This window comes from Strix uralensis, chromosome 5, assembly GCF_047716275.1.
Source record: "Strix uralensis isolate ZFMK-TIS-50842 chromosome 5, bStrUra1, whole genome shotgun sequence".
In the NCBI taxonomy this organism is placed as follows: domain Eukaryota; kingdom Metazoa; phylum Chordata; class Aves; order Strigiformes; family Strigidae; genus Strix; species Strix uralensis.
Genome location: NC_133976.1, coordinates 42505687 through 42577775, shown reverse-complemented (window position 1 = coordinate 42577775; position 72089 = coordinate 42505687).

Here is a 72089-nt window from a genome sequence, read left to right as displayed (position 1 = left end):
CAGATTTGGGTCCAGATTCCAGCCTGCTCCCAGCCTCGCTGCAGCTATGTGCTGGAAGCATGGGTTGGACCTCACTGAATTGTGAGAAACTCCAGCCTTTTAGCAATAATTAGTTGTGTGATGTTCACAAAACAAACAAATCTGTTCTCATATAAATGTTGCCAGTAGCAGAAACTAGTAGAAGAGAAATCTGAGACCTATTACATGTGTTGTACAGTTCCATCCTAATCAAATTGTTTTCAGTTTGCTTGAAGTGTTTGCAGCTGTTAAGTGCAAAATTTTACAGGAGTGGAACGTGAGCTTGATGTAGCAAGAGTAATTTGAAAGGCTGGGAAAAGAAGTAATGAAAAGTCTTTCAATGGCTTGGTAGGAGGCATTGCATGGGAGCATAATTTCTGATTAAATGAGAATGGTTTTTATTTGTTTTCTTGTTTACTGAAAGTTCAATAATACTCCAAGCTGGATCCAGCTGCAGGACTGTTTGGATTCTGTGTCATGTAACTGTGACTACTAGGATGCTTTACTTCTTTCTCTCTTGCTCTACCCCACATAAACTGTACTTAAACGTTTTTTAGGTCACCCAACTAAATGGTTATGAAAACTATAAAGGAGGTGAACAGGCTTTTATTCCTTACTTGAAATGCTTGCCATTCCCATTTGAAGTCAGAGGAAACTATTGCATACAGATCAGTGAGAAACTAGCTATGTCTAGGGAACCAAGTAGAAATATCCTTGCTAAAAAATTCAGCTACAGACATGCTCACTTTTGCTAACATTTGGTCTCTGCAAACAAAAATTTATTACATTTATAATTTCTTTGTAAAAATGCTGATCTACAAGAAACAGAGCTGTCACTGTTTCAGATATATTTCCTGGACTAGGTAAAAATAAGACTATTTCCATAAATAAAACTGACACACTGATTTCCTATGATTCATGGGCCAACTAACTCAGTCATGTGGATTTTGATAACTATCTGGTATTCACAGAAAAGTCTGCAAGTTTCTGCAGCTTCTAAATCAGCTGCATATGTGACATTGCCAAGTAAGCAGATACCAATGATTTAATTAGAATGTTCCAATGTCACTGCAGCTTTGTCTAAAGATCAGATGAATGGGCAATGAAGTCATATCCCCTATAAAAATATGACAAGGAAGACGACAATGTCAAAATCACAAGAACCTTTACCAGATCCATTTAATCTAGTTTTTAACACTCCATATCACAGAGAAGGGCATAAGTAACTGGCACCATATGAGAGAGGAGTCCTTTGAAACCATATTGGTCCTCTTCTTGCGTTCTAATAATTATAACTGAGCTGATACAACATTTCAAACAATGTGTAACTCTGGATATTTTTCTTATTTGTAAAAATGACAGCATGATGACAACATATGAGCTAGATATGTTCATTAAATGTATCTCACTTCCTGTTTGAAATCTCAATCTTTCAGTCAGAAAACAGAATAAATATGAGTAAAATAATCATTCCTTCAGTATAAATAATGGATTGCAAATATGTGAAAGAAAGGGAGGGATTGCTTGAAAACTCTTCACCCAGGCGGTTTACCAAACAGTTGTAGATTTTATTGTAGAGAAATTGGGAAAAATCTGTAAATATATTAAACAAAAAGTAGCTAAATATAATTTCTATGGAACAACTCCAGCATCTCTTCATAAAATGTTAATGTGGCTACAGTTGTATTGATCAGATGCAAGATGTGGAGACGTCAAACCACAAGGCTCATCTTGTTGAGAAATTCTTTTGACAAACAATGTTTAACTTTGTGTTTAACAAGGCCTGAGTGATTAAAGTTTACAGAGAAGATATCGTAACCTTGAGAATAGATACATTCTGGCAGAATTGCTCAAACAAGACAAGTAAGTGTTACCAAGGCTCCCAAATAAACCCCCAACCACCAAAAATTAAAAAAATATTATTAACAGAATTAACTAGCTCTCTGTAAATTGCAGGTTCGAATGTCTGTGGGAGGAGAACAGAACAACTTCCTAGGGCTTAATGTCAACCGAAACACAGAACAAAGCACAACTCCTTAGGGTTTAAGCAACCCAAAACACAGAACAAAGCACCACTCCCTATGGTTTACAACCCAAAAGGCTCTATCACTCACCTAACAAGTGAGGGCTCTCAACCTCGAGGACCTGCTCAGGGCAGCATCCCAACCCAAGGCCCCTCGAGGAGTTTCCTTGGGCGGCGTCCTGACCCAAGGGGAGAGTCCTCAACCCCAGCATGCTGCTCCAGGGGACAAGCTCAAACTGGCTCCCCCAGGGGACTCCATTTATACCCAGGCCGAATCTGACCTGTAGTCAATAGCGGCTCCCATTGGCCAAAGGCCCCAATTACCGCGAACAAAGGCAATCAGGAGCTGCTACACTTCAGCAGCCAAGAAGCTCTGTTTTCATTGGGCGGGTGCACCTGCCACAATAAGAAAGAACAACTCGGCCAGACAACAGAGTTGGAAAACATCCAAGGAGAAGCAATTGTCCTCAAAAGACTTGTGACCATAAAAGAGAAAAAGGAGTATGGGGCTAAGTCCCCAAACAACCACCGATGACCACCTGAGACCCCTGCACATATGTAGTGTAGTTTTGCAATGCCAGCATTATGTAAATGTAGGAGATAGGTGGAAAAGTGGAGACTTCTTGGAAAATGTATGAATATTCATGTCTTTAAGGTATATAAAGGATGAACTTTTGTTTTAATGTATCCATGTTAGGTGGAATAATCCCCCGTGCATTCAGCACCACACTAAAGAAAAAGCCTGCTTCTTAATACTACATTGGTGTTAAGAGGTTTATTCCCTATTTTGGTGACAAACTCTTTGATATTTGCCTTTTATCATAGCTGACTTTTTCAGATTCATGTCTTCTCTGACAATAAAAAAAAAAATCTGTTTAGTAAAGTTGGTAACTGTGCGAAAGCTTCCATTACAAACCAAATATAACACAACAATACAACATTCCTAAACTGCCAGAAACTTCATATCATATTGATGCTGCAGAAAGAGAGTGATGCCTTCACTCACAAAAAAGAAGCAGCAATATACTTTATTGATATAAACCAGTGAGTTAACAGAGTTCAATGGTAAATGCGACAGTGGTTTAACAAGATTCGACAGCAAGGTACACTTGAGTAATTACTGCATAGAGAACAGGGTCAGACAAAACTGTTATGGAGACCCTTCCACTGAGTCATGAAGTACAGAATGGACCCCCTTGCATTCTAAACTTGTTTTCAGAGAGGAGTCTAGGTGTGGCTGGATCCAGACTTAGTCTCAGACTTGGTCAATGGTTTATGTCTTAAGGATTATATACATACAATCAATCCTTTATATCACTTAGCTAAGACTACAAAGTTTCAGCACGGTTATTTCCAATTCACTTACCAAGTATCTGACATCATAAGTATTCTCTCAACCTCAAGGAGTAACCTTGAGAGGCATCCCTACTCAAGGGGAGATCCTAGCATGCAGCCCACTGCTATGCAGGAGAGCTCAATAGGCCCTGGGCTGTCCACTAGTTTTGGAGTAAGATGATTGACTTATAGTCATATTTGCATACCAGCAGGACGTCTGAGTCACTGTGCAAGACAGTCCTTGGTTACTGTGTTGCCATCTGTCTCCCTAAAGTTCATGCCTGATGCAGCCATCATGATGGCCACTGGTGGTTGTTGCTTAAACTGGTGGGGCAGGGAGCACACTGCCACAACTGATGATGCAGCTTAATGGGCACTTAAAATACAGTACACTTTTTAGAGCCATGTTATCCATATTATTGAAATATAAAGTGATATACACTTCAAAAATATTTTAAAGACTCAAATTTTTGGAAAGAGAACTATTACATTGTGGTTAATCTACTTGAAAATCTGAATGGAAGAAATGTCCTCTTGAGGTGTGTTGTTGTACTACAAGTTAGGTGATGTGACTATTCCTTGGAAAATAGGAAGTTCAAGCATGATCTTGGACCAGGTATAATTCTGTCATGAACATGCTACACACCTATCTGCTTAAGCAGGATTCTCCATATCATGTTGGAATAAAAGCCTAATTATTTACTGTGATGTAAATGAAGCATGAACTTTTTGAAAAGATTGATAATAGCACCGCACAGGATATATTTTGGAAGTTACAGTTTTCCATTTATTTTAGTCATCCATCATATGTTTAGTAAATGTACCTGCTAGCAGAGGAGAGATATTGCAGGAGCAGTGCATAAACATCTGTACAGGCTGATCAAATATTAAGGGCTGGGGGTTTGTAAAGTTTATCTTCTTGTCCATATTTGTCCTGTCTTGACTGAAACTTTCTCATTACAGATACAGGACTTCACTATCTCAGTCACTGTTAGTAGTAGACAAAATACATCCACACATCTTTCAGAATGATTTTGATGAAATTTTTGTTGTAGTGAATTTACTGTCCATTTTCTTCACACTGCAAATATGGCCACGAACACTCACTTTAGATGGGATGTTAAAGAAGAGTTTTTCTTTCCATCAGCACCTGCGTTTGACCCTGTCCTGGGACACCCAGACCCAGTGACCTTTCAGGTGGGTCCTTTCTTCCCTACTTTTCCATAGGTAAGTTTCCATAGCATTCAACAAGTATCTGAGGAAGAATTTTGCTCTTAAATTAGCTCTAAAATACTTCAGTAGGTTTTTTTTTACTAATCATCAAATGTATGTTTGCATCATAAATGAGCTGAGTCAGAGCACTGAGCTGTGCTCTGCCACGTCTGTTACAATGTGCCACTACATACTGACGTGCCCCAAGAAGATTGGTGACAAACCTTTGCCACTATTTACACTGTGACTGTGCAGTGCCTGGTTCATTTTGTTATTGCACTACAGCACACTCTCTTGATGTTTTCCACATACATTGCTCCTGTTGTTGCAATGAACAATTTGCTGACAGCTGAAAAATCACTCTGGTGGTGGAGGAAAAGCAGGTGCTGAAAAACACTGTCACTCTTATCAAGCTGGGGGTATGGCCAGGAAGTGACTGCAAGGGGATGTATTCTATTTCATTCTCTTGCTTTTTCTCAGTGTTTCCTGGAAACTCCCCATTGGTGTTGCCAATTGCTAAAAAGCAATTAGTAACACGTTTGATCCTGTATGGCTGTAGGCAGGCTAATTTGCAGCTGCCTGCCAACAATATCCCAGGTCTCACAGGCTGGAGCAGGTTTCTCAGACTCCAGGCTGAAGGCTGGAGCTAGGCAATAGCCAAACTATCCCACTGCAACCTGCTCAGGCTCATGAGATCCAGCAGGCATCTTGCTGTCAATCTGAAACAAAATATAGCCTTTGAATTGCCACCTGGGGCATCCTGATACACATTTTAATTCTTCCAAATGCAATGTCATTCAGTTAGGAGAAAAACATGGTGTTTATTGTAACGGGAAAAGGGGTTGCATCCTAGAAAGATGTGAGTCAAGAGGCACTATAGTAGGAAAATAGCTGACTCTGAAGTGACACTTAGAAGGCTAAAATAATTCTTAAGTACTATCAAGAAAAATAGAGAAGCATTGTCGTGTCTGAAAATAACATTAGAGATACCATTATCAGAATGCTGTGTTGGAGACTTTGTTTTCATTCTTTAAAAAGCTGCTGAAAAATTGATGAAAGGAAAAGAAAAGAACTACAACAGTTTTCAATGTTGTAAAACACCTTGTTCGGACAAAGTGGTTCTTGTTTATCCAAGAAAAGATAAGAAATTATAAAAAATATCTATGCAGTGAAGAGATTTTTAACTGCTGCCAGTAAGGAGAGACAATGCAATCAAAAGGTCATGTTAATGTTCTTTATATTCAGAATAGACAGAAACCTAAATATTGAGAAAAAGAACCAAAATCTGAGGTGAAATATAAAATTTTTGAAACTAGGAATCAACATTCACCTCTAATAAAGATGCACACAGTTTAACAATCAATTGATAAAATTATGCAATTGGTGTTAACTGAATATTCATAATTACTGTATAAAAGATGTGTGGTTCAATAGCAGGAAAGCCCCAGAAAGCTGCAGAAAATCCAAAGATGAAGAATGCCAGACATTTCTCTCACAATGGCTGTCCTATTCCACTGATCTCTGTGAGGCTGTGCCTTTAGTTTGCCTTCAGCTAAAACAACCAGGATATCCAATTAGCTTTGCCCTCTTCTCTTCTAAAAGCTTGAGTGGCCATCAATTTCTTTCTGACAGCAACACAGATTCACCATTTTACTATGTTTTTTCCATGGAAATGAAATACTAGTTAGACTATGCACTGCGATATTCCACAGTGTTACATAAACATTGACATGCAGTGCAACAGTTTAAAGACAAAATCAAGATTGTGGTCAGAACTGCATCTGAAATCACCAATTATGAGAAAACCCTGAAGACTGGAAGCATAATATGCATTTCTGAGAACCTGCTTACTGTTCTATTTACCCTTGATTAAAGAAACAGTAAAAAAGCAAAATATAGATCAAAGGGATTCACTTGGTTGGGATATCAACCAATTATTGATTCAGAGTATAGACTAAGACTTGAAGAGGGTTAGAAGGAGAGGGTGTTGAATAGATGATGGGGTCACCAACTCAAGCATGTCATCCAGTTTTGCTTATATAATAGGTCATCAGATTCAGGAAGCCTGTCATATACAGATTTATTCCACGAAGCGTTCAAAGCCATGTGCTGGCTTTTTTCACATTAAAGCTCAATTTTTATACAAATCCCAGGCTAACTGACTTTTCAAAAGCAAACAGCAGGTTATCTCATACCTCTGAAAAGTATTCAATTCACTGCTTCTGTATCGGTAACATAGGTATCATGCAGTGATTTGGACTGTCATGTTGCTGTCAATCTTTGAAATATTATGTGCATATTTAAAACAAGAAGAAGACAAGCTAAACAATTCTACTAGTTCTTTTTAGATGCATTGCTGCAAAGTTTCTTAACAAAAACCCTGGCAATTTTGCTTTTACTTGTGCTCAGCAAAACCTACAAATTTTTCTTAGAATGCTGTCAAATAAATTTCCTTACAAAGGAAGCCTTTATTAAACAGTATGTTGGCTAGTAAGGCAATTCTGTGAAATCAGTCAAAGGGCAGAGAAATAGTTACTTCATTGTTAGAAAATTTCTAAAACATATGTTTTCTGAAAAATGTCAAAAAGAATTGTGGTGTGACAGTTATTAGGATGGGATGTGCTAGGGGCAGAGCTGGAACTTCTACCAGTGAGAAATATTAGAGATCTGGAATGAGTGTCTAATAGAATCTGATATCTACTATCTTACATATCTTTCTCTGTAGAGAAAGACGAATCATGAAAAACATTTCCTAGCAAAATTAGTTCAACAACCTTTCCAACCTTTCCAGTCAAATTTCACTTTAGATTTGAAATTTCTACGTAAATTCTAGACTTTTTCTAATTATAGACTGGTTTGTGGAGAGAAGGTGAGGTAGCAAGTGCTGACAAACTATTCAGTAAATGGTAAAGACTGGAAAGATTGAAAAAATGCTTGTTGGCAAACTGGTCAGTACTATTTAGTATAGATGAGTCTCATCTGCCCAGCATATAAATGTACATTTGGGGCTTCAAAGCCTGTCCAGCAGGCAGTGTTTGTGGGTTGCGTGGGTGTCCTTGGAGCACTGTCTCATAGCTCAGTGCCTTTTGCTCTGAACAATTCTGCTTTGCAAGGACAACTGTAATTTAGTGCCAAATTATACTTATTTTTGCACATCAGGATAGGATAGCTAAAATAAATAGTGCCTTGCATTGTAAGTAATCATGTTGAAGTCAGTGTTGTTGTCATGGAATAAGTTACTACTCAGACTAAATAAGAATTTCAGTTTTGTCATAATAAAACAATCAACTTTTGATGAATAGTAACAGGAATTCAAAATGTTTGACCCGAAGTCTAGATGAACTGAACATTGTGTTCAACCTGGAAATTGTCAAAGCAGACTTGGCTTTGATAATTTGAATACTACTGATACTGACATGTTGAAACAGAAGCTTAGAGCTCTTATTTTCTGGGAAACCCTGTGCCACAGAATCATAAATAAGACCCTGTATTTTTACAACAAATGTTATCTGGAGAATGACATCTCACAATTCATAGACGCAAACCAGTCCAACTAATAAGCAGGTGACCAAAGTCAAAGGTCCCTGAAATAGGGACAACTCAGCACTGCTAAATTCGAGACATTTATCAAACTGTCTTACAGAAGTACTGTTAATCTAAATGTGTCTGATTTAAAGCACTGGTAATTTATTTGGCTGTTTCATCACTTGTGAAGTTTGTGCCATTAGTATTTAATCATCTCAGATTCAAAATCATCCTCCCTTCCTGCAATATACCTCAAGGACAGTGAAGTCCTGCAGTTTTGTCTTTGTGCTTCCTTTTCCCCTTCAGTCTCAACTAGTGGAGCAGCATTTTAAAGATACTGAGTGCCTTTTTTTGTTGCACATCATTGTGTTTTCATTTTCAAGTTTCTTTATTTTTCTCCTGTAGGTCTCTCTGAGTTGATCCTGGGAGCAATGCCTGCTGAAGTTCACACCAAAGGCTTGCCAGATAATACATATAGAGTATTAAATATTTCAGATTCTCTGGGCAGTACCTTTATGCTGGTTCTTTGAAATGTCAGTGCAGATTAAATCAGTCAGCTTGTGTTCTTTTGGAAGAGAGGTGTCTGCACAGGTCTTACTAATGACCTCAGGAAAGAACATTAGTGTGCAGGAAGAAAGAAAGAAAGCATTAGTGCGCAGGAAAGATGAGCAAGTTCCCAGAAACAACCTTGGAAAATGTACTGAGCCATTCTGAAATGTTGGGCCTATTGGTACTGAACGTTTAACTGTCCAAAAGGAAAGCACAAATGATTTTGTGATAAAGTGAGCCACATGCACAGGTTGAAGATGAGAGGGGATACAATCCTCCCGTCCCCTGAGCTCCCAGAGGACTATCTGCAGAATGGAGCAGCAGATCAGAGACAGCCCCTTTTTTGCAGGACCCTCCAGCTGTGTCAACACATGTAAATATCTTCATTTTAAGAATATTCATATTATATTTTTGATTCCCCTCTATAGCAAATCCCTATTTTTTAAGGAAAAAGAAAATCCAGAGGGAAACCTAGGGGTTTAGAAGTGCATTTGGGAATATGTTGTCACAATGCCAGGACACCAACAGAAGTACTGTGCAGAGAGAAGCAGTTTCCATAAGTAGTTCACGCCACAAATGACATCAGTATCAAAACTCTTGAACATGTCCCAAACGGTTAAAATGAACTTTAGTTATGGGAACTTTAACTCAATAGTCTCAAAATTGCTTCTTGTTTCACTTATAAGTTTCCATAACAGAGAAGACTTAAGCTATTTTTTCCTGGATCTCTTCTGAAAATGATGTTTTAAGTCAGAAACCTCAGTGTTATTAAAAGTGACTGACATTGTATTAGCTTTACACCAGTCAGGCACACTGTTAAGAATCAACTGACAAGATTCCTAACGTAGATTTTAGGATAATCTTACATAGCATACTTTTAAAGAAACGTTATTTTTTTTCCCTAAAATATCACAGATACTAAAAGGGTGAATCATCTGAGCAGAGCCTATCTGAGGTTGAGAGTGGGAACTGGAGTAATGTAAACTACTAATGTTACCAAAAAAAGGGTGAGGAAGCATACCAGTGTTAGGTGTCAGATAAGATCCTATCTGATGTCTTAAGATTCCTGCAAGTGTTCTTTATCTATATAAACATTTAATTCCTGATCCAAGGAGAAATCTCAAGCTTCAGAACTTTCATAATATTGATATAAAAAAGTAACCTGCTCATCTTTTATCTATTCTTTTCAGCAGAACAGGGAGACTGCATATAAAGAACTGGACCAGAACCTTATCTGCACAGCGGATTCAATAAACTATTTTGGCAGTGAAAATAGCTTGAGAAACAGCTATTTCTTACCAGCTGGGAGGTCTCCTTCTCTGAATAAGTCCCTAGAAGTGTCAAGGAGGCATACCAAACTCCCCCATCATCACACTGTATTGTCCAGGTAAAAAAAGATTTAGAGAGTACTGTCCCACTTGTTGCATCAGCTTGTAGTGATTGATACAAGGCAATACAATTTAGATAATTTTATTCTAAAGAGTAATGAAAATGTGTAAGCTTTGCAAATGATATATGATAGCTGCTTCTTTTACTAAGAAAAAATTATGTTTCACTTCAGCCTACATTTAGATGTTTACATCCAGATTTATAAAGGTATTTAGAAACATATATGGTAATTAAAGTTTTAAAAATGTACAACTGCCCAACTTCTGTTGAAGAACATCACCAAAAGAGTTACCAAAGACCTCAGACAATATTACAGCTAATGCTCTTTCACTGTTAGATAAGTTATTGCTTGTTTTCCACTTTGTGTTGAGTGAATTTTCCTTATTTGGAAAAGGAAAATGCTGGTGCTTTTGTCTGGATTCACTATTTTCATGTGTTGCTCACAGGTATCGTACACATATTGCATGTTTCCATTTGAGACAGTCAGATCCTTTTCCAAGACCTGGCTCAAAGGCACAGATCATCTGACCCATCTTGGTATGCCTAAGCATGAAGCATAACCATTTTATTTTCTGTATGCAGTCAACAACAACAACAAAAGTTTCTCTAGAAAGCAATTTAATCTCAGAAGCTGCAACTGACCCTCTAGAAGAGCCATTCTCGCCATTGACTAGATACGGTGTCTGAAGTGACTAGACTTAGTATAGGTACTTAAGGAACTTGAATTTAGTTTGTTTATGCATCTCTATGGAGCTAGGTACCTGTTTTAAGTTCTTTGTTGTTGGAATACACAGAAGAATATGCTCAACTGATTTCCTGTGCTGTGCCCCAGGTGCAAGTGAGAATCCCAATCTTAGTCTCTTGTCAGCTTGAAATGCTAAGTTTTGGGACAGAAAATTTAAGATGTGTGACCTATAATGCAGCACAGCTCACAAAATTTATAATGAAAAAACAGGTAAGACAATAGTGCTACAAAGCAATGGTACAGTTTCCCTTGAAAAAGCATGTTTGGTGCCATAGATACAATTATAGATTAATTACTTTTATCTCCTTTTTAATGTAAAAATAAATTAGTATATAAACAAATTCTTCCTACCTCAGAATTTTTATGTATCTGGATGCATACTTGCCATGCATTTGAGAAGACAGATCGCATTACTCTTAATCACTCCTTGTTCATCACAATCATTTAATTGGATAAAATCACTCTCATTCATTCTACAATGTTTCTGAAATTAAACACTGCATAAATTGATGCATAACAATCTCAGTGAAATTCACAGCTGATTATTGGCCTGTGCCAATATATCAGGAGATATATTTGTCACTTCATTTTCAGCAGAGTTATCAAAACAAATTAGTTTTTAACTATTTACACCTTGGCGATATGTGGTATCAAGCAACGTTATTCACATAGCTTGTCTATATTTTTTGGTGAAGTAATCTAGCTTTCTAAATGTAGGAGAGGTTTTTGGCTTCTTTTGAGATGTTCTTGACCCCCCCACTGATGAAACTATAAGTATTTTCATTTTCATTGACATATTTACCCTGTGTTATTTAAGAATCACCTCTGGCCCCAAATCCTTTGAAGAAACCATCTGTCTCTTATTAAAAGTGTTTCTTAAATGATGACATGTTTGAGATTACAGGGGAATCTCAAATCTTCTGATAGTCAGGTGTATATCTTTTATCATTGAGAGACTATACCACAAGAAGATTGTAAGGTCCAGTGGGTACCGAATACCCACGCTCTTTTTCCTGATAAACTATGCAGCTCTTGTGTGACTTTGAGCAAAGTGCTTCACATCTTTCTACATTAGAGTGGTTTGTATACTGTTCTTATCATCATAGTTTTGGAACAGCTGCCAGTAAGACACTAAAAAAGTAATTATACATCTGTTTCTCGTCCTTTGAGGAGTGAGAAGTATGTTAGTGGAGTGTTTGCTTTGCATTTTTTTATATGCATGCTTCTATAGGTTTATATTGGAAGAGAAAAAGTCAAAGAAGTGCCTGTGCTTATAGCAAAGTTGTGAAGTTTGCCCCTGAGAGTACATTTCCAAGCCTCAAACTCGCTCTGACAAAGTTTAGCTTGTCTATGAGTTCATCACCATTATTTTAGAAAGTTTAGTTGTACTAAGGAATGTCATTGTGGATGATTTAGACTAGATGTCAGGAAGTATTTCTTTACAGAACAGGTTATTAGGCAGTGGAATGGATTGCCCAGGGAGGTGGTAGAGTCCCCATCCCTGGAGGTGTTTAAGGGTCGACATAGCACTGAGAGATATGGCGTAGATGGGAACTGTCAGTGTTAGGTTAATGGTTGGACTAGATGATCTTCAAGGTCCTTTCCAACCTAGTTGATTCTGTGATTCTGTGATTCTGTGATGGTCTCTTTCAGAGCCTGAGGTAAGAGCAGGGTATTTGATGCTTTAAAGATGAGGATTAGGAGCTTGCATGATTCATAATTAAATGATAACCCAGTGTGAAAAGGGAAAAATTTGAATGTGTTCATGGTGCTTGTAAATTTGTTTCAGTTTACCATTGTACAGGCACATCTATTGGGCCACACTGGAAAACCAAGTCGTATCCCTTACTATTAGAAAACCTCTTTTGTTTTAAAATGTCGTTGATTTCCAGTGCATGGATCATCTGTCTGTCTTTGCCAGACACTGCCCACCCAGCCTGGACTTGTATGCCTTCTAGCGTAGATCTGTCTTCTCTGCTTACAGGAATTTACTGAACAGTTTTTATCAGAGCAAACCCAGGATGCATCCATGACTAAAAATAGAATGAGGTCTTTCTCCATCATTTGAAGCCATTTGCTTTTTACCTTTTAGCTGATAGGAACTGATATTTGAGGAATTCTTTGCTAGAGACTTCTGTTGAAACTAAGTTTTCTAGAAATCTGTACCACTCCAGTATAGGTACAGATTTCTGGTCATACAGCTGTGTCAGAAACAGCACTGCTGCAAGTAAAAATCCAAAAGCAGGACAAGAGCTCTTTTCACCTTCTTGGCTTTTAACTTTCTTGATATGTGTGTGTGAGCAGAACTGTAGCTGTTTCCAAAATAATATATTCTTCTGCAGAAGTTCCTAAGATAGTGCTGGAGGACTTCAGTATGAAGGATCAATATGTTTTATTACCATATTTACCCATTAATGACAGGATACACCACATGGCACCTCAGAGCACAGGTTCTAGCTTCGTTTTTCCAGGAGAGGAACCATTCGATTTTGACCAGTGGTGTAGATGAGGGCATTGCAAGTGTGCACACTGGGAAGCACTGCATCTTGAAAGAACCAAGGCTACACATGGAGGCACCGATAGATACTGCAGAGGCATACCTACATAAGGCAGAAAGAGGTCAAATTGTTTCCTACCACTTTGAATTTTCTAAACTCTACACATTTATTCTTAAGTATATTACACTGGTTTAGTCCTGCTGGGAAATATCACTGAGTACAGTTTATCTTCCACCAGACTGGGACAGTCTAGAAACACAACACAAGAACAGTAGATTTACTTCTGGGTGCCACGTTGAGAGAGATTAGGGGAAGGACTTGCAGAGGAGGCTGAGTATGGATGTGTATTCATAGTCGAAGGAACTGCTGGAGAGCCTCAGTACATTTTGGCACAATACTTGAAATGGTTGTCATTACCCAACAGCAATATTTTATGGTTGTGTCATGGTTTAATCCCAGACAGCAGCTAAGTACCATGCAGACGCTCGCTCACTCTCCCTACCCAGTGGGATGGGGGAGAGAATCAGAAAAAATAAGTAAAACTTGTGGGCTGAGATAAAGACAATTTAATAGAACAGAAAGGGAAGAGAATAATAATAATTATGATAACAGTAATAAAATGACAATAATAATAATAATATAAGAATTAGAATATACAAAACAAGTGATATATAATGCAGTTGCTCACCACTTGCTGACCAATGTTGAAGTGCTAAGGTTTGGACAACAGGCCCAAGCCAGAGTTGACCTATAGATGAATCCTGTATATTTTATAACTGATAACCATTGTGCTAGTAGGTATTCTAAGTTATAACAACCCACTTATGCTGGTGTAAAAAGTGCCGAAGCATTGAAATACTGAAGCCTGAACAACAGGCCCCAAGCCGAAGCTGCTAACTTAGTATGTAGTCATTAACAAAGTACGTAAGCTCACTATTATTTAAATTCAAAGGTAATTTGTCAAGTTCACCAAATACTCCCAGTTGGGAAAATCCTCCCTGTAGTTCGTGGGCCCAGGAGTGGGCTCAGGGCAGAGGACCGTGCAAACAGTAGGAGAGCTGGCTGAAAGAAGCCGAACCATTAGATGTTCGAAATTATATGAAAAGGATACCTATTGGAAAAGGAAAAGAGACTACAAATTCAAGTAAACGAGGATGGATTTTGTTAACTATATATAGAAAACAACACCAGAGTAAAGAGAGGCTGTTGTTAGAGCGCTCCCAGATGGAGTGACAGATATGTGATTTACGGAGTCAAACATTGATGTTGTAATGCTAGAATAAGTTGCTTGCTGATAAGCTGGATACTTATCAGACAGTGGCAGAGAAAGCCACAGTGTGAGTAGCACAATATAAGTACAGGAAAAAAAGAGGGCTGGATTTGTTCTGTACATTGACCATTGGCACCGATATTGACTCTGAGACTTGGAACTTGTATATTGTACATATGGTGTTAAATTTGGATTTGTTATTTGTCATAATTGTCCTAGTGGTACTTGTGGTTATAAGTGTAATTCTGTGTTGTTTGCGTAAATGGTGTAAGGGAGCTCCTTGTGTAGTAATATAAGATTGATCTGTTTAATCTAAGAGTGTGTGTGAGTGTGTGAGATGTGGTACTACTGTAAAAATGTTATCATGACTCTTTTGATTACTGAAATAGGAAATCCCCTTTGTGATGCACTAGAAGAATACAGCAGCTGGGTGACCTTGTGGAGTGGGACCCCTGAAGGAGTGCAGGGAATCGAGATACTCGAGACAGCCCCAAAGACAGTGAAAATAGGATTTCTCATAAGGAAATGTTTATGGCTTTGCTAAAAGATGGCATGTCTCGTGAAAAAAAATTGACAGTGTTCTAACTAACGACCTGTGGTGAATATATACACAGAGAAGGCTGAATAAACCTAGCAAGAGAGTGCAGAGTTCTAAAACTAAGAATCCAGGGACAACTGAGCCTACGGCACCCCTTCTCGAACCTCAATGGGACCCTCCATCTGCCCACGGAGGCCTGCCCCCTCATAAGTGGATCACCGCTTCTGGGGGTGAAAGACGATTAGGCACCATTTTCTGACTTGTACCCTTTGCACGAGGCAAAGGAAGTGAATCAATATTATGATCAGTACAAATTAATTAATGGCCAAGCTCCAGGGCAGTGGGTGCAGAAGAACCGATGACCCCATGTGAAGCTTAAATTTATTTTTTTTTTTTTTTTTTAGAACAAGCAGTCCCTGCAAACTGTAAATACCCTGATTGACACTGGAGCAGAGGCCTCCTTAATATATTGGAATCCCAAGAAATTTAAAGGACAACTTGTAATTATTACAGGTTTAGAAGGAAAATAAATTAAAGCTGTACAAACACAAATAGAAATGAAAATAATAAACCTTCCAAAATGATTATATTCAGTCATGATTGTCCTCGTTCCTGGATATATAAAAGGTATAGACATTCTAAAAAGACTAATTTTAAATCTTTCTGATAGTCAGTATCAATTTGGAGTTAAACCCTCTATTAGTGCCAGACCTGTTACCATCGGTAAAGTAAAAATACCTCCTGTGCAGATCCCGGCTGCAACTAAGTTAGTCATAATGAAACAGTATAGAATTTCGGGAGGACATGAAGAGATATCACAGACAATTAGACATTTATTAGATGTAGGAGCTTTAAAGCCGACCACAACAGCATGGAACAATCTGATACGGCCTGTCAAGAAAAGTGATGGATCCTGGAGAATGATGGTAGATTTTAGAGAACTAAACAAACATACTCCACCACTTGCAGCAGCTGTGCCAGACGCTGTCACTTTAATAGAAAAAGTTCAGAAACATCCAGGAACTGGGTACGCTGTAATAGATTTAGCTAGTGCATTTTTTACTATTCCAATTGCAGAAGAGCATTGGGATCAATTTGCCTTCACATGGCAGGGCTGGCAATACACTTTCACTAGATTACCACAAGGGTGGTTGCATAGCCCCACTATCTGTCACAGAACTGTAGCTGAACATTTAGATGAAATACAGCTGCCTCCTCACACACAATTAAGTCACTATATAGATGATGTTTTGATCCAAGGAAATTATGAGGGGGAGGTACAACAAGTCCTTGAATTGGTGGTAAATCACATGAAACAGAAGGGTTGGAAATTAACCCTGAAAAAAACCCAAGGTCCGTCTCAGATGGTGAAGTTTCTAGGAATTCAGTGGCACTATGGGCATCAAGAAATACTGCCTAAAGGCCGACAAAAACTTTTTTAGATTTTGCTGTACTGCAAGACAAAAAAAAAAAAAAAAAAAAATCTCAAAGATTTATTGGGCTCTTTGGCTTTTGGAGGCAACATATTCCCCATTTGGGATAAATTTTAACCCCTTTGTATAAGGTGACAAGGAAAAAATATGAATTTGAATGGGGAAATGAACAGCAAGCTGCTTTTGAATTAGCTAAAGAAACCATTCAAAAGGCTTTAGATTTATGGCCTCTGCAGAAAGGAGAAGTGGAGTTAAATGTGTCAGTAAATGGATGCCCAAAGATCACAGCATTCTCTCCAAAGGCTCCAACAATCATTCCAGCCCCACGTGGCCTTGACCACCCCAGAAATCCATCTCCTTTTCCAGGACAACCTGTCTTAGTCGAACTCCCCACGGTGGGAGCAGTACTATTGGTATTGGATACCCCAATAAACAAGTATACCTGGAAAGCCAAAGATGCTCATGGAAAGGAGCACAAAATTAATACAAGGTAGATTATCCCACCTTTCTAATTATAACCCACTTCTGGATCTCAAAATGAACGAAGAAGCTTTTCTTTCCTTTTTCTTGCAGGTAAAACCCCTGGAGACAGATATCCTGAGTCACGACAGAGGATCCTTATGTAAATTTAAATTTTTGCATAGTGTTGATGTTGTCTTATTAATGTTTTTAGGATGCATTATCTATCATTACAAAATTTCTTTGGGTGACCGTTCTCCTCTCCCTTGGTTCCAGGGGAAGCTCCGGCTCCCTAAGGGTTAACCAAGAATGGGAGGAAACCAAATTTGTGGTTTTAGGTCATTCTGTTGCCAGTATTATGAGCAAATAATAGATACCAAATCAGGGGAAGGTCCCTTTTGCTAATGGGGCCTGGACTTCAAAAGGTCATTACTGAACCCATGAAGGCGAAATGGAAATACCAAGGCCTAAACTATACTTGTGCTCTGGGCTGGGGTGTGGAAATACATTTTCCTGCTGCATAGGCAGACCCCAGCTCCAGCGAGCCAGACGACCATCTTCAGCTCCACAATTGACAACAACAACCAGAATTTATCCCCTTTTGATACTTAATTTTGTGGAGGTTGCTCTGTTAGCTCTTGCTATGTTTTCCCTTGTGGTATGTATGTGTTCAGCTTGTCAGTGTCCATGTAAACTGTCTTGTAATTGTACTTATTCATGTAGACAACCACCTTCTTCCACCAATTCCCAAGGACCGGAAGCACATCCTTAGGCCCAGCCTCAGAGACATTTTGGTTAAATATGTTTAGTTAAAGTATAATTAATTGACATGGTTGTTGTTACTGTTACCTGTTACCTTTATTATATGTTTGGTTAAAATGTTGTTAACCATTGTTAGTGTTACTATTGTTTTATTTGTTATTTGTAGTGTTATTACTAATTTACCTTTGTTTGAATCTGGGATAGAAGTTTCTAGGCCCAGATGACGCATGTGCTTTAGGATAAGGGGGCGTGGAAACCAATTTTCCTGCTGCGTATGCTGACCCCAACTTTGGCAAACCAGGGCAACAGACCACGTGGACTGCCAGGGCCACAAACACTTAGTGGTACATTGCCAGAACCGCAGAAAAATAATGGATCACATGTTAGTGATGATTCCAATTTACTATATAGCCTTATCTTAATTGCTCTTCTAATACTTATTTCTTGTCCTTATAAAAGGACATGTAACCTGCCGTTGTGTTCTACTAATTCCTCCCAACCTTAAAATCGGTTTATAGAATGTTTTGGTTTTGTAGAGTTAGTTAATTTTGAACATGACATGTTTGTTAGAGATGTTGTTAGCTATATGCTTGTTAACTGAAGATATTCATATTTATTAAAGATATTATTAGTTACATGTTTATTAATGGAAAATTTATATATCTGTTAAAAATGTTATTAGTTATATGTTAGCCAAAAATGTTATTAGTTATCGTGTTGTGTGCTATTTCTATCCTTTCTTTCTCTCTCACCTCTATCCTTCGTGCCACCACAAGGACAGCAATGTCGAGCCATGGAATGGTGTAAAAGACTGTGTTAAACTGTCTTTGTCTCAACATTGCTGCTGCACCACCACTACTACCTGGCCTCAACGTCCTGTTGCTATGGAGAAGTACACTCTGAAGGAGATGAACTGTTCCCTAAGAAACCACCACATCTGCCTGAAGCCAGAACAATGACATCCTTGGCAGTGCCTGTCAAGCTGCGTTTGCGCGTGAGCCAAGTGGAGACCACCGTGAACACCTGGACATGTGCACATGGAAGAACTCGGGGCAGCACGTGTGACAATGAGCTCTGTGGAAATGGGCAGACTCTTTGGAGGAATTGTGGGGACTGGGACAATAAAAGGACTGCATACTCTTCTCTCGGGGCTTGAAGGAGGGATTTCAGGATTTCGACATCATCTCTCTCTTGGCGCTTGGAACTTGGAGCAAGTTTATCACCCGCACTGAGACCGAGTCAACGGGATGTCGCTGGATTCGTGGTGTCAGTAACTGATCTTGCTGCATCTCTTCCATTTGCTCACTTAGGTATTCTGACATTTTCTTCTTCTCTCTGTCCTATCGCTATTATTGCTTGTTACGGGAAATAGAGCTTACAATGTTGTATGGCATCTAACCTTGTTTGTGTCTTAAGTTCACTCCTAGGATCACTTAAGAACCCTCCCTGATATTGGATCGGGACATGCCAGATGAGACATCATGAACTGATGAATGAAAACTAATGTCACTAACCATAGAAATTGTTTGAGAGCCATGATTCACCTATAGATCAAAGGACCAAATGAAGTGCTAAGGCTTGGACAACAGGCCCAAGCCAGAGTTGACCTATAGATGAATCCTGTATATTTTATAACTGGTAACTATTCTGCTAGTAGGTATTCTACTAAGTTATAACAACCCACTTATGCTGATGTAAAAAGTGTTAAAGTATTGAAATACTGAAGCCTGAACAACAGGCCCCAAGCCGAAGCTGCTAACTTAGTATGTAATCATTAGCAAAGTACGTAAGCTCACTTGAAAGATGCAGGTTAGAATATAATCAACAGTGAGGACAAAATGCTGAGAGAATGTATCCAACTTCCCTTGTTTAGCCTTGTTCAAGGCTGATAACCCAAGTATTTGGCCTTGTTAGAAACTCCCTTGGTCTCCTCCCCCCGCCCCGAGCCCTGGCCAGGCTTTGGGTGGAATCCAACAGGAGAATGAAACCAGAAATTTTCCGCTCAGAACAAAGGGGCGAGCTATTCTGGCTTGCTGATCTCTAGTATGTAAGGCTGGACCCGCTCACAGAGACTTTGGATGCCTCACCTACAGGTGGACGCACCGCGTAGGATTTCCCACTTGCTGGGACAGGCTCTCCAAATCCTCGCTGTAACCGGGGCTCCCCAGCGACTGCGGATCTGGATGATGGTAACGTATGCAAGTGGTGATGTATCTTTCTTAATCACTATTCTCTCTCTCATGTAGTAATGATTTGATGCATTACCCTGTATTTTCCTATTTGTTGCTTAAGGTGCATTATTCTGCCTTTTCTTACTGCATGTTTTCTGTATTACTCTGCTACATTATTTGGTTATCACTAGTAAAATACGCCTGCTCTTTTCACTCTGGTGTCCCAGTTTAATTAGTATCCTTAATCAGCAAAATAAATGCCCAGTCAGTTCTCAATCAGAAATTCGCCCCTTCCAGCCAACTCCGCCCAGTTTATATGCTGAGCATGACATCATATGGTATGGCATATTCCTTTGGCCTATTTGGGTCAGCTGTCCTGGCCGTGTCCTTTCTCAACTTCTTGTGCCCATCCAGCCTTCTTGCTGGCAGGGCATGAGAAGCTGAAAAATCCTTGGCTTATTATAAACACTACTTAGCAACAACTGAATACTACAGTGTGTTTCAACATTATTCTCATACTAAATCCGAAACACAACACTATACAAACTACTAGGAAGAAAATTAACTATTCCAGCCAAAACCAGGACAGGTTGACCATATCAAATGCAATGGAGAGGCTGAGAATAAGTGTTTGATTGAGGGGGAAGCTATCTGTCAATGCTACTATAGCAGTTCCAGTTCTGCCGTCTGGCTTGAATGTAACTCCAGTTGGCTCTTGGGTTGTTCCTCTGTGAATTTTTTCAGAAGGTTTTACAAGGGCAAAAATCACCTAGAATTGCTGTACTTGTCTAGAATAACATGACATCAAGTATAAATCAGAGTGATGACACAAGAAAACAAAAGTTCTTTCCCATCCATCTTTTCTTTTGCCTGCTTGGGTTGTCAGTTCTCTACAGAACCTTGTGACATAGCTGCACAGTAATTAAATATATTCCTGTTTCAGGTGGGCTCCACCACTGCTGTTATTTTCCTTCCCTGCATGTCAGATGTTTCTGAGGTAACAAACTCTGCCACTGCTTTGAAGAATTCTGTTCATAAGGCTTTATGTTGTTATTTCCCTTAACTTTCACCATCTCTGAGAACATTTGACTGTCATGTAAATTCAATTCTATTAAATCAGATTTATATTTCTAAATTAAACTATTGCATGACCTACATGACACAGCTTGGGTCCAGTAAATCTAAAGGGACAGGGAGAGTGGTTACAATTTGTGTGTGAAGACTGTTTGGTAGAAAAAAAATTAAAGCAACTGAACTTTCTCATTGGCTATATCTTGATGAAGACTGATAGTATCATAGAGCAGTGAAAGTCAGACAGGCAAGACAGAAGTTTGGACTCCATGCTAGGTGTTAAATGAGCATCAACTCTGAAAGAAGTGTGAGGTGGACTCTCCATTCAGCCATGTGGATTGTGTAGGCTCAGTCCTGCTCAGTGCTATGAGGTGTAGCGACCCCCTGACCCATGTGGCTGCAAGGTACTGTAAGGGACATGATTCAGAGCCCTACAGCAGGAGCTTGGTCTGGCTGGCCCCAGCCATCAGAAACAAGCTCCTGAGTGCCCAGAGGACCAGAGAAAGCCAGCATGAAAGTTCCCAACTTCCTGCTAACTGGTGCCTTGTGTGTAGCTCTGAAGAGGCAGAATTGATTAATGGTCTTTCCTAAACCACCAACTTTTCTGCTTAGAAATTGCAGTGAAAACAGTAATTTTGAAACTCCAGTGACCTGTCTGTGCATGAGTGAAAGCTGGCTTGAACTGAAGTGAACCCATTCCTACCACTTTTGTAAATCTCTCTTTAACAAACACTGTGACAGTCACCTCAATGGTCTTCTGTGTTGCTTCACACACTGCTACTTTTCTCATTAACCAAAAAGACAGATGTGGGGGGTCACTGTCATGCTTTTCCCTTTATTGAGGATGGTTTCAAAGTTCTGTGTAGTGCCACAGTCAGATTTTTCACACTGTTGGCACTTTGTTGTTGTAATGCTGCTTTTGCCAATAGCTGAGGCAGTAAAGTGAGGCTGTAATAGTGATTTTTGGCAGCACAAACATATTTGAACTTCTAGAGCTGTTTTCTTTTATCTTATGGTTGTAATTATTTGCTGGGTTCCTTTCATAATGTTTTCAACGCTTTAGTATCTGATGAAAATATTTTTGCTGAGCTTTTCTCTTATCATCTTTGCTTTTCCTCTGTATTTGCAATCACAATAATTCTCCTAGGCCTTTCACTATTTTTTCCCTTTCAAATGATATGATGTCTTTGGAGATATCATCAACTGTGATAATCGTTGGTTTATGTTACTTTAAATTATGCTAGCATAGATCTCTACTCAGATGGGAGATTATTTCATAAACCTTTGAGCTCATCTATTTTTTAGGGGGAAAAGATGGACTTTGCTGCTGGCATGTACAGATTTTGCTTCTCTTCCATACAGAAGTTAAAATAAATGGGGGGATCTTCTTCTGTTAGACTTTACCTCCAGATTCTTCACAATACACTACTCCAGCTGATGGCACTCATCCAGAATAAAAAAAGATCCCCTCCTTCAAAACTGAAACAACCCAAACACATGTATTCTATAGGTATAGGGGTCCAGGAAGGCTGGGCACTCTTTAAGAAGGAAGTCTTAATGACACGGGAGCAGGCGGTCCCCAGGTGCTGTAATAGAAGTCGGCTACAGAGAAGACCACACTGGATAAACAGGGAGGTTTGGCTGCAACTCAGGGAGAAAAGGAGAGTTTACCACTTCTTGAAGAAGGGGCTAGCCACTCACAATGATTACAAAGATGCTGTGAGGCTATGCAGGGCAGAAATCAGGAAGTCTAAAGCCCAGCTGGAAATTACCCTGGCTTCAGCAATCAAGGACAACAAGAAATGTTTCTATAAGTACTTCAACAGCAAAAGAAAGACCAGAGAGAGCCTCCATCACTTGCTAGACACAAGAGGAAACATGGTAACGAGTGATGACAAAAAGGCTGAGGTGCTTAATGCCTTCTTTGCCTCAGTCTTTAATAACAAGATTAGTTGTACTGAGGGAATCCAGCCTCCTCAGTCAGAGGACAGAGACTGGGAAAACGACCCCCCCCGCAATCCAGGAGGAGACAGTCAGTGACCTACTGCAACACATAGACATACACAAGTCTATGGGACCAGATGAGATACACCCAAGGGTGCTGAAGGAGCTGGCTGGGATGCTCGCCAAGCTGCTTTCCATCATTTACCAGCAGTCCTGGCTGACCGGGGAGGTCCTGACAGATTGGAAATTGGCCAATGTGACGCCCATATATAAGAAGGTTGGAAGGATGATCTGAGAAATTACAGGCCTGTCAGCTTGACTTCGGTGCCTGGGAAGCTGATGGAGCAACTCATCCTGAGTACATTCATACAACACATGTGGGACAACCAGATGATCAGGCCCAATCAGCATGGGTTTATGAAAGGCAGGTCCTGCCTGACAAACCTGATCTCCTTCTACGACAGGGCGACCCACTTATTGGATGAGGGAAAGACTGTGGATGTTGTCTACCTTGACATTAGTAAGGCCTTTGATACCGTTTCCCACAGCATTCTCCTGGCAAAACTGGCTGCTCGAGGCTTGGATGATCGCACGCTTTGCTGGGTAAAAAACTGGCTGGATGGCCGGGCCCAAAGAGTTGTGGTGAACGGAGTTAAATCCGGTTGGTGGCCGGTCACGAGTGGTGTCCCCCAGGGCTCAGTTTTGGGGCCACTCCTGTTTAACATCTTTATTGATGATCTAGACAAGGGGATCAAGTGCACCCTCAGTAAATTTGCAGACGACACCAAGTTGGGTGGGAGTGTTGATCTGCTCGAGGGTAGGGAGGCTCTGCAGAGAGATCTGGACAGGCTGGAGTGATGGGCTCAGGCCAACTGTAGGAGTTTCAATGAGGACAAATGCCGGGTGCTGCACTTCAGCCACAACAACCCCCAGCAGCGCTACAAGCTTGAGGAGGAGTGGTTGGAGAGCTGCCAGTCAGAGAGGGACTTGGGGGTGTTGATTGACAGCCGGCTGAACATGAGCCAGCAGTGTGCCCAGGTGGCCAAGAAGGCCAATGGCATCCCGGCTTGTATCAGAAATAGCGTGGCCAGCAGGGACAGGGAAGTGATCTTACCCCTGTACTCGGCACTGGTGAGGCCGCACCTCGATTACTATGTTCAGTTTTGGGCCACTCACTACAAAAACGACATTGAATTACTCAAGCGTGTCCAAAGAAGGGCAACGAAGCTGGTGAAGTGTCTGGAGCACATGTCGTACAAGGAGCGGCTGAGGGAACTGGGGTTGTTTAGTCTGGAGAAGAGGAGGCTGAGGGGAGACCTTATTGCCCTCTACAACTACCTGAAAGGAGGTTGCAGAGAAGTGGGGATGAATCTCTTTAAGCTGTTAATAAACAATAGGACAAGAGGTAATGGCCTCAAGTTGCACCCGAGAAGGTTTAGACTAGATGTTAGGAAGTATTTCTTTACAGAATGGGTTGTTAGGCATTGGAATGGGCTGCCCAGGGCAGTGGTGGAGTCCCCATCCCTGAAGGTGTTTAAGAGTTACACTGAGGGGTATGGTGTAGTTGGGAACTGTTAATGTTGGGTTGATTGTTGGACTGGATGATCTTCAAGGTCTTTTCCAACCTAGACAATTCTGTGATTCTGTTATTCTATACCACCTTTTATCCCTTCTTATGCACAGCAAGCATTAAGAGGTTTTTTTGCCTTTATGAACCATAGGGTGGCCTTATAGCTGCTAGCTTTTATAAGTGGGATGGTCAGAAGGAGAAGAGAGATTATAAAAATTAATCAACTAAAACCACCTCACTCTTTTCTCCTTTTTTACTTCAGTTGCCCCATCTCCATTCTTCCTTCCTTCTCTAAATCCACTGGATATATTACCTGGGACTGATATCCTCTGCTTCTATCCTAGATGCCCCTAGCCCCACAGCTTTCTCCCATGCCATCTAGAAACATTTATTCAAAGGTTTCTGAAGACCTCTCTCTAAAAGTATCTCAGAATCACAATTCAAGTCCTTCCTGACCAGTTACTAACCTCTAAATGCTCTGACCTTTTCTTAGAGACCCTTAACTCCCAAATGTACATAGCTGGTGAAGCATTGAAATCTGGAAGATTTAATGAGAGCAAGAAAGATGTACTGAAGGAACAACAGATAAAGCACAGGGAAACAAAATCATATAAAAGGATTTCCATTCTCTATGGTCAGGACAATACATGCAGGTTTATATTCATAAGCATATGAAAAAAGGCAGCCACTCTGTCCTTTTGTGTGGCAGTCATCATGCTGGGAAACCTGACCCCTTGCTAGCTCATGGGAAAGGAGGAGATGGCAAGCAGACTGGAGGATGCTGTAACAGCCATGCACAAACCTTCCATAAGAGCTGAGCAGTTGTGCTTGAGTTTCCCAGCAGAGACACTGGGTTTTTATCTCTGCAGCAGCCCTCATCGTAAGGAACTGATAGATTATGCAGAAGTAAATGAAGAGTATAAAGTTAAAGGGCATGATGAGAGTTATGCAGTTCCCAAGCAGGGAGCCAGTCTAAATGCCTCAGTAAAATCATCCGCCATGCAGATGGGAGCTAGACCAATTCCCAAAGGGAAGCAGACTCTTTGGGGGTCTTTTTGTATGAAGAGGAGGAAGTCATTTTACACTGGATTGTCACCTGTTCTTGCTGCCGCAACTGAGACACCTCGTTCACAATAATCTGGGCTGTTCCTACAGTAAGAGGGGTGGATTAAAGCCTCATTCATATACATCTAAATAAATAGGACTGTCGTTTTTATCAGCTTCTGTTGGTCAGCCTCCCTCCCTCTTTTCTTTCTGTGAGTGATTTAATTTGCTGAAATAAATCAACATGTTTCTCAAGTCTAGTCCTCCACAGTTAGCATAGCTATTTCACATAGATTTAACCTGGAAGGTTTAACCTAACTTTTGCTGCATATACACCAGACATTGCAAACCGCAAAACTACCATGGATTTGCAGTGATTTTGAAACCAGTTGATGTTATAGGAAAAAAGCAGACGTGAGGAGTTAGCCTACCTGGAGCACACTTTCCTACCATGGGACATGATGTAGCTGGTCTACCTGATTTCATGAACTGCTGATTAGCTACAGTTTTGGATGAGGTTATGAGGAGGGGCCATGATTCGCAAAAGAGCCCTGCCAGAAGGCACACACTGTAGCTTCAGCCTTGAAGCAGTTCTTCAGCAGGAAATCTTCTTGTAAGCGGGGATTTAACAAAGCCCAGACATCAGAAGCACTAGCTGTGTAACCCAGCATCGCTCAGGAACAAGAAATCTGAGGAATCTGTGTAATGCCAACCTAAAAACAGGAATCACAGCAGAGGTATGAGATGATTGTCTCCACAAGCACTACAGGAGAGCAAAATAAAAACGAAGAATGTCAGCAGATAACATGAACAGGCCTGCAACATCACTTGATGCATCTAGGGAGATTTTCAAAGACTGTCATATTCCAGATAAGTACATTATAGGCTGCAAGTGCTTACTTTCAAGTGCATAGTAACACCACTGGATGTTGCTTCTGTGAGTGTCATGTTACTCAGGCATTTAGAATTGCTAGACTGACAACCAAAAGTATCTTCAGCATAGGCAAAACAAGAAAAGGACCAGCACAAAATATACAAAACATTTGAAAAGACACACTGAGGAACTGGCACTAGCAATCAGCCTTAAAATGTAGTAAAAAACAAGGTTTAGAATTGAGACCTTTTCCAATCTTTTAAAAAACCTTGTTCTGCTAGTGTTTATGGGTAGAGGACATATTGTTCTTATTTTGCAACTTGTCTATGGTAATTCTATCTACAAATGACAACAAAGAGATAAATTATGAAACTTAGAAATTGGGAGTAAAACTTAACTAAGCAGCATCACACATGACGTGAACAAAAGAGAAAAAAAAGAAAAAAAATGTCGGTATAATTGTATAACATTTTGGTTTTGTCTGGTTTGCACAAGGCCTTGATTCTCTCACGTCATTTTTTGTCATCAAAAGCCTGCAGCACCACAAGGTGGCAGTAAAAAATTACTTATTGAATCATTTTTGACACCTGGTTATGTAAACACTAAATACACCTACTGTCCCAACGTTAAACTTATGCAAATATCAAACCTATCTCATCTGTTATAAAAATGACACATATGGTCAAGTTCTAACATTTGTGTGAAAAAATCACTAATATTAGTCAAACAATTAAATAATTTTAACTCAGGAATCATGAATTTTAATTTGCAATGTATGCAAAGTTACTCACAGTGGAAAATTCTTTAAATATTTAGAATAATCAAACATTTCTCTTCACCTGGCAATCAAAATCCTTGAAATGAGATAGAAGAATTGGAACATTATCCCCATTTAATTTACCCTATTGTACAGGAAAATAAAAATGAAAATGAGAGTGGATTGTGATGAATATGCTTGCTTCTATCAAATACAGTAGAACTACCTGCCAAGCAGAGTCTTCTGCTGAGCCGTTAGTGGTACAATCTGCCTCTTCAGGAATAAGAGTGAATACCTCAAGTCTCACTTCTGTCAGAGGCAGCTGAGATTCATTCAATGCATTTGATATAAGAATCAGCTCCTAAAATGTTCTTGGATATAAATGATTGCCCAAGCAGAAGGATGTGGTGAGGGTCATACTGCAGAGAGTTTTTTTGCTGAGATCAGCCAGAATTTCCTCTTGTAGCTTCTTTGTTGAGTGCACAAATGTCAACTCATCCATCATTTCATTTTTACTAAGCCTAGTCATCTCTAGTAGCCAAAAGTAGTGTGGGAAGGGATCTGACTTTTCCAAATCCCAGTCTTCAGTGTAAACTTCAAGGTATCCTCCCCATATTCCCACACTTCCAGACAGAGATGTGCTTGGTAATATGCACAAATAGGTACTTGTCAGCCTCATATCAAAAGAACATAACATCAGTTTCTCATGAATTGGTTATAATTTCTATAACCTAGGCTGTGTCGTTTGCTAAATATTATCTCTGGTTTTGTTCAATCAATGTTTCTACATCATACGACTACAGAATGGTATGCTTTCTCTGAGGATATCATAGCATACTTAAGAAGTTGCTCCACACTCCCATCTCTGCATTTGTCAGATAAATTATTTGACATTTAAATAATCTTTACATGTACAACATCACTTAAAAGTTATCTTCAGTTGAAATCACTACCTACAGTAAATCTTATTATTTATAGAAAACTATAAAGAATATATTTCACAGAATGCTTTAATAGACATGAGAGGTCTAATCCCCATCCTGGCTTTGGCATGGAGATTTGTGCTCCCTTCCTGGCATTTAGATCAGGTCTGAGAAGTGCAGATGGCTTTGAGTGGTACTGAAGAGCTGTTCTAATCCTGCTGGTCTGTGCCTGACAGGCTGCAAAATGAGTCAGGTACTTGGCTGCCCTCCCCACAGGGCTGCTGCTAATGAGCTACAGCTCTTCGCAAGGACCCATACAGCTGGTTCATCAGTAGTTGCTAACAAACTTTGTTTGAGGCTTGTTAAGACTGTTGATGGTACAGACCCTTCAGACCTCCTGCAGGACACAGAGATTGACACCGGGCCCTTTGGGATAAAGCTGGCTTTGTGGACATGAAAGCTGGAGACACAGTTGCTGCAGATGCTGCCAGCTCCAGACCACAAGGACAGAGCACAAAGACAACCACTGCACCAGCTTTTCCAAGGAGTGTCTCTGCTTTGATCTAGAGGAATAAGAGAGAGATTTTCTGAAATTAAGGATGACAGAATGGCCTGTAACAGAGCAAAACAAAATAAATAAACCTGAACAGAAGAAAAGCTGTTCAAAAGGTGTGTAACTCTGTAGTGTGTTTGGCTACTATCTTGCTCAGAAGATAAATCAAAATGGTATGGAGAAAAGGCTAGGTGGTTTAATTTTTTTCTTTTTCTAAGTTTACATTGTAGGGGGGCGGGGGGTGGTGGTGGTGGTGGTGGTAGCGGTAGTAAGGGAGGAAATACAAATATGCTCCAAGAAACTGAATTTGAAACATTTTGAAAGAGAATCCCCAAAACTACAAGGACTTAAGCCAATGTATTTTCCTCTGGATTTGAATCACAGGCAGCCAGAGATTAGAATCTGCATGTCCTGAAGGTTCTTGCTTCTTATGGTGGTATATCACTGAATAAGGAGAAAAAAAAAAAAAAAGCATTAGGTTTGTTTCCTAACAACTTGACACCTGGGCCTGGGTTATTAATCAGGATATCCCATGAAGTTGATGCACACCAAGGATGGTTTCTGAGAGGATAGAGGAGCACAGGGACCTTCTGAATACAGCCACTCTGTGCCTGACTTAGTCTTCCCAGCAAGCTCTTGCGGGGCTGGGCGAGGAGACCAGAGCTGCAGCAGACTGAAGGAGTGCAGGAAGGGAGAAAAAACTGATGAAACAATTGGTACTTGAGACCTCTGAGGTTTTACCACAACCAGCTGGTCTGTGGCAGGACTACTGGGACAGAACTGGAGACTGCAAGATCGATTGCAGAAGTGCAGATCTCACCTTTAAATTGGCTTTCAACTGTCCTTTCCTCCTAACTGGCAGACTCAGTCAGGGGGACAGAGGCTGGTGGCTCTCACTTCCACGTGTTTGTCTGTGACAACATGGATCCATGCTCCTCTAAAGTATGGCCTGCAGGTGAGCTGTACTGCCTACAGTGTCCTGGAAAATCTACTATACTTTCATATGCAATCATCATAGAATATTTTGTCAAACACTACCAATGCAACCCCCTGAATCCCATATTACCATTGACACCAGCTGAAACAAATAAACAGGATTTGGATTCTCTTATAAAAATGTCAACTTCTCCTTCCAGCAGAGTGTGCTGAAATAAGTAGCTTTTTATCTTAATAGTCAGGAGCCCTTCCATGTAATATTTATGAAAGGATATGTTTTAGGCTATTCTGTCTCCCAGGTGAGAGGTGCTTCAAAAAAATTAAAAAGTAATTATGTGTGTTGTCACCAGGCATTTGGGAATATAGTAGGTGTTACAGCAGGCAGAAAACATGACTTAACCCTACAATAACTGGCCTTTTTTCCCCCTTCATGAATAATACCTTTGCAATAAGAAGAAAATTTAAGGATAAATTTAAGGGTAAATGAAAGCTGTTGGCAATTTATGTATGTTCTATGAAAGGAAACAAAATTTTCAGTGCTAATATCTTGTCAAATGCCTAATTTAATGATGTTGAAAGCTTTTATTAGTAGTATTTTAAAAAATATATTTCCACACATTTCAAAATGCTTCTTGTCCTCTGGCAATGTTAATTAGATTCTTCTAGATGAAAATGTGTAACTTCTACCTGGCTCAGATTTGTCTCCCTGTAGTGCTGTGAAGAACCAGAGAAAGCCAGAAGTAGGTGTTTGTTGTAGTTTAACCCCAGTAGGCAGCTCAGCCCAACATAGCCTGTTACTCGCTCCCCTCCAGTGGGATGGGGTGGAGAATCACAATAGTAAGAATCCCAAGAGTAGAACTGAGAAAATTCATGGGAAAGCAAAAGCTGCACACACAAGCAAAGCGAAATAAGGAATTCATTCACTACTTCCTATTGTCAGGCAGGTGTTCAGCCATTTCCAGAACAGCAGGGCTCCATCACACGTAAAGGTTGCTTGGGAAGGCAAACACCATCACTCCAAAGATCCCCCACCTTCCTTCTTCTTCCTTCAGCTTTATATGCTGAGCATGATGCCATATGGTCTAGGATATTCCTTTGGTCAGTTGGGGTCAGCTGTCCCAGAAGTGTCCCCTCCCAACTCCTTGTGCACCCCCAACCTGTTCACTGGTGGGGTCATATGAGAAGCAGAAAAGGCCTTGACTCTGTGTAAACACTGCTCAGCAATAACAAAAACATCCCTGTGTTATCAACACTGTTTCAGTCAGAAATCCAAAACATCGCACCATACAAGCTACTATGAAGAAAATTAACTCTACCCCAGCCGAAACCAGTAAAATGTGGTCAGGAGATATTATTGTTAATAATATTTAGTACTATCGCAGCTTCAGACTGCCACAGACAAAACTAACTAGTTCACAACTCAGGAATAACTACAGCTGTGACTCTTCATAGTCTCTTTTAAAAGCATGTCCTTCAACACACGTCTTTCATGTTTGCTCATGTTCAGTCCTGTGGCTCTCTAGGTTTCTCTGTCTGCAGTACTGTCTGGTTCTGGCAGTTTCATGAAAACCTGAGACTATCAAAACCCACCATGGATGTGGGAACTTTAGTCCATGCCCAGATGGTGGGTTCATGCTGCCCAGCTGGTCTGCAGAGGCTCAGGATCTCCCCATGGCTGTCCCCATGTGCTGCATGCAGCAGCTTCTGAAAGAGTAACACCACACAATGCGCGTTGCAGAAGCAGAGCAGGGAGTGGGATATACATTTTCTGTCCTGGGTTTTGAGTGGAATAAAACCAAGTTTTGGAGCAGCAAAGCAACATTAAACAGATTGAGATGATGAGAGAACAATACTGAAAGCATTTCTTCTACAAACTCTTCATCTAGACATAGTCTGAAAATACGTCAGACTACACTAGGATCATATTCTCCATTTCTGTCAGAACAAGAGTGCTATTTACTGGTCAGTTCATTTTTAGACCAGACTAATTACTGAACAAACTTTGAGGAGAAAAACAAATGACATTTATCCCAGCAAAACACAGGCTAGGTAATTAATTGCAGAATTGGAAACAAAGAAAAGAGAGAAAAGAAGGGGAAACAAATAAACAAAACAAAACAAACAAACAAACAGATAAATAAGAAATAAAATAAAACAGAAGAAAAAAGAGAGGAAGAAAAAATATAATGAAGTGCCTTCAGTTCTGACCTGAGATGATAACTCTGTTCTCCACCTTCCCTTCAGGATCCTTTTCCAAGGCATCACTCAGATATTTGGTTGAAGAGAGCTTCCAACAAGAATTTCTCTGTCACAGTGTCACCATTGAGAACTGATTGTTTCTTTTTATTAAAATTCTTATTTATACTACTGCTTAATGAATAACTGGGGGTACAGATGGGTAGCTGCCAGTACCACAGTGCTCTCTGTCCTGACAGTGAATTTGGAAAGACAATTGCCTCCCAGTATCAAGTGATTTCATTCCTCTCCTCTTATCTCAATCAGAAAAGTTATTCTATTGGTTGTATGTGTCAGTAGAAACAAAGAAAACAAACTGTCAAGTTTGTTTTCATGATCAGGCAGCCTGGTTCTGACTGATGCATAGTCTCTAATGCAAACGCAGAGAGGGTATTTCTTTCATTAGACTCCATACCTCCATCATGCTGGCTAAACTAGCCTGTTCTTTGCAGCTCAGACAATTGCTTTAGCTTGTTACAGAATTTCAGTAATCACATATTTTGCAACACAAGTAATATCTAAATACCTCATTAATACCACAGTAATCAGCTTGTGCACCAAATTTGCAGCCAACAAATGTGATTTATAACTAAATGGACTGGAGAGTGGGAGGACTTAGATTTTATACTATGTTTGTTTTAGGAGGTACTTAAGGAACCTTCATATACTCACCCCTTTAAAAGAAATGAAGCAGGCAACAGTACGTTTCAAGTACTCCAAATATGCAACAAATGCATGATGAAAGGAATCTCCATTATGTGGAAACACAGTTGTCCTTGAGTGCACTGGTTTAGGCATTACAAAAGTATTGGAACTACCATTGTCCATGTGTGCCCTTTTCCCTCCAATGTCACTTCCATGTTCTGTTTTTTTATGAAAAATAAATTCATGAGTATAATCTGGTTAAGAGATACATTGCACTTCAGTGATTTCCCAGTCTGTCTTACTACTGGGAATCTAGGATCTAGTGATCCTTTGTAGGTCATTTTATACAGCATCAGAGGACCAGTTTATTTGATTGGTCTGTGGATTAGAGTCAGGATCTGTCTCTTAGCAAAGTTGTAAGTCTGTGATGATGAATAAATGAGAGCTCTGAAGTCATCTACTCTAACCCAAAGTAACATGTGATTAATTCTCCACAATAATTTATTTGTAGTTATACATTTTTATCAGTTAAGTTAGGGAGTAGGCTCTCTCCAGAAGACTATAAATTAGGGATTTGAAAATGAGATCAGTATATTAATTCACTGCAGCACTTCAGAATGAATCTATTTATACTTTGAGAGACTCAGCTGTAACCCTCTAAAGGCAGCAGGCCAAGTTCATCTACAATATGATTTTACATTTGAAATGTCATCTCTGGAAATCAGTGGTGATGAGGTTTGAGCCTAAAAACATGGAAGTGCTGTAGATGGAGCATATGAAACTTGTGGAACTTGAGGTTTCTGAACCTCTTAAGCTGTATTAAGGCTTCCTAAAACCTTTTTGCATTTCAGCTTCTGTATTCCTATCATTTAAATCCACATTCCATAATGGTGTTTTTCTTTAAAGAAAACATAGTGTAGCAATAAAAGTTACAGTACATTTTGGTGTTTGGTCTCCTGGAAAGGAAAAACATTTGACCAGAAATGGGTGAACACATGTTCAACTGCTTATGTAGAGAAGGTTCAACAATTAATTCAGACTATGTGTCTCAGAACTTTTTCCAGATGGGTCTTAAAAAACTTTAAGATTTGAGATGCCACAAGAATGGAGATGCTCCACTGCAGGTTACTCTCTCGGCAACCTGCTCCACTGCTTGACTCTTCTCATGGGGAAATTTTTTTTCTTACATCCAGTTAGAGCCTCCCCTGTTTCAGTTTATGAATACCATCTCTTGTCATCACACCATGCACTTCAGTAAAGAGCCTGGCTCCATCTTCTCACTAACCTCCCATGAGGTGCTGAGCAGCTTCTAGTAGGATTCCCTGAAGCCATCACTTCTCCAGACTGAGCAAGCCCTGGTCCCTCAGAGTCTCCTCATAGGGCAGGTGCTCAAGACCTGATCACCTTGGTGACTTTCCACAGAACTTGCTCCAGTTTTTCAACAGCTGTTGTCAGCACTGCTTCAAATATGATTTAAAAAGTTTGCACACTCGTGGGAGATGTATATTTTGGGTAATTTCATGCTGAGAAAAGGATTAAAAATGTGAAGAGGCTTTTCCCTGTTAGTACAGGATATGGTTGACTCACTTGATAGAGTAGCAGTTCAGATGGTTGCCAAGTCCAACCTCATTTCATGTTTCTACTTCAGATATACCAGGCCCTATATTGCCTAAGTATTACTTCAGTAGGTTACTAACTTGAGCCATCAGAAACAATATCCTAACTGCTATATGGACAGAGATGATCTAACTACAATTACTGACTTACATACAAAATGAATGAGAAGTAACTTTATATTGGATCAGAACTTAGGACCATCTCACCCAATATCCTCTCTTCAATAATGTCCCCAAGCAGATGCTTAAGAAAGAGTTCAAGAACGGGGATGAAACATGAGAAATCCTTAAATCCTTAAACATACCTTCCCTGCTTCCAGGTGCTCCAGCCCCCTGATCATCTTCATGGCCCTCCTCTGGACCCACTTGAACAAGTTCATGGCCTTCTTATTCTGGGGGCCCCAGAGCTGGACTTCAGGTGGGGTCTCATGAGAGCAAAGTAGAGGGGGAGAATCACCTCCCTCGACCTGCTGGCCATACTTCTCTTGAAGCAGTCCAGGATACAGTTGGCTTTCTGGACCGTGAGCACACATTTCTGGCTCATATTCAGTCTTCCATCCACTAATATCCCTAAGTTCTCCACAGGGCTGCTCTTAATCCACTCTTTACCCAGCCTGTATTTGTGCATGGTATTGTCTCGATCCATGTGCAGGACTTTGCACTTGGCCATCCAAACAGTGAGATGGAAACACAGTTCCAAACATGACTCAAGAGCAGTATCCAAAGTATGGGGTACTTTATTATTTTACTAGTAAGGTCATAGTGTTCTGTCAGAAGCAGTTCCTAAGTCATCCTCTATCACTGTGCAATATCTTGCAAATCCTTCATTTGGACAGGAAGGAAGCAAACTGGGAATGTTTCTGAGACTGCTCTTCCAGTGATGTGTAGACTTATCTATTATGCAGAAGATCTGTGCTGGGTATGTGTTTGCATGGTTATCCATTATTAACCTGGAAGCAGGTTGCTATGTACCAATACTTCAGCAGAAAGTGGATTGAGCTCTTTATTATTATCTGTGGTAAACAACACACAGTTAGCAGCCTGCACTGGATTTCACAAATTTGGCAAATAATACACTTTTATTCAGCTCATAAAGCAAAGTGCTATTTAACTTTGAAAAAAAATAAAGTAATACAGCTTATCCATTGCCACAATGCAGTGAAATTAAAAATCTATTCATCCAAGTGAATAACAAATCACTTTTTAAGATAAAAATATGAACATTTTACAAATTAAGTGTACATGATCTTGTAAAAAATGTGTACCTTAAAGTAGTTCCAGTAAAAAATGTGCCAGTCTACTACTGGTGGAATATGTTACCCCACACAAGAGAGAGGATGATAATTCATATGAAATGATAATCATATTGTACTAAAAAATTGCAATCCAAGTTTGGATTCCTGCATGTGCCATTTATGATCTCAGTGTTGCCAGCTTGAGAACAGAGATTTAGTGTCATATAAATCCAGTGAACATATACATTGTGTGCTAGGGTCTCTTCCAGGATGTGATTTATTTCTGTTCTCAGATAGATAATCTTAGACTCTTACCTGTGATGATACACAGTGTGAGGGGGTCTGCAGGGTAGTCCTACATTTGATGATGATGGAGAACTAGCCCCCTAATAATGTCTTTCCTGGCTGCCTTCATCCAGCTTCTCTGGGGTCAGCACAGTCCTTTGACCTACCAGTGACACAAGTTACAGCATGTGCACTCTTCTAGCTCAGGCATTCACCCATGAGTTGATAGGACTGAAGCTTTAAATTCTTCCTAGCATTTTGCTCCCTTTCTTTAAAAGGGATGAGTCAGGCAGTTCTGAGAAAGGTGACCTTATTTTTTTTCTCTTAGGGGCTTGCAGTTAAAGTGACATGCAGGTTATGACATCTGTGTTAAGAGGACTGACATGGATGATTTATTCATATTTGGGAATGGGATGAATTTCATAATAACATAAAATCCTCAGAGTTAAAAATTAAAAAGCTAACAGCAAAGCATGGTAATTTAATGTTAAGGTTAGACTAAAGCAGGCCCAGGGATTTTTAAGTTATTAATTTTTATTTACTATAATGGCAGCAGCAGAAGCAGGAAGATGAAGTTGTGTTTGTTTTCCTGCCAGAGTGTGGATGAGAATGGCAGTAGATCCCAAAGACACCTGCCTATGTTTTAAACCTGTGTATCATGGTAACAGACTCCCTGAAACCATCCATCTTTCAAACCTATAAATAATCACTGCCACTAAGATTCTTTTAAACACTCCTGAAATAATTATTTCTGCAAGGTAAGAGCACCTCAAGCTGAATGGCTAGCCAATGACTGGAAAAAGAATGAACCGTTTTCTCATGAAAAGCCTTTGAATGCTTGAAAGCCAAGGAGACACAGAAGTGCATTGAGAGGAAATGACTGGCAGGGACATGAAAAGAAATATAGATCAAAGGCAGTAGCTCAGATACTTACAGTACATTTTCCTCAACTGCAGTCTGGACAGCTAGTTCTACATGGTCATATAAAGGAAGACTTGCTTTGGGGCAGAGAAGTAAACAGTTCAGTCAATAAGGAAATATGATGTTGTGTGAGGAGTAGCTTCTTGAGCAGAAACACTAATAACTCAGCTCTCCAGAAAGATACTCTGGGAAAGTTTTGCTCTTTGAACTCTGAACCTGCATCCTTTGCAGATGGTGACATGAATCCTTTCAGACAGGGTAGCTGGAGGCTTCTGGACAAGGTCACAGTTTCAGGACTGTTGACACGGCAAGTCTGTATGCATTGATTCTGCTGGGCAAGGTGGACCCAAGGTCTCCCCCTTCCCTGGTCAGGGGTCACTGTGAGCTGGCTGGTACTTACAGGTGGGACACAGATTTGTCCCGAAAGTCACTCTCAGACCACAAAGTAGTAAGATGCTTTGGTTTTTTGCTGAGCCACATGAGGAGGACCTGCCTGAAGGGGCACCTGAACAAATGGAGGTCTTTGCCTTTTGTACCTAACCATGAATTCTGAGTAATATGTCTTAATCTTAAGAGATGACTCGTGGTTGTGATGATTTTACATCCTTATCTGATATCAATAAGATTTTTTTTCTGACACTAATAGATAACACAACCAGAGATGTCAAGCTGTTTACATTAAAAGATCTTTTTGTTGATATTGCTGCAGAAGAACAAACTAGAATTGCACAAATATGTTAATAAAAATTTCTAACTTAATTCTGCATCAGTTAGAGGGCCAGCTGTGAAGTATTTCCCAACAAAAAACCTCCAACAAATTGTACTTTTGAGTATAAATAAAGAACAAGAAAAGAAATGAAAGGACATGAGATTAGCTCATAGGATGATCCCCTTGAGGAAAAAAAGTGATTAAATTTACTACAAATGACAAAATAGATTTTGTTGGAGAATTTATTTAAATATAACTTTTTCCACTGGACATCAAAGAGTTATTGCCAAGGAGAAGGAAGAGGAAACCCAAAGAATTAAAATTCAAAGTCGACAATGTATATCTCCACTATTATACAACAAGCTGCCAAATGAAATAAATTATTCTTAAAAAAAAAAAAAGTCTTTTACGGTGTTTCATAGGAAACTGACATTTGTATGATGAATTCTGCCTTAATGTTAGGGCAGTTAATAGCAAATAACGTAATTACAGAGAGGAAAATCAGTAATATGTTTAATTCAGGAAAGACAAATTCCTGTTGATGATGGTTTCTCAGATGCACTTTATTTACATTTTAGAAAACATCTGTCCCTACTGATATTACAAGTTGTTATCTACTGATTAACTATAACCTTCCTCTAGTGAAAAGAACATTCAAGATTCTGCTTAGAGAATAATATCTCTGTTATGGCTTTCCTTTCATGATTTTCCTGTCTGTTTCACTAATAAATAGATTGTCATTGATAATGAAATCCTTCTTTATCAAATTGCATAATGGCATACACTGTTATATGCTTACTCTGTATGTAGCTGATCTTTTTATCTTTTTTTACTCACAGCACTCATTTCTTCCCAATTATTTCCTCTGATATGGAAATATGACAGTGTTTTACTTAAAATTTAATTTGAAAGGAGACAAAATATTAAATGATATCCCTAGATTTATTATGCAAGAGTTACTTAGATTTTACTTCTAGATAATGTAACATTATTTTGTTTATTACAAAGTGGTACCTAAGCAAACAGTTTGGGATAGCAGAAGTAGGATTCAGTTGTCCTAGCATAAGGTATCTTGTGCTGAGTTTTCCTCAGGTATCCCACATGGTTTTCAGCTACCATCATGGGACTGTGAAGGTCTCCCAAAGGTCCTCCATCAATCTGGCTCTCCGCAATATCCCACTTGAATTACAGTGGTTGTATGTAGGCAACAGGAAGCCCTCCCTAACACACCTAAACATCACTAGCTATGTCTAGGTGACTACACATGAGCAAGCTCCCATCAGTTTGTACATCTGAGTTAGTTTTGGGAGCTGAATGACTGCTGGGTGTCCAGTTTAGGACGATCTGATAAACTAGGTCTATGTTATGTAAAGAACTTTTGAAAATCATGTGAAATGAAATCTCTGAGAGGCCAGGAGAGGGGGCAGCAGAAGTGCCATCCTGGACTTCCACAGGGCTGACTTCGCCTTGTTTAGGCAACTGCTTGACAGGATCCCTTGGGAGAAGGTCCTGAAGGGTATAGGGGCCCAGGAAGGCTGGGCACTCTTTAAGAAGGAAGTCTTAATGACACAGGAACAGGCGGTCCCCAGGTGCTCTAACAGAAGTCAGCACCAGAGAAGACCACCCTGGCTAAGCAGGGAGCTTTGGCTGCAACTCAGGGAGAAAAGGAGAGTTTACAGCCTTTGGAAGAAGGGGCTAGCAACTCACAAAGATTGCAGAGATGCTGTGAGGCTATGTAGGGTGGAAATCAGGTCTAAATCTTAATCTGGCTTCAGCAGTCAAGGATAACAAGAAATGTTTCTATAAGTATGTGAGCAGCAAAAGAAAGACCAGAGAGAGCCTCCAGCCTGTTGCAGGAGGAAACATGGTAACGAGTGATGACAAAAAGGCTGAGGTGCTTAATGCCTTCTTTGCCTCAGTCTTTAATAACAAGATTAGTTGTACTGAGGGAATCCAGCCTCCTCAGTCAGAGGACAGAGACTGGGAGAACGACCCCCCTCCAATCCAGGAGGAGATAGTCAGTGACCTACTGCATCACATAGACATACACAAGTCTATGGGACCAGATGGGATACACCTGAGAGTGCTGAAGGAGCTGGCTGGGATGCTTGCCAAGCTGCTTTCCATCATTTACCAGCAGTCCTGGCAGACTGGGGAGGTCCCGACAGACTGGAAACTGGCCAGTATGATGCCCATATATATGAAGGTTTGGAAGGTTGATCCAGGAAATTACAGGCCTTGACTTCGGTGCCTGGGAAGTCAAGCTTAACTTCGGTGCCTGGGAAGCTGATGGAGCAACTTATCCTGAGTACCATCATACAACACATGTAGGACAACCAGATGATCAGGCCCAGTCAGCATGGGTTTATGAAAGGCAGGTCCTGCCTGACAAACCTGATCTCCTTCTATGACAGGGCGACCTCCTTATTGGATGAGGGAAAGGCTGTGGATGTTGTCTACCTTGACTTCAGTAAGGCCTTTGACACCGTTTCCCACAGCATTCTCCTGGCAAAACTGGCTGCTCGAGACTTGGATGGTCACACGCTTTGCTGGGTAAAAAACTGGCTGGATGGCCGGGCCCAAAGAGTTGTGGTGAATGGAGTTAAATCCGGTTGGTGGCTGGTCACAAGTGGTGTCCCCCAGGGCTCGGTTTTGGGGCCATTCCTGTTTAACATCTCTATTGATGATCTAGACAAGGTGATCAAGTGCACCCTCAGTAAATTTGCAGATGACACCAAGTTGGGTGGGAGTGTTGATCTGCTCGAGGGTAGGGAGGCTCTGCAGAGAGATCTGGACAGGCTGGAGCGATGGGCTCAGGCCAACTGTATGAGTTTCAATAAGGCCAAATGCCGGGTGCTGCACTTGGGCCACAACAACCCCCAGCAGCGCTACAGGCTTGGGGAGGAGTGGCTGGAGAACTGCCAGTCAGAGAGGGACCTGGGGGTGTTGATTGACAGCTGGCTGAACATGAGCCAGCAGTGTGCCCAGGTGGCCAAGAAGGCCAATGGTATCCTGGCTTGTATCAGAAATAGCGTGGCCAGCAGGGACAGGGAAGTGATCTTACCCCTGTACTTGGCACTGGTGAGGCCGCACCTCGATGACTGTGTTCAGTTTTGGGCCCCTCACTACAAAAACGACATTGAATTACTCAAGCGTGTCCAGAGAAGGGCAACGAAGCTGGTGAAGGGTCTGGAGCACATGTCGTACGAGGAGCGGCTGAGGGAACTGGGGGTGTTTAGTCTGGAGAAGAGGAGGCTGAGGGGAGACCTCATCGCCCTCTACAACTACCTGAAAGGAGGTTGCAGAGAGCTGGGGATGAGTCTTTTTAACGAAGTAACAAGCGATAGGACAAGAGGTAATGGCCTCAAGTTGCACCAAGGAAGGTTTAGACTGGATATTAGGAAGTATTTCTTTACAGAATGGGTTGTTAGGCGTTGGAATGGTCTGTCCAGGGCAGTGGTGGAGTCCCCATCTCTGGAGGTGTTTAAGAGTCACATTGATATAGCGCTTAAGGATATGGTGTAGTTGAGAATGGTCAGTGTTAGGTTAATGGTTGGACTAGATGATCTTCAAGGTTTTTTCCAACCTAGATGATTCTTTGATTCTGTGAAATTACCACCATCATTAGCAACACACCACTTACCTATTGTTAACATGTGTAAATATTTTTTTAGCCTCTTGTCTTTCACAGACCTTCCTTCCCCTGCTCTGTACATGCCTGGCTTTATCTGCTCTGTTTAACTTTTCTGAGATTGATTTGTGTGGTGCTCATAGTCATACATAAAGTAAATACCCTTTCAGGAATAAAATCACTTTAATTATAGATGTTTTCCTGCTTAAAAAATGAAGAAACTTTTCTTGGTTTTGCAAAGCCAGTTTTTGTTTTATAAAACCAAATTTTCAGCTGGTTTACAGCAAAGACTCTAGGGACATCGTGACACTTATTCATAAGTATTTAATACCTAGTTTGTCTATTTGAAAGTAAATTATCCTTGGAGTCTACTCTGAAAATCCTCTGAGATTTCCAATCCCATAATTATCAGGTAGAGAAATAGTGTAATTTAGTTTAAAACCTTCATTGTTCACATATTTTTTTTTTTTTTAAGTTTTCAGTGAGAAAAATATAATTTGTGGGTCTTTACGTAATCATTCTATATGCAAACTTATTTTGTTGTACCTTGCTACTAAATCCTCTTTACTGTCACTGTGGGTCTCATATCTTCTTTCCAAACCAATTCATCTGTTCTGATTGCCCAATTGCTACTGAGATGCAAAGGCAGTCACATAAAGTCTTTGGAGTCTCCTTTGGCTTCAGCTTTACTTTCCTATCAACCAAAGTACTTATATAGAGTAGTGTGCCCGATGGTGCCACAAGGATAGCTGAGATCTACCTCTGTACGTATCTTCACCCTCAGTTTCTTTAGCAAGAGTGAAGTGTTTGTTAACATAGTTGCTCACTTATTTGTTTCTGAAATTAAGCTTTTTTTTTTTTTTTTGTCTTTTCTTAGGGTTACAGTCCAATGTCTAGGCCACTAACTAGGTGCTGGCCTGAGGTTCAGCTAACTGGACAAGATGTTCAGTGAAAAACTACCAAATGTGAGAAATTGCTGGATGTGCTGGGTACATGTGTGAGAAGCTGAGAGAAGACAATGCCATGAGCACTAGCTGGATTTCACAGTCCGCTAAGGAAGAGTTATATGAGATGGCCAGACTTGACCAATATCTGGAGGGCAGAAGAATCTTCCAAAGCCAAGTAGTACCTGGATGACTGAAACAGTGATACATTGCAGGGCCAAGATTATCCAGGTAACAGTAATATCAGAAACACTTAATGTGAGTATGGAGGTAGCAAAATGGAGACCAGTGGGGAAAATATAATTGGGGCGGGTTTTTATTTGGAAAGAGGCTGGGGCAGAGATAAGGAGGTACAAGAATGAATAGGAGTGTCAAGAACTGGGAAAAAAGTGTGCCTGTTGTCTAGGCTTAATCACTGCAGCTGCGTGAGGACAATAAATCAAGCTCAGAGCATGTCACATGAGTGAAGCCTGCTTCCACAGTGAGGAGAACATGGGGGGAGACGGGTGCTTTCCCTGGATAACTGGAGAAAACCCAGGACATGCAGATGGAGCATCCTTGGTGTCACTGTGTCAGCAGCCATTCAAGGTCCAACAGCACTGACAATTGTGCACAACTTCATAACATCTTTGTTTGAAAAGGTGTGACAATAAAGAGGATTTGCTGATGGTAGGAATGCCTTCCAGTTACTTCTAAAAACATGCAGGTGAAACTCCAACCCACAAAGCTATGACATGAATAAGGAGTAGCAACAGGAGAGTTTTGCTAAATGTGTAGCTGCAAGTTCTGGTTTTGGCAGTAATGGGCCTCAGGAACTTCTGTGCTAAGATTGTTTGTTTGCTCTGCAGCACGGTTATGGTGAGGGGGTTTGTGGCTTTGAATGGATCTAACAGGAAATCCCTCTGTCTCTTTCTCTGCAAAGGCTGTGTGGTTGTGCTCCCAGGCTCCATCCTCCACAGTATTAGAAATCTGAGCATTAAATTGTCTTTTTTTGGACGAAGGTGTGGAAGAACATAATAAGGGAGAGTAGAAGTTGAACACTGAAGGTTAACACAGGAGTCTGTAGGTAAGGTTAAACTCTGCTGACGGGTAAAGAGGTGTTTTGAAAAGAACAAATACAGATTCTCAGTCCATTCAGTGCCCCCATAGCCAGTAACAATGACCAGAAAATGTCATAGCAGGGTAAAAAGGGATAACCTCTGCTTGTGGCCATTGTCAGCTGTGCTGAAAGAAATGATAAATGAATGAAATGTAGAGTAGCACATAAAATCAGAAGCTAAGAATTGTAAACTATTCCTACAGGAAGCCCATAAAGGATACTCACTAATGGACAAGAATCTTAAATACTATAGAAACTTAACAATGACAGAATGCTGGAATTTGGGTTTTGAAAAATTTGGGTAGGAAGAAGGAGAAATAGTCACCCAATTCTTCTGCTCCATTGTGAAGGGGGAGGAAGAAAGTTTAATATTACTTCACAATGATATAGTATTTTCTACTCCAATATTGACTAAAAAGAGTGTTGAACAGAAGCTACTATATTAGGGTACTTTTGTATATGAAAACATGGATATCTAGTATTCTTAACTGACTGAAGATCTCTCTGGTCCATTAATATTAATTACATAATATAATGAAACAGTAGACAAGTTTTAGAGATGTGAAAGAAGTCAGGACCAACATCTGAAAAAAAAAAAAAATAATGTCATAAGTAAAAAAAATAGCTTACACTGTGAACACTAATGTGTGGCAGATAATCAAATATGTGTATCTGTGTCCAAAATTGAACTTTTCAGCTCTCAGACAGAAACCTGTTGTTTGGCCATCACAACTGGTACAGGCTAGTTGTTAATTTTGATGATACCTGGACTAAACAAAAGTGTCATGTCCCCAGTCCTCCAGTTCTTAAGCAGACATGAAACAGAACCACCCAGTTCAGGGGCTGGTCACACGTTGTACCTAGACTATTAGACACATAAACTATTTTGACTGGAGAAAAAAACATGGCTTAGGATGCTGCAAAAAAGTGTCTCTGAACAGAAGGGTTCCCAGAAAAAGTTGGTCTTGAAGAGAAGGGGATCTGGAAAGGAGGTGGTAAAGATCCTGGAAGTGGGGAAAGATCCTGAGGTGGGATAGCGGCATGGAGATAGATGCTGGAGGACATCCAGGGACCTTGGACAATAAACCCTGGTAATGCTAAGTGTGAGCAGCAGCACAGTGGGAACCAGCTTAATTTTCTGCCTGATTTTGTGGACTGACAGCCATCTCCCTGATGGGAAAGGAAGTCAATACTTATCAAAATTCTGTGGGATCAAATGAGTGCAGTGCGTGTGTGAGATAACCAAGTAGGTCAAAAGCTCTAATCTTGGAGGTTCTTAAATGAACTCCAGTATCCAGATCCACTGTGATTGTCATTTATTCTATCCTGCCTGTGACAATGACCCAAGGTGTTATATATATGCTCCCATGATAACTTCCCCAGGAAAAAAATATAAAATGACTGATAGAGGATTCAAATCCTTAAACTATGATAGAACCATAATATAATCAATTTCTATTAAAACAGTTTATGGAAAATAGATTTTTTTTCAAACTAATTGTTATCTATTGATAAACGTATTAGTGTCAATGTAATATAGTCCTTTATTGGTTTTGTCTTTAGTGCTGCCTGACATTTTGATTTTAAAAAAATAGTGATACACAATCAATGTGACATACTTGCAATGTATTAACAGCTGGCTGACAGATAGGTCTCCAAATGCCACTGGCAATGAAGATTCATTATCACATAGGTGGATGTCTAGTGGAGCTCTGTGGAAATCAGTTCTTGCCCTGTGCTGTTTAACATTTTTTCATCTGTACCTGAAGGAAAAATATTTAAAATCTTAGTTTCAGTAGGTGGATGACAAAACATTTGGAAGAGTAATAAATAAGAAAAAGACAGGTGTTCTGCAGCCTTTGAAAGAGGAGTACAAGAAAACATCATGAAAGGATAATAATATATCAATTGGATGGTTAGGGTGCTGCTATGGACACATATACATCTTGTGCTCCTTTTGTAGTTGATGGAGAGAAATAGATATTTCTATATTGTAACTCATCCTAGAGTAAAAATAAAATATGTCAACAGTATGGATGCTATAGGTACCCAATTTTCTCCCTTAATCATAATGGAGTCAAAGTCAACTAACTTGGATGTAGATATTTCTACTCTAAAGATTTGCAGTTATGTGTAAAAAATCAATCTGGTTGCTACCATGTCAAAAATGTATGTGTGTGTTTGTTCAATGACTGCATAGTTGGAAATATTCAGGAAGGTGGAGCTCTCTGAGAGGATGTAGATATGTACTTATTGGCAAACTCTTTGGAATATAGATATTAACTTTATTTTTTGTTTAGTTTTTGTGTGACTCCTGTCAGAGTTACCACAGTTGTTTTATATACAAATTCCAAATCCAGGAAAGATAAATCAAAAAATACTGGGACAGCAAAACTATCTTCTTTGTGGTAAAGAGAAGAACTCCTGAGAAACTCCATGTAAGACAGACCTATTTTGACCATTGTTTATTTATTTATTGTATTATGTTACTTTGTTAAAAACAAGTATTATTTTCTGTAGGAGTCTGGGCCACGCTGGGAGAAAGTTAGTGCAGACAGAAGAATGCAAGGACGAAGACAAGGCCAGCAAAATAAGGCTGGCAAAAACACACAAGATAGCAGATAAGTGAGAAACACCTGTGGTCAGCAAAAGCACACAAGTCTGAGCAAAACAGGGTATGAGATAAGGGAGTTTTGGCAAGTTTTGGGCTTTACGTGCTAATTGCAATTAACCAATGCAAATGCTTGTAGAGACGCGTGAACAGCACGTGTAGATGACCTGTAGCCTATTAGAAGATAGATGAGTGCGTGTACGGAACTTAGTAGAGTATAAATGTAACCAGAAAAGGAATAGAAAAAAACTAGAACAATAACTATAATAAAAAGATGGACAACCTGATCATCATATTGGTGTTGAGTCGTTTCTGTTCCCGCACGGAGAAATAAGGACCCCGGCTAATGGTGACTCCGACAATTTTCCATCATTCCACAAATACAAGTGGGACAACCAAGCAGCTGTTAACCTTTTAGAAATATTTCTTCCTCTGTATTTCCAATGTCCCTTATTCTGAAGAACACTATTCTGTATTCAGGTCTGGGCTGCTCAGTGACCCACACATGTGTGATTCCCACTGCATGAAGTATTGTTGCTGCTCTTGTAAGGAATGTGAAACAGAATCCAAGACTAAAGAGGCAGAGTTTAAATAAAGCATTAAAATGCCTGCCCTTCAACTTTTTTTCATTGATCTCAGGTCCTTGTCACATACCAGGTCTATATTTGGGCCATGGCATATTGAGGAAGATGGTGTTTGAATTCTGATGAGAGCCACAGAAGTAGTGTTTGGGGCCATGAACAGACACATCTTTTCTCTCAAGGGCTCTGAAATGAAGCTCATTAAGTCTTATACAACACAGACTATAGATAGTAGAGGAATATATTTGCTATCCCATCCAACTCAGATACATATCACATCACTGTCCTCCATATCTGTGTTTTTTTGTGCAAATCGAAATATCCTTCTGAGGGATAGGCATCTTGGTTCTTGTGAAATATATTTCCAGTAGAGTCTTCCTCCCCCTGAGTCTATCTTCTGTTTGCTCCTGTGATTAAAAGTAATGGAATGTCCTATTAATGGTGCAAGTGCTCTTCTGCTAACCTAATTATTCTCTTAGCCATTAATGAAAAGAAGAAAAGCAATCCTAGAGGTCAGATAACACTGGAGGAACATGCAGTTTCTGCTCTGTGTTTGTACTTTCTGTTTTCGTTAAATATTTCAGGTGCAGCTCTCCAAAGCAATAAACACATAAGAAAAAAACAACCTGAAGTATATGAGAATTTGAAATTAACACTGGCAAAATAATGAAAGGAGGTATAAAAGAAGAATATGCCATTAAAACAAATGTAATGGTACTTCTCTTACATTTTTATCCAACCCTTTTTTATATTTTATTTAAAAAGGGAAGTTTATGTACCTGGAATTTAAAGATATGTATCTTTGTTGGGATACACGGCAGGAAACATTGCAGCAATTGTAAACAGGTCATTGTAGTTGCTTTGCCCATACAGGGCATTCAAGCTACCACAGCTCCAAAAAATATATAAATAGAAGTTTGCTCCTCTGTAAAGCAATCCACAGGAAAGCAATGTCCCTGTGCTGACTGCCAAGTACACAACAACTGCATTATCACACCCCCTCCTCAAAAGGATAGTGGGAGAAAAATACAATGAAAAGATCACGGGTCAAGGTAAGGACAGGGAAATCACTCACCAGTTGCCATCAAAGGCAAAAGAGACTTGACTTGGGGAAAATTAGTTGAATTTATTGACAATTAATCAGAGTAAGAAAATAAGAAATAAGAACAAATCTAACAAAAACACTTCCTCCCCCCCCTGCCCCCCCCTTCTTCCCAGGCTCAAATTCACAGAATCACAGAATCACAGACTTGTCTAGGTTGGAAAAGACCTTGAAGATCATCTAGTCCAACCATTAACCTAACACTGACCATTCTCAACTATCCTTAAGCGTTATATCAATGTGACTCTTAAACACCTCCAGGGATGGGGACTCCACCACCTCCCCAGGCAGCCCATTTCAACACCCAACAATGCGTTCTGTAAAGAAATGTTTCCTAATATCTAGTCTAAACCTTCCTGGGTGCAACTTGAGGCCATTCCCTCTTGTCCTATCGCTTATTACTTGGTTAAAGAGACTCATCCCCAGCTCTCTGCAATCTCCTTTCAGGTAGTTGTAGAGGGCGATGAGGTCTCCCCTCAGCCTCCTCTTCTCCAGACTAAACAACCCCAGTTCCCTCAGCCGCTCCTCGTACGACATGTGCTCCAGACCCTTCACCAGCTTCGTTGCCCTTCTCTGGACACGCTTGAGTAATTCAATGTCCTTTTTGTAGTGGGGGGCCCAAAACTGAACACAGTCATCGAGGTGCGGCCTCACCAGTGCCAAGTACAGGGGTAAGATCACTTCCCTGTCCCTGCTGGCCACGCTATTTCTGATACAAGCCAGGATACCATTGGCCTTCTTGGCCACCTGGGCACACCACTGGCTCATGTTCAGCCAGCTGTCAATCAACACCCTCAGGTCCCTCTCTGACTGGCAGTTCTCCAGCCACTCCTCCCCAAGCCTGTAGCGCTGCTGGGGGTTGTTGTGGCCCAAGTGCAGCACCTGGCATTTGGCCTTATTGAAACTCATACAGTTGGCCTGAGCCCATCACTCCAGCCTGTCCAGATCTCTCTGCAGAGCCTCCCTACCCTCGAGCAGATTAACACTCCCACCCAACTTGGTGTCATCTGCAAATTTACTGAGGGTGCACTTGATCACCTTGTCTAGATCATCAATAAAGATGTTAAACAGGAGCGGCCCCAAAACCGAGCCCTGGGGGACACCACTCGTGACCGGCCACCAACTGGATTTAACTCCATTCACCACAACAAAGCGTGCGATCATCCAAGCCTCGAGCAGCCAGTTTTGCCTGGAGAATGCTGTGGGAAATAGTGTCAAAGGCCTTACTGAAGTCAAGGTAGACAACATCCACAGCCTTTCCCTCATCCAATAAAGAGGTCGCCCTGTCATAGAAGGAGATCAGGTTTGTCAGGCAGGACCTGCCTTTCATAAACCCATGCTGACTGGGCCTGATCATCTGGTTGTCCTGCATGTGTTGTATGATGGTACTCAGGATGAGTTGCTCCATCAGCTTCCCAGGCACCGAAGTCAAGCTGACAGGCCTGTAATTTCCCGGATCATCCTTCCAACCTTCTTATAGATGGGCGTCACATTGGCCAATTTCCAATCTGTCGGGACCTCCCCAGTCTGCCAGGACTGCTGGTAAATGATGGAAAGTGTGGGGTCCCTCCCACAAGACACAGTCCTTCATGAACTTCTTCAACATAGGTCCTTCCTACGGTGTGCAGTTCTTCAAGAACTGCTCCAGCATAGGTCCTTTCCATGAGGTACAGTCCTTCAGGAGCAGACTGCTCCAGGGTGGGTCCCCTGTGGGGCCACAGGTCCTACTCTGGCATGGGGTCTCCGTGGGCTGCAGCTTCCTTCAGGTCACAACCACCTGCTTCAGTGTGGGGTCCTCCCAGCTGGGAGGGAGAGGGCAGATCTTGCTGTGTTACACGTATGGGCCACAGCAGTGCTTGACTCCAGACCCATCTTTCATTAACAGATGCAGGGCTGTTCTTCAGGAGATTTACAACAGTTTACAGTACAGAACAGGACAGAGAGGTTTGGATTCATGACACCTAGTAGTTACCTACATACCCCTGTGCACCGCATCTATCTTAAAGGTAAAGTTGTAACCCTGATGTTAAGTAGAAGTGGGTGGGCACTAAACTGACCAGAAAATCAAGTGGGATCTGGAGGCAGCTTGAGAACGGGCTATCCTCATGCGCCTGCATGGTGAAGTGGGACTGTGTAGTGTGGACCCAGCTCACTAGAGAAAGTGATGTGTGCAGGCAGGGCATGGGGCAGGGATCACACCCTACCTGAAATTACTCCCAGAGAATAGCCATAGCTTCCCAGTAGAAGGAAAATTTTGGAAGATACAGACTCCTGAAAACAAAACCAAAACAAAAACAAACAAACAAACAAACAAACAAATCCAGAGGTTTTCACAGCATAGAATTGGGAGATATTTTGATAGATTATTTTTGTATCTTCACACTGAAGGTCAATAGATTTCACAGCCTGATATAAAGTCCTGTGCTGCTCCTTTTCTCTGACCAGCTCCTTCCTATTTGTTTATTTTTAACCTTTGCTCTCTTTATAAAGAAGCATTACTAATGCATTTATAACTCTGGATGTGAGATCTCTGCAGGAATCAATGTACCTAATTCCATTTTCCTGGGCAATTTTTGGATTGTTCTTAATGGGAAGTTCTACAGGTGAGGAAATGATGATGTTGGAGGTGTTTTATAAAGGGAACTCTTTGGCCTAGGACTTTGATTAGGTGCTTTGCTGAGGCAGATACTTTTCCCAATACCCAGAAAACAACGCTATTGCCTTTAGCTAACAGTAATTGTACAAAAATGTATCTACAAGTGAAAGAATATTTACAGTGATGTCAATTTAACAGGAACCCTCTTTTTTCTCTGAGGCAATTAAAATATCTCATCTTAATCTAGGTTGTCTCTTTGTCCCAGTATATGAATAATTACTCCAGACAGTTTCTTGAGAAAGAAAAAAAAAAAAAAAGGATATTATTGAACAACTGCCAAATATTTAGAAATGTAGCCAACTCTTAACACTTTCTAAAGGATTAAAAGGTCAAACCTGATTTAGTAGCACATTGCTTCATTTCAGAAGTGTTTATATTGATTCATTTAGGGATAGGACAGAAATAGACCATAACAATTGTTGGTATCAAAAATAAAGTGCATTCCCAAGGGTGGAGGGCCAGATGCTTTAAAGTGTAAAGGCCAGTCAACACTTAATTCTGTGTCTGAGCTTTCGCACACATCACAGCTAAACACTTGGAGTAGGTGATCTTCACAGCAGAATAAATTTCAAGAATGTTTTGAAGGAAGAACCAGGTTGTTTGATTAGGAATATGGAATATCCTTTACCTTCAAGCTACTCTGTAGATGCTCAGTTTCCCTTCAATTCTGTAAACTGTGGGACCTCACTTACTAAAGTTACAAGTGAGACTCTTAGGGGGGATAAAGACCCCTGTGAGGCTTCTCACTCTGTTCTACTGATTCTCTTGCAAATGCTTTGTTCAGTGACCTATTCCTTTTGGAACTATTTTGTGACCAGCCCTGACCATGTATCTCCTTGCGGTCTTTGCTCTAGGAGAGAAGATATGTTCTTTTCATTCTGTTGGTAAAAACCTATACAAATCAAGTGTGCAGTTTTCCAAAGTTTAGAATACTGATTTTTTTATCCCATTTAGTATTGTTCCTTTATCTAAAATAAAAGTCTTGTGATAGTTTTATACTACTATTTAAGATTTATGCTATTTATTCTTTTTGTTACCATTGCTACTTTTATTGTGGGCTTATTGAAAATTACTGATGAAGCATTTTCCCTGTAGAACACTGAGATTGAAATTTTTTTCGTGGGAAACCATCAATCTTGGAATAATTCCTCTACGGGGAACATAGTAGTCTAACAAGTCTTTTAAATTTCCTGCTCTGAGATTAATGTTTAGTTTTAGACCAATACCAATATTTGTATCTTCTTGTGTGAACATCATGCTACCATAGGAAGTAAGCAGAGTCCATTGTGGGAGAAGCAGACTGGCTGTGTGATGGACTGGAGATATGGTTTACCTAAAGTATGACATGCTTGAAGCTCATGTGAGGAAGGAGATCTCAATCTGACAAAAAACAGTGTAGTAAGTGTTGGTAATGAAAACATTTATTTTTGAAAAATATGTAATTAAATGCTTAGTTACAATTATGTAAATTTTAGCATATCTTTTAAATATATTTTTGACTTTTTGACTTTTTTTCTGGCCAAAAAAAAGATGTTTTGATGTCAGATCTTCTCTTGAGAGAGAATTTTTCATTTTCAACAATATATATTGTTATTCAATTAAATCATGGGCCATGTCTGGATGTGTAACAAAGGATTGTCTCTTCCTGACTGGAAGCAGACAGGTTTATGGATAGAGGCCTGATAAGAAAAAATTATGAGGTGACTCTCTATGCTAATGAAAAAATTACATCTTCTTTGCATACATGGATAGAATAAGTAAGGAAAAAATGGATTTGCGGTTTAGAATTTGTAAAGTTTTTACTTGTTTTGTATTCAGGACAGTAATGTAAATTACATGATCTGTTCAGTGTGGTTACAAGAATCAGTACTTTTTTTTGTGAGAGGCCAATTAAATTGAGTGGTTTCATTTGCCCTTAGCAATGGCTGTAATGAACAATAATAGAGTGGGATGAGTTTGCTGTAGTTGGTGTTGGTTTTGTTTTTTTTTTTTTTAATTCACTTTGTGACAAATGGTTTTGCTTGAAAAGCTTGCCTTGTTTGGTTTGATTTGTGTCCAGACTGAGTACATTAGGAAGTGATGATACTTATCTGTGTGGTTCACGTGCTAATTAAATTGACTTTACCAAAGCATACAAATGTCTCCCATTATTTTCTTTTTTCTTACCTTGTGTCAATGTATTTCTATAATAAATCAGAAAATCTTTATTCAGCAGGCAGATAGTATTTGAGAAGCACAAAAGGTGTATCCACTTTGACGGTTTTTACTTTTTTTCAGAGACTAGCTTGCAAAGACAGAAAAGTATCAGGAAAGAAAAACTTTCCTGTGCCAATTTCTTTGCTTTGTATATCATGAAAAGAAAAGATGAACTGATGGGTTGCTTATTCATAAATTGAAAAAGTAGACTTATATGACAGCTTAAATGAGGTCTGGCAAAATCAACTTTTAAGCTTGGGTTTGTACTTTGTAAGAGAATTTTGGCTAATCAGAGGTGGTTGTATAATGAATAATTCATGGTTACAGTGCCTGTGAAGCAGGCTGTAAATATCTGCAGAGGGACTCCACTGACACCATAATTAGCAGCTGGCATTGGCTGGTTGATGATGTCACTGTTGTTCTGATGAGTAATTATAACATAACCTGCTGGTGAATTTGTCTATATGTAACGTTTCCCCTTGCTGGTGGCACACTTAGTTTTACACACACAAAGGTGAGGGGATGGCCATTTCATTGGTCCCTCCCAGCCTCAGCATGTAACTCCTGGCTGCACGTCCCTTCACCTCTCAGCACCCTTTGTCATCCTTCATCCATTTTTTTCTTTTGCTCGTCATGACCTTCCTTCCCACCTGCTGCTAGCACCATTGAGGGAGTAGTCATAGTTGCTGTTCCAACACATGATGAGTATAGGGCCCACAGGGAAGTTCACTGCTAGGCACAGTCCCTCCCCAAATGTCCCATCAGTGAGTGGACAAGATGGTGCTGTAGCTTCAGAGACATGTGTCCTGCATGGTACATAGGTAACAAACAGGGCATAACAGAAGCAGTCAGGACCCCTTGTTTCTCAAGGGACAGCTTTCTGGGGCTTTGATTCTCTGAATGATTCTGACAGCTATTGGCACATACCAGAGTTAATCAAGAATTTTTTTAACTGCTGTTTACTTTAACTGAAACCCTAGCTGTTAGCAGAAAGGTATTGGTAGTCTAGCAGAATGAGGAGGAAATCTCTCATCAGAGCTGGGACTAAAAACAGGGAAGTAAGAGGGGGAGGACATGTATCCTCCAACAAGGCAGCATTTGTCAGAAATACAGCAGATAGGGATCAAGTAGCTGCAGAAAATGCAGTAGAGACTGGGACAAACAACATATTTTTCAAGGAATTGGATAACCTGCAATGTTTTTAATTTTTTGTTTAAAAAACCAGACAACCCATACCCCCCAAAAAGCCCCAACAGAAAGTCTTTTTTGTCTTCATGCTGAGTATGTGACACAGAAAAACTTCTCCTGTCCTGATATGGGAGACTGCGTATGAGACCATTGCACTAGTGACTGAATGGCTCTGTCCATTGCCTCCTGTCCTTCTTCCAGTACATTACCATCATCTCAGTGATGTCCTCTGAGGATGTTGGTCAACACCTCTGTGCTGTCAGGCAGCTCTAGTAGATTTCGTCACTGTAAGAGTCCTTGTTTGCACCAGCACTAATGAACTAGACAGGGCACTGGTCTACAGGACCCAAAGGCTGGACTACTCTATCCAGAATTAAAGAAAGCTCAGCAGGAGATGTGTTCCCTAATAGAAAGCTAAAAACTTGGAAAAGTTATTTTTGAAAATAAAGATGGATAAAAACAGTTGCAAATAATTATTTTCATTTCAACATGTGTATATATCTATATATCTTTATATACACACAAAGGTAAGTGCAGATTCTGAATTCTTCAGATGTAATTTTTAAAATGTCTCCAGGGAGTGTAACATTGCGGGGTTGGCTATATCTGTTTTATATGACTGGAATCAAATTTCAGAGATACCCTTGCTTCTGTAGAAAGCCACATAGAAGGCGCATAGCTACAACACATTGGAAAGATGAGCGTGTCGGGTTGTTAAGAAATCTTGCTGGGATAACTTATGGTGAAGAAAGTCTGTCGGCTGGGAAGAATTTCATGGTTCCTCTCAGAACATGGGTTTACAGATGTGTATCTGTAGGCATACCCAAGTGCATGCTAAGGGACTTAAGGGTTTTTCTAATCACTGGGCTAAGGTGAGGGGGAATTATTACTTCTTGCTTCCCCCTGTGTGTTTGCCCACTAACATGTCAGTTAATCAGCCCAAAATACCCTCAATCACAGTTTCTTTGGGTGCAGTGCAAAAGTTACTGGGCAAAATTTTAACTCTAACATTTTTTCTGTTGTTTTTTGATGAGCCCCATTGCTAACTTGTAACTGATGTGGATGAGTACAATATTAGCTATCTAGCTTTAACAGAGTCACAGTAATTTGTGATCCAGTAATTTCCTTTCTCTGAATCTCAGAGGTCTTTATACAGCACTGAATTGCTCATTTGTGCTGCAGCAATTTCGTTCAGGGTAGTGTCCTGGTCATTATGTGCTCAGTGATGTCTTCCATAGGTGTTTGGGTTTGTATTAGTGCTGGTTAGTCTGTGATGTGTGTTAATTTAGAGGTGTAAATATTGGCCAGGGTTCTGTATTTTAATTGAATAACACTCTGGGACTGAACTCAACATTCTTTCAATCCCAAAGTGAGAAAGCTATCCACAGAGCCACCATAACACACAGACAAATGACAGTTTGATAAAGCAGCCTGAGTAATATCTCTCTGTTCGGCACATCTGATTTTTAGAGACTAAGACTCAGGTGTGTATTTATGCTTGGAAAGGAATGTTAGTTGCAAAGAGAGAAGAAAGAAAACCTAGTCCTTTGCCAATCATTCTGGTATTTCTAGAGATGAATATTCTCAATAATTACAAGCCAGGGAGCCGGGTTATAGCAGGTCCTTGTTTAAGGGTTTTGAAGGGGTAGGAGACTTCTCTTCTGTGTGAATAGCTCTTTTGTGATGGCCCAGTGGACTGCCCTGCCTGGTCTTTCTGTGTCAGTCAGTACTTGCAGATAGAAAGGCAAGAAACCTTCTTCAGACCTGGAGGAGAGGGTACAATTTGTGTCTCAGAAACTCACAGGTTACAGAACTGAGTGCAACCTCGATTTGCATGGGGTGGTGCTGAAGTGCTATGGACAGTCCTCCCTCTGCCTTCTGTGTGGAAGTATCATGCCTGGTAGCATGGGATAGTAGCTAGCTGTAGGGACTAGCTACCTTAGTCACATAACTACACCTCTGGCTAATGATGACTCCGGCAACACAATTTTTGCTAATCATTTACCGTTGACTTTCTTTCTGTGATTTAGAAACCTTTTAGGGACTTACTGGGAAGTTTTAGTTGATGGTTTATATTAACTTGACAAAGGATCACAAGGAAGAGGTGGTGAGACCAGGCAATACTCCCTGGCTGCTGAACTGCATTTCCACAGAGACAGGGAGATAGAGAGACTGTGGTGCAGGAGTTCCTAAGACAGAGATCAATCTTCCTCCAAAACCAGCAATGCTGCTACAGGGTCTGAAAGTCTGCACCACCACTATTTAAATGAAATAATCCCAATAAGTGGTCACAGAACTAAGTATCTAGAACTGGAGGAGCTGATGTCTTGTTGAAGAAGGGGTTTGAGGGCCACAGACTCTGCAGGCTGATTTGTTTTCATTTTCTTTTCTGGCTGAAGCTCAACAAGTGCCTCTGTGTGTAGTACAGGAGAACAATACTGCAGAGTGCTGTAAGAGACCTGAGTGCAGGTATGGGAGGGAGCTCTCATCTCTGCTGAGATGTTAATGGTTGAACAGCTGAGCTGCAGGCAGCCTTTCTGTTTGCATGAGTTGCTGGGCTGCAGAGTCAGAGAGTATCTGCACAAATGAATACATGATTGCATCTGACTCTTGTAGCCATCATGGAGGAGTTGCATATTACTATTCTGTGGGCTGGACAATATCTAAGTCCAAGACTTAACAATACACCAATTCAAGTGCTTGCATATATATTTTTATGGCAGTAGTAAATGATTCTAACAGTTTAAGTAAAGCAAGAATAAAGTCCTAAAAACAACAAACCAAACAAAAAAATAGTTTATCTAGCCAGATAATGAATTCTGTTTTATGCAGGATTCTATGGCTAACAAAAATGAATGATGAATTTGAGGGGGATTAATTTTATATTGACAGAAAACAGGGCTTCCCAAAATATCTAATGCTTTTCCCATTATAAGAAAGTATAAAAATGTAAGCTTTCTATTTAAAGATTGCTTTTTTTACTAATATTATTATTATGGCTGCCTCAATATTTTAGCAATTAATGCAAAACCAAATATTTTTGTTTATTTATTTTATACAATAAATTGTCTGTTAAACTGCTTCCCTAATTCTATGAAAATAAGTATAGTAGAAGATAAATAAAGATACTTTTCTAGATTTAGGAAAACCCTCAAATTATCAAACCTAAATGAACTTCTGGAGATTTGAAGATAATGTTAAATAAGTAAGATTAATCTGAAGAACATCATACCTTCTAATAAAGACAAAATAAGTTCATGCAGGGAAAGAGCTAGTATTTCCAATATCTCTACTCTTCCTTTCACTCCTTTTTTTTTTTCTTCTCCTCCTTCTTCAATTTTAGACTATCATTTGCCAGAAGTGATTACCAGAAAGAAAAATCCTGTTTTCTCCTAAATTTCAAGTTCATGTTATCACAGAGGTCTGGAATGTCAATTACAGAACTCAATTATCTCAAGTTAATATTCTATTAATCACATAAGAAAGAAATGGAGTTGTCAAGGTAAAGTGAGCTAGTGCTTTAAAAAGTGAAAAGTGGATGGGCAATGGTGATAGGGTAAATACAGAGAGTAATCTATATTAGCATATTACTAACTCTTCACATGGATTCAAACAACTTTAAATAGTGAGTTGCTTTAATATTCAATCCTGCATCTTCAATTAAAGTATTTTTATACCCATTTGGTGATTTCCTGATTGTTTGAAAGAGGGAGAGGTAATCCTGCATACTTATTTTTTAGAAAATATTGTTTTAACTGTTAAAACAGTTAAACAGTACTGTCTTTTGCATCAAGTTATATATTTCCGTGAAATTATAATGTTTGCCAGTACCCAGGTAGTCTGATTTTTGCCTTTTGCTTGTCTAATGTGTCTCACATATTTTAGTTATATTTGGATGCATATTTAAAACACTGGTTTTGCCAAACTAGTTGTTTGCTAGTGACATTACTTTGCTTATTTCTTTAATCTTTTTCTAACTAAATGGAGACAGAATAATTAGGCAGATGTTCTTCTGTCTCTGATAAATACACTGAAAAATCTACACTGTTTCTAACACAAACGACTTTGGAAATAATATTTTTATAAGATGTCTCATCCCACGTGGTGGGTTATGATGGGAGGCGAATCTTTTGAATTCCCCAAGAGCCTGCGTGTCAGTGGAAGAGCCGGTCTCTGCTCGGCAGAGCCACAGGGTGGGCCGAGTCACCACAATGACTCAGAGGAAGAACTGTGCTGGTGACTTTATTAACTGACCACTCTAGTAAGTAAGTGAATGGCAACAATTTGGCAACCATCAACTGATAACCATCCCGAGAATGAATAAAGGCACTTTGGAGATGAGACTGTTTTCCTAATAACCCATCAATGATCAACCGATTGCAATTCAGTTCCTACAAAAATTATACACATGAATATAAGTAAGAAAGAGAGGAGAAATAAGAAAGAGAAAAGAGAGGAAGAGGGGGTAGGAAAAGGGGAATTACTGCCCTTGGATCCCACCTTGTCACAGAGCTAGGTCCGAGGGTGGTGGGTCGACAAAGACACACATGGGGTATTGCCTTTATATAGTCTTATGCATGTGCAGTAGGTTGTTCCAGAAGGTTCTCATTTTCTCTGGCTTGTACCTGTGCAGTTAGGGAAGTTCTATCTCTGGGCAACAACAGGAGGGAGGGGGAGAGAAATGGCCCACTGACCCACCTCTGCAGAACTCGCTCCGCTTCTCTTCCACAGGACATCCCACTCAAGTTGTTTGAGGCATCCTCTTTATGAACAGTTTCTTGTTTATGAACAGTTTGTAACATAAGGTATTGTTTGACTGTGTATTCCAAATCTTTCAGTAACTTTTATCTGTATTAACCAATGATGAGACTTAAGAAATTTATTTTTTCTTTTTTGAAGGAAACTGAACCATCAGGGAAAGTGAAATATTATTATTATGGACCTACAGCTTGCAGTTTAGGCTGTAAATATGGCTTAGGGCCATGTGAATAGATGCCATAATGGAATTGAAGGTCATAGTTTCTGGAAGAAGATTCTGACAAGAGAAGATATGCATGGCAATATTTTATCCTGTTAAGCTCTGAACTGCTGATGAGACAGAATGTACTATTTTCAAAAAATACCTAATTGATCTAGGAACTTTTTTCCTAAAGTTAATGGAACCTTATTTCATCGAACATTGATGGAAGTGTGGTTGTCTGATCTATTCAGTGTTTTCATAAGTCCTATTTTTAAATGCTTCGTAAATTCATCTCTAAGGTTCTGCAGTCACAAACTTCAGAAAACATTAACCCAAGAAGCTCCCCTTCATTAATTCCACAAGACAAATTTTATTAGTAATTATTTTTAAAATTCCCTAAAATGATTAAAACAGACATATTGTTTTGCAACTTTTAACAGCAGTAGTATTTAAAAAAAAACTTAGTAAATAAGTGTTTCAGTAGAGATAGAGACTGGTTTTGAAAACCATTTTTAGTATGCAGAAAATTGATCTGATCCCTGGAATTCATCTGTGGTTTTTACCTTCTGTACTTGTCTGAATTTCTTTCTGACAATGATGGTGTCATTTTCTATTTTTTATATTATTTTATATGTGGTATAGTACTTTTAAAATAGATGTATAAAAGTCAAAGAGGGGCATAACATTTTCTGTGAGAAATCACTAGCTCAGATCCTGTTGACTGAAGTCTGAGGTTATGTGCTTTAGATGGTGTAAATCAAAGTAGTTACTTATATCAAGTAAGGCTCTTATCCTAATTCATGTCATCTGTTCATGCAGATTTTCTGTTAACAGTTTTCCTGGGAGATAGCTACAGTCCTTCCATTTCCATCTATCTGGGGATTTAAAATCTTACCTTTCCCAGCCTCTTTAGAAAAATCAGCACAGGCAATTTGTTATAGGTATGACATGCATCTTATATGAAGGAGTCATTTGCTTTCTCAGAGAAGTGGAGGTTGATGGTGAACAAAATCTTTTTGCAATTACTGCTGAAATTCATTAATCTGCTAAAATGTTTGCAGGATAACCCAGGATATTTTTGGAGAGGCAACTCTAGTATCTTAGCACCAGTCCTGATTTTAAATAAGTCATACCAAAGTCTCCACATCCTAGTCTCAGTCTGCAGAAATTATTCCACTGATGTCAGTGCTAAAATATGTATTGACTTCATCAAGCCCAGGATTATTCCTCTTGCGTTCTTTCTATCAACACATCAATAACCTGTTAATGTTAGATAGATGATTTGAATAGGCAGTCATGTCATAGGTAGAGCTGTGGAAGTTATTTATTATTAGCTGGGAGTACAATAGCATTTCACCTGACTTTAACATCCTTAAATTGCCTAACATTCTTTGAAATAGGGCACAGATTTTTAAGCTTCACACTAGCCATATTGAGAAACAGAGGGCAAACGCTAAAGTCAAGAAAGCTCTGTTGAAAAAAAAATGTCAAAAATAAATGTGATTTTTTCTAAAATCGTATGATGCCCCCTCTCTTCTGGATAACCACTCAGCTTGTCCAGCAGCGAAGCAGATTTAAATAGGAAAAAAAACCCTTTCTTTCTTAAAACTTTCCCCTGAACTTTAGTCTCTCTTTTACATTCCAAGTACACTCGTGTTCCACTCAAATACACTCCTCATACCTATTGCACACCCTTTCCTATGTACTCATTTCTCACTTCAGTGCTGTCAGGAGGCAATGCTAATTTACTTCTATTTCTTTGTAATTATTCCTCCCTGATTGATATTACTTATTATCTAAATGTTCAGAATGACTTCTTTCCTCGTTTCAGCTGAGAGACACAATCAGATACAATTGATAAGAGAAATTAGCTCTCTTCTTGGTTGGCAAAATATTGCAATCCTGAAATTTAAATTTTACTTGCCAATTAGAATTCATTCCACAAGAGATAAAAAGTATATTTCTGAGTGTATTCAGCCCACAGTAGTATTACATACTGAGTTATCTGAGAGTGCTTTAATGAGTGAGAAATAGAGACGATAAGTTCATCTAATTCAGGACAAACAATATAAATCAGACAGGCATAATATCATCACTGAACAGCTTTGCAGAGCTGTTAGGAGATTTGTGGAAGGTATGAAGAGGAAAAACCCACAATAATCACTGCCATGTTGTATTATTTTACTAAAAGCAAATAGTAGCAAATTGGCTGAATACAAAACCTATTGAAGCCAATGGAAGTGTTCCCATTCAGCCCAGTTCTTGTGTAAATCTTGAGGGTTATTTTGTACATTTTATTTCTTATCCAGCAATTTGTTAGGTAAGACAAAGTATTTCAGTTGTCCTCATTAATCCTTGAGGCTACTTATTCAAATTTTGTGATGTTATTACTCCCTCTGAGACAGTCTCCTATGTAATTTGTCAGAAATGAATGACTATATCATTGGCTCTATCTGAAGAGAAAATACTGTATCTCCATGTGGGTGGTCACCGATCACAAATGGATTTCAGAAAAAACTATGTGAGAATAGAATAATGGCAATAAAACATACTAGCTTTGAATATCTATGCTTACCTTACTTTCAATATGTTTTGAAACATTAACTACTTACTCTTCTATAAAACACGTATTATAAAATCACAGATTAGCTCTGAAGGTAGTAGCAGTGTAATTCTGCAAGAGGATAGATGTAGCTTCAGCAATTGAGGTACAACTGGAAGAGTGCTGGGAGAGACATCTAGCACCAATCACCACAGGGAGGGAACCTGGTCTGTCTTACATTTCTGGCTGCAGCTTATAACCAGGACAGACAATGCAGAAAAACCTTGCTTTTCCCCAGCAGGAAGAAAGATTGTTAGTAAAGACAGCCAATGTGAGCTATGTCCAGTCTGGGCAGACCCACTGTCTCTGTGTGGGATGTAGTCCAAGAAGGATTTTGATCAGCCAGGATTTAAGCACTGTGCAACAATCAGCACTCAGGAAGGCAGTACCCACACCACCTCTGCAGTGGTGAGCAATAAAGCTGGCTCCTACCTTCCTCCCTTTCCTAGACTCTTTGAGGATGTCAAGAAAGTACCTAAATTCACTTGGGAACCTTGGTTCAGAGAAACCACCAGCATTTATCTGGGTGCTATTGTCACTTCCAATCCATCCTGTTATTTGTATAACACCCTGAGAGAGTTAAAGCATTCATCTAAAGATGTGCGATGCTGAAGTTCAACGCTCTGCTGGACAAAATTTAAATCTAAAAGACACCTATTTTTTTTTCCAGAAGTGTCCCATACATACTAGGTTATACAGCCTACTTGTAGGGAAACCTCCATCCTTCCTGTTGGAGCAGCTCTACACAGTACACAAGAGTGCAGTGAGTAGAAAAGTGCTTGAAATAAGCCTGATCAATTGCTTTAATTTTTTTCCAATGTATGTTTCGAGATATGAGCAGTAGAGAGGTATTTCTGTGAGTACTTCTATATTAGGAATTTTATCATATGCAGGTAGATGTTCATGGCCAAAAGGGACAATAATAATGATCTATTTCACTCACTCTCTAACACAGGCTGTAAAAATACCCCAGTGATTTCTGCATTAAGACTACTAACTCAGATAGACCTAGAAAACTCTTTCAGAAAATTGGATATTTGTGCTCTGACTATTTGTACCTATGAGCTGAACTTTTTTCACTGGTTCTTCCAGTGATCTATTCAACTTTACACCACCAGAAAATATGGACATGAAAGTTTACCATTGCATTAAACAGCACAGCAAAGCACAGCCATGTGTGACAGCACAAGAATGTATTTTCTGGGAACTGGACAGATTTTTTTATTTCAGAAATTATTTCTAGAACAGCTTAATTACCCTAGACCTAGGCAAATGTGGATATTAAAGTCAGTATCTTAAGTCATATATATCAATATACAGAAAAGTTGCTGTCAGGCAGCTGGGAATAGTAGTAGTGATGGAAAATATTTTGGCTGCATTTTCTTAATGCCTCTACTAGAAAAATTATACGAAACATTGTTATTACTTTGCTATTATTATATCAAGAGATTCCAGATAAGTGTATTTGTCTCTGTTATGCCAAGGAATATACTTGAAAATAGTAAAAAGGATACTGAGTCTGTCCTCCTATGCCTCTTAAAGAGTCAAGCTCAGTTGAGAGAATCACAAAAGATTCAGGTTTTCCTGCCTTGTAGTGAAAGAGCTGAGGAAGCAAGTTCATATGGCTTGTCTAACTGTTGTGAAACCCCACCTCAGATCAGAGATGGGATTAAGAACAACTGAATTCTCAATAAAAATGATTGCCTGGGTTTGCCTCTGATGCTCCTGGAATTTGAAAAATTATCTGTGTTGAGATGTTTGTGCTTATAGGACGTATTAATGCAACCTGCATCATTATGAGCAGTTTCTTGCTGGCTTTATTATCTTCCAAGACTCTTTTATCTGAGAACAAATCTAAAGTTTCGCCATCACTGAATAAGACATACAGTTACAGAAGTAGATGAGAACAGAAGGGAAGGAAGAATAGCTTTCAAGTGGAGATGAGTGAAACATCTTTCAAATTGAAAGAAGGTAAAAGAAATAGCATTTGGGACACAATCTGGGACACCAGCAAGACACCCTGTACTACAAAAATATATTCAATCAAGTTAAAATACTTTACCTATGATTAGCATAGCTTCTAAGTTAATTTTCATTTGTGGAAATGTTACACTATGGTTGCTGTTGTACATGGTTAAGTGAGAGGTAAGATCTTTGTTAATAGGGTTTAGAAACAATGAACTGCTTGTGTTTTGTAGGAGCACTACATTGATTGCACCCAGCTATGCCTCACTTGGCCAGCCCAATATATGAAAAAAGCCGAGCTATATTAGCAAGCACTAGAAAGCCTATTGGTCTTAATAAAAGCTGTCAGCCTTTATACTTCAAAACATAATTTGGCTGATCTCTGGAGGCTTGGAAACTTTTCCACTCTTGCGATAGACCAGGTAGACCCCAGTTTTCTAAGGTGACTTGCGGGTGACTGCTGCAGTGCTCCCCGGATGCTTCCACCATCTCACACACATCAGGGCTCTGACTGAAAGCTGCTGGGGCTGCCTGGCTCACCTACCCGTGTTTTCTCTGTGCAAACATGAGTGAGGCCAAGGCATGCTTGGATCTTGCCATAGGAGTGCTGGTGTTAGGTGCTACCCTTTCCGTTTAGACATAATGTGTGAAATCTCTACTAATCTGAAAGTCTTGAGACATGAGGAAAGAAGCGTTTAGCTTCATGCATGGCAGATAAACCTCCCTATTTGTTTTCTGGTCAGTTTGTTTCCACTGTACATAGCCCACTCCCTAGCTGATATTTTCTTCTTTAATTCCCTCATCGAAGATGTGTACATTGGAGCCTCATATCTGATGTGTATTCGAGGGAGAGCACTGCAGAACCACTGACACCATAAATAACTATCTCACATCAGAGGTAAAACATATTGCTGGTGTGGCTCATAATGTTAATACTGAGTGCTAATGTCCTTTCCTTTATCTTAATTAGTGTTGCTTTCAATTAGAAGTAAGTCATTCACTTTGGAATAATAGAAGTGACCCACACCTCTTCCCCAAATTTGAATTATCCCCACAATTAAGTGCTAAGTATCTGTCTTGACACTTACAGAACCTTTATCACCATCATATCTGAGTGGCTGGCAGTGAACTGCAGCATTCATTCATCCACCCATTCCATAAATTTTTCATTTTAGATACTAAAGATGTCTTCTGTGATGCATTTCTGGACAGCATTTTATGTGCTTTATAAAGGACTGACAAATTTTTCTTATAACCTGTTGTTGTCCTTTGTACTCACTCTTGGGTCTTTTAACAAGTTTCAGAAATCGATAATTTTGTGATACTGGGTTCTAAGCAACTTATTTACATCTTATTATACTGCCCTTGATTCATACCTTTAGTACAGCTCCTGCTTGGATTTAGAGTGAAAGAGTCACAGTTACTGGAGAAAAAAAAAAAAGGAAGAGATATTTGAAAACAAGGTTTTCTTTTTTATGTGTGTAATGAAACATACAATATGTGTCTGCTTTTCTGTACATCTGTGCATGTCAAACATATTGATAGAGCAGCTAGACTATTTGGTTTTGAACGTTTTATCCAAAAGGGCCTTTAATTTGAACCTGAATTCTCTGTCTTCTCCAGTTCTGATATTAGCATGTTGATTCTGTAATCTGAAGGCTTTTGGTCTTTAATATTCTCGATCCCATCTATTTGCAGGATGCTCTTTTTGGAGCTCCTCAACAATATAGTGGCACATATTTTAAATACTTTCTTTATGCAACAACAGTTTCCTAAAATGCAACTGTTTTATAGTAGAAAAAGAGTGCAGTGATCTGGGGTAACTGTCTTGTTAGACTGAGATAATGAGTTTCTGAGGCTCTCAGGTATCTTTCTGGTGAGTTTAGTAACCATAAGAACTTCACCCTAGGAATTAAGGGTTGTTTGTGCTTCCTGATAGTGAGAATCAGAGTGCTGAAACAGTATCTCACAGAGGAAATAGTGACAATGATGCAGACTGTAGGATTTTATTCAAACATCTGAGCAGGTGGAAAATTATCGGAATTATAAGGCACTGTGAAGTCAGAGTTGATTACCTGGATCTTGATCAACCCTTTCTAATGGGCATGCAACAGGGAAGAATGTAGGTCATCTATTCAACAACCTGGCTGACAACCCTATCAGCAACCACTGAGAGCCATTTCAGTGGTTCAGATGTTTGGGACCAGCCAGAGCAGTGATAACAGGGGCACCAATATGGGATTGTGAGTAGTATATTGTAAACAGTTTGACTTTATTCTGCAGTTTTGTGTTTCTAGAAGACCCAATAAGTTAGAAACCTTTGGAAATGATGTTTGCCTTTCCTTTGGCAAAGGGTAGAGAACTGCCAGTAAAGTGACACAAATGAGCCACATTTGTACATGCCCCTGCCATAATCCAAAAGAACGATGCTTTCCTAGATCAGAAAGTATGCTTTATGGTTATTAACATCTATTGAACAATTGAAGGCAAAAGGTTTTGCTGTGTAAGTATGGTGCAAATGTGTGTTATTTTCACAGCTCCAGGCAACTCGCCTCGCCTTTAGTCTGACATGGCAGGCTGAGTTCCGTTTGTCATACATTTTATGAATGTATGAGGGGTCTTTACCTACAGAGATTAGCATACATAAGCAGCAGGGTGTGTAGGAATTGTGAAAATGATTCTGTACAGTAATTCCCTTGTTATGCTATATGATGTATAATAAAACACATTGCAAGGACTGTAAAATGCTTTTATTTGAAGGTAACAAAAGAATGTAAGAAAAAAGTAAAACTGCATACTTACAGCTGGTTTTTTGTGCTTCTTGAAATGATCTCTACTTCTCAAGAAAACAGGTATTTTTTACTGTGTTAATCACAGATTTCTTTGTAAGGTCTGTATGAATTTCAATATTAGGGATTTAAAATTGTCTTTTAGTAATGTGACATTTGTTTGTATGAGACCAGGCCAGACTAATGCTATAGAGAATCTGTAAGTTATATTATAGGATCTTTATGCTTGCAGTCATTTTCTTCTCATAGAGCATAACAAAAACTAAGTGGACAAAGTTGCAGAACAACATAAAGAGTATAACTGTTTCAAAACACTTTGAATTTGGCAAGTAAGAACAGACAAAACAACAAAGTATGCCAAAAAAGTGTTCACAACAAGCTGAGTGAGCAAAATGTTTCCTTTACTGCAGCTGTTCCACTTACTTCTGGGACAAGAGGGCAAAGCAAGTCCAAATTGATTTGACAGAAAATCTTCTGGTTCAGTAAAAGCCTTCGGTGAAAGTCTGTGCGGTCACAAGCTGTTGTATTATACTGTACAGTACTGTTCACAGTTGAAAACTATCCAGTACTGATACGGACCTGGCAGCCTCATCCTGAAACTCTTTCTGCCAACAAGATGTCTTTGGAAGGCTGAAATGAGAAACTAAATTCTTCACAGCTTGCTGAAATAAGAGGTTCCCAGGGATTGCTGAGTGTTAGATTGCTGCCCTAAACCCCTCAATTTCATGCTCTCTTTTTCTGTACTGCATACTTGTTCCAACTGGCTCCCTACCTTGGACTCTACTGCATCCTGCTGGGTTAAATGTGATGGACAGTCTATATGAAAACCAATCAGTTATTTTGACAGGAGCCTCAGAGAAGGTCAAGGCCACCTCTTTTCCAAAAGAGGTGTCTGGTGTTTGGTGAGCCTTCATCTGTCACAGATGAAATGTCTCTGACGCTCTTCTTTTGACTGGTCTGTCCTTTCATTTTGTCCCAAATGCTCAGGAATCCAGCTAGATAAGCATTCCAGTGCATTCATCAAAATATTTATTGAATTGCAATTGTCCAAATTTAGAAGAGGGAAATTGTAACTCAGGTACACTGACTGTATAGTGTGCTGTGATACCTACACATGAAGACAATTCAATTTGATTTTCATGTGAAGTACTCTCTTTGAGTGGTAAAGCTCTGCTGGCACATAAACATACTATTGTGAAATATGGAGCTTATATAATATATGGCTGCTACACAGTTAAAAGATTATGATGGGAGTCAGTCTTGCAGGACATTTAACATATTATTTTTAATTTAAAAACAGACCACAATGAGACTTGAAGTTGAAAAGTAATTGCATTAAAAGCAGATTTATGTTTAATATGCAAAGACATTTGCTTTCTTTATTTAGAGAAAATGATTTTCACCTTTTCCAAAAGTAAAGAAAAAAATTTGGTTTAAATTTAGAGCCCATAACAATATGTCCCAATCTCACAAGCACATCAACACTTTTCTCAGGCATAATTAGTTCTAAAGGATTCATGTTTCAAACATGTGTGTTCTGATCTAGGTGCTTAATTTAGTAAAGTTATTTAATAAAATTTAATTACAACTACCCTTGTTTCTTGAGGTTTCCAATTCATTGTTGCATTGTCCAGGAAGAGACACAACCCACATTACACTTGCAGAGAAAGAGGAGGAGAGAAGGAGAAATAATTTCCAGTTCTGTGTTCTATAGAATTTTAACAACTGTCATATTGTGAACCTCTGATGAATTTTGATATTTCAAGGTTTGTGAGAAACTATTCAGTTCAGTGTTGTGACCTAATGTTACATTAAGAAATAGAAGGAAGATCTAGTTTAGCAGTTTTCTAGCATTTCAGGTGATGGAGAGTTTCCAGAGAGTTCAAATGTTTACAGCTGTCAAATTAGTTTCATTTTTGATATACCATGTAGACCATGTGGAAAAATTGAGCAAAGTTACTTCTGATGACTGGGTCTAACTTGTCAGAGAAAATTGAACAAAAGCTACTTCTACATCTGATTTCAACAGTAGGACAGAACAGACCTATTCTAGTATTAAAAGGGTGCATATATTTTATTAGAGTTTTGCTGATCTTTTCCTTTTGAAGGACATGTGCTGGCAGCTATACATGATCATTTGAAACAGTTGGAGTTGGTATATGAAAAATGATGTATTTAGTCAATGTTCTGTTGAAACACTCTGAGAAATTCTTAGTCAACATGGTTTGTCACCACAGCTAGTAACTGGGAATGAACCTAATTTTGTAGTTCATAAATTCAACATTCTTAATACAATATTAATTGTAGTCATTATATCAGACCAGTATTGAACCATATAGGCAACAATTCTTATCAAGAAGTTCAAACAATGAAACTGGGAAAATTACCTAATCATAACTCCCTAATTTCATCTTGTCTTATTGAAACATATATCTTCCAGAACTTCCAGACTTTTAAAGCATTAAAGAATGACAAAGGTAATGCAACAGCAGCATATACAGGAAGAATGATAGTAGGTATCAACCCACTAGTTTAATTAGGAAAATCATACCTAACTTACAACTTTGTTGCAGGACTAATTGAGTTTTGCCTAGCTAATACCAGAGAGCATGGGGTATGGTTGCTTATGATGACGTTCAGGCGCAGACAAATGACTCAGGCATGAGAGCAACTAAAACGTATTTCAGAATCACAGGATCATCTAGGTTGGAAAAGACCTTGAAGATCATCTAGTCCAACCATTAACCTAACACTGACCATTCTCAACTACACCATATCCCTAAGTGCTATATCAATGTGACTCTTAAACACCTCCAGAGATGGGGACTCCACCACTGCCCTGGGCAGAACATTCCAACGCCTAACAACCCGTTCTGTAAAGAAATGCTTCCTAATATCCAGTCTAAACCTTCCTGGGTGCAACTTGAGGCCATTACCTCTTGTCCTATCACTTGTTACTTGGTTAAAGAGGCTCATCCCCACCTCTCTGCAACCTCCTTTCAGGTAGTTGTAGAGGGCAATAAGGTCTCCCCTCAGCCTCCTCTTCTCCAGACTAAACAACCCCAGTTCCCTCAGCCGCTCCTCGTACGACATGTGCTCCAGACACTTCACCAGCTTCGTTGCCCTTCTTTGGACACGCTTGAGTAATTCAATGTCGTTTTTGTAGTGGGGGGCCCAAAACTGAACACAGTCATCGAGGTGCGGCCTCACCAGTGCCAAGTACAGGGGTAAGATCACTTCCCTGTCCCTGCTGGCCACGCTATTTCTGATACAAGCCAGGATGCCATTGGCTTTCTTGGCCACCTGGGCACACCAGTGGCTCATGTTCAGCCGGCTGTCAATCAACACCCCCAGGTCCCTCTCTGACTGGCAGTTCTCCAGCCACTCCTCCCCAAGCCTGTAGCGCTGCTGGGGGTTGTTGTGGCTGAAGTGCAGCACCTGGCATTTGGCCTTATTGAAGCTCATACAGTTGGCCTGAGCCCATCGATGAAGCCTGTCCAGATCTCTCTGCAGAGCCTCCCTACCCTCGAGCAGATCAACACTCCCACCCAACTTGGTGTCATCTGCAAATTTACTGAGGGTACACTCTATCCCCTTGTGTAGATCATCAATAAAGATGTTAAACAGGAGTGGCCCCAAAACCGAGCCCTGGGAGACACCACTCATGACCGGCCGCCAAATCAATTTAATTCTGTTCACTACAACTCTTTGGGCTCGGCCATCCAGCCAGTTTTTTACCCAGCAAAGCGTGTGACCATCCAAGCCTTGAGCAGCCAGTTTTGCCTGGAGAATGCTGTGGGAAACGGTGTCAAAGGCCTTACTGAAGTCAAGGTAGACAACATCCACAACCTTTCCCTCATCCAATAAGCAGGTCGCCCTGTTGTAAAAGCAGATCAGGTTTGTCAAGCAGGACCTGCCTTTCATAAACCAGATGATCTGCTCCATCAGCTTCCCGGGCACCGAAGTCAAGTTGACAGGCCTGTAATTTCCCAGATCATCCTTCCGACCCTTCTTATATATGGGCGTTACATTGGCCAATTTCCAATCTGTTGGGACCTCCCTGGTCAGCCAGGACTGCTGGTAAATGATGGAAAGCGGCTTGGCGAGCACCCCAGCCAGCTCCTTTAGCACCCTTGGGTGTATCCCATCTGGTCCCATAGACTTGTGTATGTCTATGTGTTGCAGTAGGTCACTGACTATCTCCTCCTGGATTGCGGGGCATTTGTTCTCCCAGTCTCTGTCTTCTGACTGAGGAGGCTCAATTCCCTCAGTACAACTAGTTTTGTTATTAAAGACTGAGGCAAAGAAGGCATTAAACACCTCAGCCTCTTCATCATCACCTGTTGCCATGTTTCCTCCTGTGTCTAGCAGGGGATGGAGCCTCTCCCTGGTCTTTCTTTTGCTGTTGACATATTTACAGAAACATTTCTTGTTATTCTTGACTGCTGAAGCCAGATTAATTTCTAGCTGGGCTTTAGACCTCCTGATTTCCGCTCTGCATAGCCTCACAGCCTCTTTGTAATCATGAGTGGCTATCCCCTTCTTCCAAAGGCTGTAAACTCACCTCTTCTCCCTGAGTTGCAGCCAAAGCTCCCTTTTCAGCCAGGGTGGTCTTCTCTGTCGCCGGCTTCTGTTACACCACCTGGGGACTTCCTTCTCCCATGCCATTATGACTTCCTTCTTAAAGAGTGTCCGGCCTTCCTGGACCCCTATACCCAAGGGATTCTGTCAAGCAGTTGCCTAAACAAGTCGAAGTCAGCCCTTTGGAAGTCTAAGATGTCAGTTCTGCTGCCCCCTCTCCTGGTCTCTCTAAGAATAGAGAACATTATTATTTCATGATCACTGTGCCCTAGTCAGCCTCCAACTGACACATCATCCACCAGTCCTTCTCTTTTCACAAAGAGGAGGTCCAGCAGGGCACCTTCTCTGGTTGGTTCACTCACCAGCTGCATCAGGAAGTTATCTTCCACACATTTCAGGAATATCTGGGACTGGTCCCACTCTGCTGTGTTGTATTTCCAGCAGATGTCTGGGAAGTTAAAGTCTCCCACAAGAACAAGGACAAGCAATAATGAGATTTCTCCTAAGTACCTATTGAATATTCATCCACCTCTCTGTCCTGGGTGGGTGGACTATAGTAGACTCCCACTATGACATCTGCCCTGTTGGCCTTCCCCCTGATTCTAACACAAAGACAGCCCACCCTGTCTTCACTATACTTGTGCTCAAAGCAATCGTAACAGTCCCTAACATACAGCGCCACCTCACCGCCTCTCCTTCCTTGTCTATCCCTTCTAAAGAGCTTGTAGCCACCAACTGGCGCAATCCACTCATGAGAGACATCCCACCATGTTTCTGTAATAGCCACTATATCATAATTTTTCTGTTGCATCATGGCTTCAAGCTCCTCCTGATTGTTACCCATGCTGTGTGCATTGGTATACATGCACTTCAGATGGGCTGATGTCCCCAGCACCTTTTTGAATTTTGAATTAGGACCTAGAGGTCCTAATTCCAGCCTGACCTTTCACAGGTGTTACCACAGTCACTGATCCATCAATATCCCTTGCATGTTTGTTGTGCTGCATGTCTCCATCCCTTGCCTCCACTGAGATGGCAGGGTGAGGGTCATCGCTGGCACATCATCCCACAAACTGTGGTAATCTTTCCTGGGGCTTATGGCTGGGAGTTCCAGTTTTGTCCCCTTCCCCCTTCAAATCTAGTTTAAAGCTCTCTCAATGAGTCCAGCTAACTCCTGTCCCAAGACCCTTTTCCCCCTCTGGGACAGGTGCATCCCATCTGATGCCAAAAGCTCTGGCGTCCTGTATACTAACCCATGATTGAAAAATCTGAAGCCCTGATGGTAACACCAGTCTTGGAGCCACAAGTTCATCTGCCGAGTTCTCCTGTAGTCTTCCTCATGCATCCCTGCAACTGAAGGGATGGAGGAGCACGTTATTTGTGCCCCAACCCCTTAACCAGTTTCCCCAAGGCCCTGAAATCTCTCTTCATTAATTTAGGACTTCTCCTGGTAATGTCGTCGCTACCCACCTGAAAAACCAAGAGAGGGCAGTGTCCTTGGGTCTCACTAGAGTGGGGAGTTTAGCCGTGAGGTCCTTCACCCGGGCCCCAGGGAGGCAGCAGACTTCCCTATGAAGTGGGTCCAGTCTGCATATTGGGCCTTCGACACCCCTCAGAATAGAGTCACCCACTACAATGACCCTTCTGGGGTTCTTTTTAGAATTGGTTTTAATACATGGTCTAGGGCGACCTGGACTTGATGGACCTTCATCTTCCTCCTTATTTGGCTCATTTTCTTCATTCTTCTCTACTTCATTCACAAGTTCCAGGGCCCCATATCTGTTTTAAAGGGGCACCATAGAAGATGAGGGAGGTTGGGAGGGGATTTTCCTACCTCCCTGAGAAGGGACCTGTTTCCAGTATCCTGCATCTCTTAGGTCCCCTCCTTCTGCCTGGTAGCAAAGGGTGAGGGATCGCCTGCCTTTTTTGGAGCCTCCAT